Source organism: Aquila chrysaetos, chromosome 15 (assembly GCF_900496995.4).
Source record: "Aquila chrysaetos chrysaetos chromosome 15, bAquChr1.4, whole genome shotgun sequence".
Classification (NCBI taxonomy): Eukaryota; Metazoa; Chordata; class Aves; order Accipitriformes; family Accipitridae; genus Aquila; species Aquila chrysaetos.
This window is the reverse complement of record NC_044018.1, coordinates 25,281,772-25,353,860: the sequence shown is the minus strand read 5'-3', so window position 1 is coordinate 25,353,860 and position 72,089 is coordinate 25,281,772.

The following is a 72,089-nucleotide window of genomic DNA, read 5'->3' as shown; positions in this document are numbered from 1 at the left end:
CAGTTAGGTGAGAAGACAAATTTAGAAATAGCTAACATAGTAACCAATGCACAGTTCTATAACCAATCTACCCAGCAGCAATAAAGTGAGAAAATTAGCATCATGGAGCCATTCAGACTGATCCATCTGACTTACTGGTATTTCTGCATTCAGCAACATTGCAAATTCTGGAAGAGCATTTGCAAGTTAGAATGATGTTTTTTGTGTGATGCCATAAATCATTGGAAGAGATTAGAAAAGTTGTAACAGCTGCTGGATATAAAAATATATCTTTTCTTGAAGATATATTAACATATTTGTCTTTATTCCTATGCTTGCGGCAGAGCAAGTGAGTGTCCAGATCTGGGTGGGAGCATTTATCAGCAAACTGTTACACCATATTCACCCTACTGCTGTCTGAGTGCAAGTGGATGCCAAGTTACTGTGACAAATACTGCAGAGAATAGAGAGATTACTATTCTCTAGGAAAAATAATACACATTATTTGGACATCTTGCAAAATCCATCTATTCTTTTTCAATATTTACATTCAGGGGAGCTGATATAACACAGCCAACGCCAAAGTACCATCTCAAATTGAGAAAACGAAGAGAAAAGTTGTGCAACAGATGGCTTTTTGTATGAGCAGAGAGTGCACTGTGAGTTTCTAGAGCTTCATCTTAAAGTAGAGAGCACATATTCTAATGAGTTACAAGAAGAAAAGTGTCCTCTGGATCTTTATTCTTCTTCATATTATTAAAATAAAAGAATTATTGTTCTTTCAAAAGTAAGCATTTAGCAACCCTGGATTTTTTTACTGCTGGAATGAGAATTAACAGATTTTGGATAGATTTAAAATTCTTTCATGTTTGTCATAATGAAAATAGTGAAACTTAGTGGAATCCTGTTCTCCTTTAAAGCAGCTGCCAAATTCCTACTGATTTATTAGGGCCAAGGCTTCACTCACAGATTTTAAAATGCACACTTTGATTTTGCACATCATCTCTACAAAATTAAGCTGATTATCTAGTAATGATTTTATTTGAATAATGAGATCTCTTCTCTGAAGTTGTAGGATAATTTATTTGCATTTTGAATTAAATTGTGACTGAGATATTTGAGATAATTGTGCTTGCTGAAACACCCAAGGAATATAATGAGATCCATAAAATCTTGAATGAAATACAATTACAATTATCAGAAAGTTTATAATTTGAAGCTTTTCAGCAGCTTTCATGATAAACTCCTTCAATTCAATCCAAATATTAGGTCCTCAGCAACACGGACATTTTCTTTGGTCATTCATCAACCCTGATACTTGTAGGTAGCTTCTGCAACACCTGATACATAACATAATATATGGATTTCTCTGTGGGCCTCCATTTCTCATGGACCACAGATCGGAGAAAGCCAAAGTGAAACATATGCATTCCAGCTTTGTTTAAGAAATCTGTTGTATGCTGTTGGTTTGGGTTTGGGTTTGGGGGGGGGGGGGGGGGGAGTGGTAGCGGGGAGGGGCCGCAGGGCCGGCTCCTGTGAGAAGCTGCCAGAAGCTTCCCCGGCTCCACGTCGGACCCGCCGCTGGCCCAGGCCGAGCCCGTCAGCGACGGCGGTAGCGCCTCTGGGAGAACAGCCTTGAGAAGGGGAACCTGCAGTGAGTGGGGGGATCGGGATGGGAGAGGAACCCCTGTGCGGATACGAGGGGAGTGAGGAAGGAGGGGAGGAGGAGCGGGGGAGGAGGGGATGCCCCCGCAGCCCGTGGGGAGACCAGACGGCAGGCTGTCCCCCCCCAGCCCACGGAGGGGAGCGGGGGAGCAGATGCCCACCTGCAGCCCGGGGAGAGAGGAGCCCACGCCGGAGCAGGGGGATGGATGCCCCCCAGGATGGCCGGGACTCCAGGGGAAAGCCCGCGCTGGAGCAGGCTGTGCCTGGAGGACTGCAGCCCGTGGGAAGGACCCACGTTGGAGCAGTTTGTGAAGGACTGTCTGCTGTGGGAGGGACCCCACGGTGGAGCAGGGCCGAGTGAGGAGTCCTCCCCTGAGGAGGAAGGAGCGGCAGAGACAACGTGTGAGGAACTGACCCCAACCCCCATTCCCCGTCCCCCTGCGCCGCCGGGGGGAGGAGGGAGAGAGAACCGGGAGTGGGGTTGAGCTGGGAAGGAGGGAAGGGTGGGGGAAGGTGTTTTAAGATTTGGTTTTACTTCTCATTATCCTTGTTTTGTTTTGATTGGTAACAAATTAAATTGATTGTGTTTCTTCCCCAAGTTGAGCCTGTCTTTTGCCTGTGACCATAAGTGGTGAGTGATCCCTCCCTGTCCTCGTCTCGACCCACAAGTGTTTCTTTTTATTTTCTCCTCATCCCACTGGGGCCGGGGGGCAGGAATGAGTGAGCAGCTTCGTGGTGCTTTGTTACTGGCTGGGCTTAAACCACGACAGCTGTGTATAAACTTCCATTTTCTGTGTCCTTGTTCACTTATAAACTCTGGCAAAATAGAGTACAACTACAAACCGAGGCGTGTCATACAGGCCAAGGCCTTTTCTTTTCCAAGGCATAGGACATCCATCTGTTGAAGTCTTTGGCTAAAGGAGTGCATCTGCCCTGTTCAAAGCTACATAAACCATTGTCAGGAGGAGGGTGAGATTATTCTAGGGAGTTGCCAGAAATGGACAGAAAAGATGGATATTGCAAGGGGTGACCATGGAAGAAAACCATGGCACCAAACAAAGAACCCTGTGGTTTGATGGCATCTCTTAACTCACCATCTTTGGCTTTTTGTTTCCTTTCTGGTCTCATTCCTGTCCATCATAGTCTCCAGCTAACTTTTTTTCTGTAGCAGGCTGGACAGAACTGATAATCTATAGCAACGTCATACTTCTACACTGATATTTTTCACTATGTGCAAATGCTAAGTAATTTTGCTTGATGTATTTGACAGTGATAGGTAGTTTCAATACAACAACTTGAAGTTATGCCTTTTCTAAGTTATTCTTGTAATTTGTTAGCTTTTTATACACAAGTGGCTGCTATTCCCAATGAGAGAACTTAACCCCACCTCCTCCACGCACACATTCAGCTCTGCTTTGTTTACATGGTAGCTACGATATACAGAGCATAAAGCTGGCTTTGCAGATGTGATCCTGAATCTTGCTAAATCTCCACTGCAGTGCTGTGGAGCTGTGTAGATCTGTTTTTGTGGAAAAATGATAAGAACTGGGATCTGAAAGTGTTACTGCTATAAGAGAATTTGCCTGCCCTGGAACTCAGAAAATGCCAGGCACCTCAAAAGGAGTAAGGCAGTTTGGTGCTTTTGTACATGTACTGTTATATCCAGGGCAAGGATTAGTGGGATTTGTTGAAGTACTGATTCAGTGTAATATTCTGGAACTATAAAATTGTATACATTTTACAAGCTATATATTGAACTGTCAAGCTGTGCACACTGTTAGCCTACATAATGGCAGGATTGCTTGTAATCTTGTCCCTTCTCTCTTATTGCCTCCCAGTGTCTGTAATGCACTTGTGTCTTGTCCTTAATTATCCTCCAATTCTATATGAGCTGTGAAGCCCTGTGCCCCTGTTGAACGATACTGATTTCGGTTGAGCTCTCCAGAGTGCAAAAGTCTGCCTGCAGGGAGGAGGGTGAAGGACAATAACCCTTTAAAGGAAAAGACCTCATTTATCTCTGCATCCTGTGAATACAAAACTCCTCCAAGATACTCTCTGCCAGCCAGTTTATGGCAGAGTTTTAGAATAAGCAGGCTCTCCGCTACGGGATAACTGCAATTTTTCTGCGATGCTTGCTCGTGATCAAACTGCGTTTGGGACCTGAGGTGGGTGCCCATGATCCCTCTACAGCACAGTGAGGCAGGTGAGTGTGTTTGGTAATCTTAAGGAGATCCTGGCCATCAAATTTTTATGCACCTAACCTGAGCAGACCAGGTCTTCTTCACAGACCAGCTAGGACATACGGTATTCTTTTTAGCAGGACTAATCTGCCAAAGGGCTGTATGTGCCTGCATCCAACAGACTGGCTTTGCCTTTGCTGTGTCTGCAGGAGTAGGCTTGCTTTTTCGGCCCATGATCAGAGGAAATAAAGTTAATGCAAGTGCTACCCTTGCAGTATCTCCACAGGCAGAGGAGCTTTGGGAATGTGTGTTGCTTTACTGGGATAGAGAGAGACATAAGGCTATTTAAGCTTGACTTAACCCCACTGTTGGCCATAGAAGAAACCTCAAACCACTGCAGTCTACCATGAGGCTACTCTGTTTTTCCTTTTCCTCGCACCTGTAATCTCTCACAGCTCAGAGTAGCAGCCGCCATTCAGGATTTCACATGTTTTAAGACTGCTGACTTCAAAACCTCTTTATGCTTGATCCTGGTGTCTCTGAGCTGTCAGTGAAACCTGAAGTCTTTACCTACCTATTAACCCCAAGACCTATTCATCAGCAATACATTGGTAAACACTAGGAGCTACTAAGGGAGCAGCCTGGTTTGCTACCAACAATGCTGTTCAGTGTACATTTGTGTTGCATATAAATAAAATGTGGCAGCAGAAACTAGGCTGGACCACAGTCAACAGCCCCATTGCCTTATACAATATAGATAGGTTGGCATTACAGAACCTGTAAAAATTTTAGACTGAACTTTTTTATCAGGTTCCAGGTACAAAGCACTCCAAATGTCACCAGCAGCTTAATCATAGGAACTCTGCTTCTGTACATGAGGATGAGAAACAATCAGATTACTTATGGAACATAGTACATTACCGAAAAGTAGGGCTCACTTCATTTCAGCAAGTATTTTAATACATAGGAGGCACCACCATTTTCATTGCTGACAATTTCATTTCCAATGTCTCTTCCTGGGAGAAAGAGGGTTTGAAATTGCTGCATTTGTGTCAGAGGACATAATAAACTGAAATGGTGAATGGAGCAAAGGATTTGGGTAGATGAGAGAAGCATGTGGGATAGCCAATTGTTTACTTTTTTCATACGAGATATTTCTCTTTCCAGTAGAGGCTAAGCTTTAAAACTTCAAGATATAATTTCTACCTGAAAATAAGTTGGTGAAAGATAAACATTTCTGAAGAATGTCCCCCTTCTCCCATCCCTGTGATTTTTTCTGGCTCAAGCTGCCACTTCTGCTTTATATTCTGTGCTGTGAGATACAGTACAGAGCTGTAGCCATTTTGGGGCGCTTGTCTTTCAGTCAATCCAGCGTAAATGAAGCTGTCAGTGATGAGAACAGAGATGTTTGCTAGAAATTAAATAAGAAAGCCTATGCTAAAATGCATTGATCCCACTATTCATGGTTTGTAATGTTATTCGTACATTTTTCTTTCTACAACACAGTCTCAAACTCATACTAAAAAAATGTCAAAACCATGTAAGGCTGCTGATACTGTGCAGAGATTGTGAAAGGCTCTTCAAAAGTTAGTGTTGTCTGAGCTCTCAATATTTAATGTGCACTGAACTTAAACTATGCTCTCGTTTTCTGTGTCCTTAATAGCTTTATTATGCCTTGGCTGTAATGTTTCTGAGAGGAACCTTTGTGTCTACTGCTCCCTAGGTGAGTTCACACATCTGGCTGGTGTGAATTCTGCTCACTCTCGCTCCACCCTCATTTTGTGCCTTAAGTGTTCTCACCTTGAAAAGGTGCAATTCACATATCAGCCTGGTGCTTCAGGCAATGACAGATTCTGCAACCAGGGAACATTACAAATTCTTAGGCCTGCATGCCTCATCCATACTTTTGTCTTTTCTCTTGTTTTTCTTAATTTTGTTCTTTTATCCTGTTCTGAGGTGCTCTTTTTTTTTCGTTCCCTTTCCCCATATCCTTATTTTATTCTGGCTAATACCAACTCTGGGTATCAGATACTGAACCTGGTGCTGAAAAATATATTTTGTAGAACAGCAATATACTTTATATAGATGCTAAAAAAAAAAAAAAATCCACAAGGAAAATTATAATTTTTGTACAAAAGCATTAAATACTTCAAGGTCCTGCTTTATAAACTATGAAGAACTCTGCATTGCTTTACACAAGAAGCTGGGACTGCTTCTATATTTACTCAAAATCTTTCTTTTGCATTAATAATTCATTTGCAGGGAGGTAAAAATATACCATGTGAGATTAGAACCACACTGCCCCATGTCCATACCCATATGATGAAGGGGTCTTTCCCTTAAAGGCATTGTACTCTGAATCAGGAGAGTCACATAATGTTTATAATAGATGAGAAGGACTTCTATTTAGCAAAATTTTAGGGATGTCAGAGAAGGTAGCTGTGAGTTCTGGTGGTTGTTGGTGGGAGTGTCTGACCTTGCTGAGAGGATATATGTTAGTCACACCTTTTGTTCAGGAGAAACAAGTGAACAATTACAAAATCTCTTTTTGTAATGACAGAGATCAAAGCCCAGATCACAGAGAGGCTTGTCAAAGACATGACATGCTGTCTGAAAACTCACAAGTCGGAGGCATTGATTTGGGTGCAGGTTTCTAAGAACATCTGTAAGGAACCAGATCTCTGCATGCCAAGAGAGAAAGAAGTACAAGGCGCAGCACTGGAAAGAACACTTATTTTGGAGTAAATGGAAGATTTGGTTGCTTTACAAAGCAGTTTCACTCTTTTTCTTCCTGTTGTTTTCAGAGGAATGGGACTTTGTGTACATTTATTGCAAAAGAAACAGGGATGAAGCAAAGAAATATTTGACTAAATTAAAAAAAGAACTGAGTAAAGCTGGATGAGTCTCTTGTCTTTTTTGAGGAAACAAGGACAGGCTGGTTCAGATAGGCCAGCGCCTCTGTCATTGCTATGTTTGAAATCTAAACTTGTATCCTTTAAAACAAAGTCAGAGAGAAAAAGCTCAAAGGGAAGGCAGAAAAGCAAAGCTAAAACCTGGCACTTTGATTCACTCTGCTGACTCTCCCTAGCACTGTGGCAAAGGACACATTTTCTCCAAAACCTGGGAACAATCAGGCAGAGTAAAGCATTAGTTATCAGCTGTTGAAAGATATTCATGGCCACACTTTATCCTTTTGTTTTTGTTAATATCATTATGTTGCCTCTAACATTTGTTGAATTTCAGCATATTTTCAGAATAAAGCAGGTCTGAGTTATGCTTCCTGAGACAATTGCAAATATCAAAATCTGGGCAGCACTGTTACAGAAGAACAAACTTTGACAGGACAAAGAGGTAAATACTTAGAAATCAAAAATAGGGAACAATTTTATTTGGAAGGAAACTCGGAAGCTATGTATATACTACAAAGCTGTTTCTAGTCAAACTTTGTTATTAGGAAATTAAAAAATGTGTACTTTGTCCTACAATAACTATGACATGAAAGGCCTACCTCAGCCCAAAATTATTCAGCACCAATATGTAGGTGAAGTTTACAAAAGCAAAAGGACCTTTCTCCGGGTAAAACATCTGTCACTCCAGTGGATGGCTTAACTATACCAGGAAAAAAAAATATTTCTTTTGTTGGTGGCAACCATGTTTCCATTAGAAGAATTTCCCAGTGTACTTCCATCTGCATAGTTCTGCTTACTAGAACAACTCTTGTACTGGAAACCAACCCACTGGAAGATTTTCCAAAAAAGGGGTAAAAAAGAAATAAAAAAAAAAGAAAAGAGATTATTAGAAAGAGTGGGAAGTAGAAAAGAAAGGATGAAAACCGAGGATGATAAATTAGATAAGGGAGACAGCTAAAGTCAGAAAAATTTCAGTGCCTTCACTCACTCCTATCCATTCAAAAATTGTCACTCAAAGAGCTGCACATAACGTGACAGCTATTCTCTCCCCTCAGACCATCTATTTGGCTTCCATAATGATGACTCTAGTCTTAGGACATAATGACCAGATTTTTTCCCTACTCCCTGTGACAGCCTGATAATTTGCAGTCAGTTATATTTCCTTCTCAAAGGCACCCCTAAAGTTTAAAGACTTGCCATAAGGCTTAGGGAGCATTATTCCAATATAAAAAGCAACAGCTATAAATAAATTTCACATTTTTGAGAAAATCCAAATGGCCAAGCTGTATTTCTTTAGCATCAACTGTCAGCATATAGTCAAGCTTAGTATCTGTTTATCATTTTATAGGATATGTTAATGCATTTTTATTTTTGATACATTACTGCATGCTACAGAATTGTAACAGATGCTTCTAGCAAGTAATATGTTTATGCCTGAAAAATCATTTCTACAGTAGCTCTTGATCTGTAAACAGAACATGTTCTTTAAGATACTTATTTCAAAGTCATTGAAAATACCCATGTGAGTATAGGATGTAGGGAATGAACCATCGATTAATAATGAGAATGCATGTCTCTGCTATATGCAGTGAAAAAAAAAAAAAAAAAAGCAGTATGTTTAACAATAGATCTTTCTCAAGGTTGAGATTCCCAGAAATAACTAAGAGACTTAGGATAAATCCCATTGACTGTCAGTGGAACTCAGGCTCCTAAATTCTACCCCAAATCAATCAATTTTATTTATACTGTGAGCCACCTCTTTTAGGCAAAGGAAAAGCAGAAGGACTCTGAGTTTTTCTTATGTCAATCAAAACCCCCTGTGTTTTCTGTAGTTTCCATAAGAACATTTTCAGCACTTTAATTACTGTTTTCCTGTTCCTAATAAAAAGTTGGTGAAAGCTATTCCACTGCAGTTACTGGAGACTGATTGCTTCATTGGTTTCCATTTGCCACAAGGTGAGAGTTAATTTTAAAGCAGCAGTACATGGACTTTCTTGAAAGAAAATGTGCACACTGGAAACTGAGGGAGCTCATTTTTCTTTTAACCAGAAAACCTTTGAAGGATGGATGAACTGAAAGTAAGAGCAGGAGAAAAGTATGTTTAGTTTTTTTGTTTGTTTTTTTGTTTTTTTTTCCTTAAAACCGCAGGAGAAATGTTCTTAATTTTCCAGGAGACAGAATTTTCTTAATGCTCATGATCTGAATTAGTTTTATTGTCTGTTTGATAAAAGTATGCAACATTAACTTTACTGTACTAAAATTGAATAGCCAGCAAATGCCCAGTGCCCTGTATTGTCAACTTGAATACACCATGGGAAGGAGAAAGTGTTATGGTGGTTTCTAACCAATGCGCGCAGATTTATCAAAAAAGATGATGAGAAATTTTAGGCATTATGAAACACTGTTTAAGAGATGGTGATTATGTATGTACCTAGGGATCAGTATCAGCTCACAAAATTGAATCTGAAAATAAGAATCTAAGGGTATTTCAGGCAGACATCACTGCCCAACATTATACATGACTGGGACCCTGAGACACAGTCTTGTCCAATGGGCAAAATATTTCCCAAGAACTGCAGCTTTCTGTTTGAGTTCTGCCACATTCCTTCTGTATTTCCCACACAAATAATTCTAACTTTATATATCCTTGTTATCCTTCCCATCCATTTATATGATAAGGTCTTTGAGACAAAGACTACCACTCCACCTTCCACTCCCACCCCTGCACGGAAGCTAGTACAATGTGGTGGCTCTGGTCTCATTAAGGACTTCAAGCAATGTCAGTAATGGAGTTTTGCCATACTACTCATTTGAAGAGGCACCACTACCCCATAAAAGAGCAGGTATTGTTTAGTATACTCCTGCCACCTCGTGTTGCAACGGTGTGTGATCACCTATATATCCAGCAGTCTCCCAGCTCTTCTAGCTAGAATACAGCAAGACATTTTAGAATGAAAGGACTTTTGGGGGAAAACCATTCCAGTTTCCTAGCCATCTAGAAGATATGCATAGAATCACAGAATGGTTTGGGTTTGAAAGGATCTTTAAAGATCATCTAGCCTTGCCTGTGGACAGGGACATCTTCCACTAGACCAGGTTGCTCAAGGCCCCATCCAACCGACCTTGAATGCTTCCACAGATGGAGCATCCACAACTTCTCTGGGCAACCTGTTCCAGTGTCTCACCACCTTGGGCACAAAAAATTTCCTCCTTATGCCCAATATAAATCTACCTTCTTTCAGTTTAAACCATTATTCCTTGTTCTGTCACTACAGGCCTTGGTAAAAAGTCTCCCTCTTCCTTTGTTGTAAGCCCCCTTTATCTATTGAAAGGCCACAATAACATCTCCCCAGAGCCCTCTCTTCTCCAGGCTGAACAACCCCAACTCTCTTAGGAGAGGTGTTCCAGCCCTCCGACTGTTCTTGTGGCTCTCCTCCAGACCTGATCCAACAGGTCCATGTCTTTCTTGTACTGAGGACTCCAGAGCTGGATGCAGGACTGAAGGTGGGGTCTCATGAAAGTGAAGTAGAGGGGGAGGATCACCTCCCTCGACCTGCTGGTCAAGCTTCTTTTGATGCAGCCCAGGTTACAATTGGCTTTCTGGGCTACAAGCACACATTGCTGGCTCATGTCTGATCTTTCACATACCAGTACCCCCAAGTCCTTCTCTGCAGGGCTGCTCTCAATCAGTTCATCCCTCTATCTGTACTGATATTCGGGATTGTCCTGACCCATGTGCAGGACCTTGCACTTGACCTTGTTGAACTTCATGAAATTCACATGGTCCCACTTCTCAAACTTGTCAAGGTCCCTCTGGATGGCATCCCTTCCCTCTAGTGAATCAGCTGCACCACTCAGCTTGGTGTCTGCAAACTTGCTGAGGGCGCACTCAATCCCACTGTCTATGTCATTCATGTAGATATTAAATAGTATTGATCCCAGTACGGACCTTTGAGGGATGCCACTCGGTGATTTCCACTTGGACTGTGAGTCATTGACTACAACTTTTTGGAAGTGGACATCCAGCCAATTCCTTATCCATCTAACAGTTTATTCATCAAACCCATATCTGTCCAATTTAGAGGTAAGAATATTGTGGGGGACCATACCAAAGGCCTTACAGAAGTCTAGGCAGTCACTGCATTGTAGAAGGCCACCAGATTAGTCAGGCACATTTGTCCCATGGTGAAACCAAAGGATTTGGTTATTTAAAGTGGAACTAAGACCAGAGCTATTTGTGTGTATGTGTTCCTGATACGTACCTGTATCCTGAAGATCACAAAAATGCCAGAAGCCAGCGGTAGACAATGCTAGGGTTTGTGTTTATCAGTCATATTCAATGCACCTGTTTCAAAAATTAAGTTATTTCTACAGATCATCTCTTTTTCACTCTCTTCTCCCTGTATCTTCATTAATGCAAATGTGACATACAGAATCTCTCAAAATTAATTATAATGGATTAAGGCAAATCCCATTCCTGGCCCTGCCAAATAATATAAATGAGTCCTATGTATGAAATCAGCTGACTAATGATAAAGTTAGACCATTAGAGGAAAAGAGCCTTTAAAAAAGATCAGCAGCTTAGTCTAAAACCATACATTGCTTATAAAAAGGAACTTAGTAAAGCACAGTGAAATAAGATAAAACAATTCTATACTTCATGAGTATGACTAAGATGTGCAGTCACATCAGCTAAGTGTAAACAGTAATGCACAGGGGCAAAGCATTGCCTGTGAACTCTGTCCCGTGGCTTCAAATGTATTCTTGGTCTAGGTTCACGGTACATCTGATTTAATTATTCAGACTGGGACCCTGACAGGATAATTCCCCTCTCCTTCAGCTATTTGGAAATGGTACAAAGTGTACAATTTTCTAGTGAGAATTCCAGGTGTAACAGAAGGAAGTTGAAGCTTGTGGATTTCCTTCTTTACTAGCAGAGATGTCATCAGATAAGTGCCTACTGCATGTTAGATAGATCTCTCTCTTTGCTTTTTTTTAATACTCCTAGCTTTTGTCAATGCACACCAAGTAAGCAGATGGATCCTACTCATGTTTTATTTAATTTAAAAAAAAAAACTTCTCCATCTTTTTATTTCAAATAAACACTTTTTACTTTAATATCTGTGGTAAGCAGTTACCTCTAAAACCAAATTTATTCTTGGTCAACACCCTATGCTTAGTTCGTTCAAAACACATTCAACATTTCTGAAAGCATAACCATATGTTATAAAATTAATTCAATTTTGAAATGCCTTATCATCTGACATTTTTATCTTTGAGAGGATTTCCTATTTATTTCCCCATGCTACAGATGTGTTTTCTGAGTCACAACATCTGGCACTTAGTAATTGGGTCTTTCCTTCAGGCAGTAACCATCTTTGGTCTAAAATTACAGTAAGTCTAAATTTGGATTTCTCATACTCTTGCTATTTTATATCTCTCTCCACTCTGTTATGACAGATATTTGGATAGATTAATGGATGAGACCATGGCTGTCAGTTGCTCATTCTGTCTGCCAATTACCATTTCCTTCTGGATACACCCAAGATTCACAAGAGTCAGTAGATCCTGTACAGTCCTGGTCTCTTGGTCAAAGTAAGCAAATTCGTGATCTCTCTGCCTCCCTACCGTCATTTCTTTTCCTTTTTCTTTTCATTTTTTTTTTTTTTTTTGTTTTTTTTTTTTTTTTTTTTTTTTTTTTTTTTTTTTTTTTTCTTTTCTTCTTTTTCTTCTCTTTCCTTCCTTCTTTCTCTCTCTTTTGCTTTCCTTTGCCCTTTCTTTTTCTTTCTCTCCTTCCTTTTCCCCTACTCCTCTTCTCTTCTCTTCTCTTCTCTTCTCTTCTCTTCTCTTCTTCTCTTTTCTCTTCTCTTCATGAACAGATTGCTGCAGTTATTGTTAAAATGATTTCTTAGGAATCATACACCATAGTTTTGAAAGACTAAAATAGAAATATTCACCTCCATCCCAAAGGAAGCAAGCAGAGCACATGCCATCTGGAACTCTCCAGTAGCTGATTAAGTGTTACTGTTGCACAACAAAAAATGCAAAGCACCTCCAGAAAGGGCGGCTCAGCCTAATCATACAAGAAGTTAAAAAGTACAGTAGCAGATCTGCTGTGGGAAGAAATATTATTTTTTAAATGTGAGAATAGAATAAGTACAAGTTTACTTCATGAGGTTGGTCTTGGGAAAGGAATGAGTAATTTGAAGTATTGGGTGTGGGAGGTCTCTGCAGATGCTGAGCATTTAAAATTGGAGTGCTTTCACAAAGACTTCAGTAAATAAATCATTATATTGTCCCTTACTGATTCCACTTTAGTTATTGGTGTCTAGACAATTTATTACTGGGGTAGTACAGAAGCGCAGCTAAATGACCCTTGAACTCCAAGCTAAAAACTGTAGTTTCCCACTAACTGCTAATTCTAGTGGTTTGCTTTTAAAGAGCCAAAACAACTCTCCACCCGAATTCCAACCCCAGAAAAAAAAAAAATGTATTCTAGTTCCTTATATTGTTCCCATGTTCTCTGTGGCCAATAAATGTCATTTTATTACTATCAGTCTTTGAATTTTTCAAGAAAATTTGCAATTCTGAATCACGCCTTTTCTATGTGCTCGCTAGGAGGTTTGACAAGCCACTCTTCCCACAGCCTTCCCTCTCCCTAAAAAGACGGTTGAAACCTTGCCACTATTGCTGACAGTATTGCAGAATAGAAACCTTCTCATCAGCTATCTGCAAGCCACAACTTCCGTGGTCTGCTTACCACACTCAGCACGTGAGCTCAGACTGTAAGATCATTTTTGTGCTGTCCAAACTCAATTGGTCTTGTGAGACCTGGTAAGTGCCATGCTTTTACTGTGTTGCACTGTGAAACTGGTGAAAACGAAAGAAGGTGGAACAGCTAGAGGTGAGGCTAGGGAAATGTTCAGAGCAGGTTGGCTGGGAATGCTTCTGCGTGGTGGGAAAACACCCGTTGCAAGTGAGCTGGAAAGCACCTTCTTTCCTGTGTGCTTGAAGAGTAGCATTTCTGTACTTAGCATAGTGATTCTTGGCTACAGCATGTCAAAACCTGAAGAATGAATGTAATGAAATGTGGGCATTTCAGTGTTGTTTTTATTCCACAGAACTTGACGTTGTACGTAGTTTTCATTTAACCCCCCAAATTTCATAAAATTCCATGTTTGTGCTTTATCTTTTTATATATCCAACACCCCCACACACCCTGTCTTACTACTGAAAGCAGTTAAGTGCATCATAACTCTTTTTCTTACTTAATTTTCCCCTAAAAAAATACAAGATAGGTATCCACTGTGGGATTTCTGCACATTTACTGCTTGTCTCCTCTCCCAAACTACATTTTAAGAAAACAGGGAAAGCTAAGCATCGTATCTGAGATGTATGTAGGACACTAAGGTGATATTTGTATGTGTAAACTAAACAGTGCCAATGCGTATACTCTGGCAAACTTTATCCACACCCCAGCTATCAAACTCTTCCATCCTCCAGGGTGGTGTGATCCGACCGGCTCCTCGGTAATGACTGCCGGGGGAATGCTGGTTGGTACATGCTGTGAGCACCTCAGGGAGTATTCGATAATGGCATAAGGAATTCACCTTTAGTGCCCATGTCTGTGCCCTGACACTAATTTCCAGGTATAAAGCCTCCTTGTTTAGAGAGGAATAAGTCTTTAAAGGCATGTCATAACTGTGTATGACTTATGCAAATAGGATTAGCATGTAATTTATTTCTTTTTTCTTTATGATTGAAATGTCTAGAATTGACACTGTAATCACAAATCACTGGGCCGTGGCTGAAGCCCCTGTGCTTCTTTAAGGTGTTCCAAAGTGAAAACACGTACAGATTTCACTGTATGTTTTACCTGGTTTCCTATAGTGTAGAAAAATATTCTAGTCCCTCTTCTTATGGATTCCTAGCTCTCACCTCATATGATTTCAATTACTGTTTGTGGATACAGGTAAAAGAATACGTATATTGATGAGCACCTCCTTTGATGAAAAGGTTATTTCAGAATAACTGGGCCTCTGCAAAATGTGTTGCCTTCTTTCATCACAAAGGCTTCTTTTAGATAGAATTTTAAGATACAAAATACATTTGAAGCCATAGAAATTCATCTTTACACACCCTGCTCATCATAGAATTGGATACATTTTTGCACGTCTGTTCGTCCAAAACAAGAATATGATCCATGCATCTCCTTCTAGTATTGATGAAAAGGCTAAGGGAATTGCAGTAACCTAGCAAATCGTGACATTATCCTTTCAGAACTTCGAATTCATCCTTGCTGAGGAAGGCCATTGTCAGAGCACGTAGCTTGGGCTGTGGGCAGGTAGCAGCTGAGATAAAGACAGTCTGTCCTTTAAGACTATTTTTACTGGATACCTGCATAGCTAGGTAAAATTAAGCTGAGATGTACAGTTTCATTAAGAAGTCCTAATCAATCTGTTGTTTGGACGTCCCGGTTGTCTTAGGAACCTGGAGATGGTTCAACTTCTCTTTGTTCCAAGTGTTCACAGATTATCTGTTCTTATCACCTACAAAATTTTACCAGCTTTCTGTTTGATTCTGACAAAAACATCCACTTAGTCCAGTGGTTACTTTTCCTTCCGAATTGCTCTCTTCCCTCCTTACCTTTTTCAGTCTGATTTACGTATCTTTTTTACACAATCTACCAAAGACTATGGATAAATATAGAAGGAGGATAAATGTGCCTGACACTTGCAGGCTGCTGCTGTCACCAGGAAAAGTAGCTGCAGAAAGGATTTAGCAGGAGAGAGTAAATAATGACTAGAAAGATCCAAAAGAGGGGAAGAGAGAGGGCTCTGCTACAAGACTATTTGGATTGTACAAAAGCATTCAAGCAGTTCCGTTGCCCCCTGCTTTCTATTGAGGTGAAGAATACATTCAGAAAGTGAAAAATATTTTTTATTAGAGACTGAAAATTTATTTTATATTTCTGTTTTTCCTTATAAATGAATGGAGAAGCTGTGGCTTCCTTATTCCAAGCAAGGAACTGAAAGGCATAATTTCTCCAGCAGTGCAGTTCCCAGTGATCATATGAGAAAAGTTTGGGAACAAAAGATCAAGATTAGTATGCCATGAGAGGAGTGAATAGACCAAAAGGGTCAACTTAAATTCAAGCTGAAAGTAGCAATGATATTTAGCAGCAGCCTCAATACAATGTGTCAGATGGGAAGCCAGGTGGTTTAATTAGAACACTTTACCTGTTCCCAATCTGAGCTGCTTTTGCTTCGTTTTCTATCTCCTCTACCTCTGCAGGCCTATTTTGCAATACTGACATTGGTTTTTACCTGCCAGTTGAACATCTGAAGTGATCTTTATTTCACATTCATGACTGAGGCTCAATTTCCAAATTCCATCTTCGAAATATGGATGTGCTTGTCTGTGTGATGGAAACGTTACTCTCTAAATGTCTAGCTTTATAGCTAGAACTAGTTCAGCCTCTTAAAAAGAGGAAAAACAACTTTTTCTTTCAGGTTTTGAAAATGAGAGCTGATCTGTCATTAGGTGATGTGGATTCAGCATGCAGTTCAAGGCATTTTGTCACCTTCACTTACGAGAGCCCTGACTTCTTGTTATCTAGCATCCAACGTAGCCCTTCTCTGTTTCAGTGGCTTTAAGTCAAGTTTCGTTATTCTCAGAAGTGTATTCAGTCAGATCACCCATATCTCTTTTTATCCATCCCCTGAAGCTTCTGCAAGATGTAGACTTTAAAAAGAAATATATTTTATTATTAAATACATACAAATAGGGGCAGTACCTCCTGCAGAATTTGTGTTCTAGTGAATTTTATACCATATGCATCACTGCAGCTTGAAAAATCTCCTTGAGTCAGGTCTCATCAGTGCAGTTAGTTTATTCAGCTGGATCACTCATATATGCCACTCAATTTTAGTGGCTTTAAAAGCTGCATGGATTAAAAGAATACTGTATTATTATATAGAGCTACATTGAGAGAGTTTGCTTTCAGCAGCTGTTTTAGTAGACTAAATTTAATCTAATCATGATAGGATACACTTTATTTTCATTCTATGTTTTATAGTTAGAAGCTGCAAATATTTTACAGTCCTACAAAATAATGAGATACTGCTTATATTTAGACAAAAATGATGTCCAAGGATGTCTCATTCAGATGTGAGATTCAATGTAAATACTAATATATTTAAATTTTAAAATTTAAATTTAAATCAACTAATTCTTCCCAATCCCCTTTCCCAGCACACTTGGATGTGTTGCTTGTTATCAGTTCTCTAGGTCAGAAACATTTCATTAACAGGCTACCAACAAACAGTGAATAACCAGTACTATAGACCAAAAAAAATTACTGAATTTTGCAATTTTGCACACAGTAATCAAACATATTCCTGACAACTCTCAATGCCCATCGATTAAAGGATGTAGGAAATAAAAATAAAGGGATATCTTGCTATTATGTCCTTCAGAAGCAACAGAAGGGCAAAGAACTGGACCTAAAGAAACCTGTTTTTGAAAAAGATAATTTGCCACCATATTACTTAGTCTGTTACATTAGAAAACTAGTTTAATTTTCATTCATTTTTCATAGTACAGCTTTAAAGATGATGTAATTTGGGACAAAAAATATTTCAGTACAACGTAACATCTTTAAAAATATTCCTTTATAATGCTCAAATATCAGGGTGAAGATCTTGTTAGGTGAATAAAACATGGATACATGTATGTATGGTATATATATATCTCTGTATACATAGGTATACATAGATCACTTCTTAGGATTTTCTAATCCAGTAAAATGCATTAGCTACAGTAGAAAGAAATATTACTAGGGGCTTCTGCCTTACTAAAGAATGCATTTGTATAGATAGGTTTCTGCAAGACTACTAAAAAAAAGAAAAACTACTGGGAGTTGTGTTATTAACATTTAAACTTCCCAGAGACAGATCAGATAAAAAATGCTACTAATAGTGATAGAGACCATACGTGCTAACTAGTTCCTAGATGCAATAACCAAAATATTTTTATCTGAAATCATCAGTGTTGGTATCATTTTAGATGTAATTTTGTCAGCTTTAATTTACAGAAGACATGGAATTGTAGGCAACACCCTTAGATCAAAAGTTTATGGACATTAGAGGGACATTTAAATAAAATTGGTCCATAAGTAAGTGGTTTTTTTTGTAACAAACTTTGGGCTATTAAAGAAACCTAACTGGAGACATCAACAAAATTTGCATGGCTAAGGAGAGTAAAAACTGTAATGGAAGCTTTTCTGTGTCATCAAGACAAGGGGTAAAACTCCCATATGGAGTGATTCCGGAACTAGCTAAATGAATAATTAATTGGGGGGGAAAAAAAGATATTAGGAGTAAAAAACTAGAAGAAAATGGCAAAGACAGATCGGCAAAGAACACTACATTTAACAGGTCAAGAGTTATAAACATAGAAAAGACCTGTTCAAAGATCAAACTGATTTCAGGCTGGTAAGAAATCTGAAACAGTTCATAAGAACTCTTTAAAGATATCGGAAAATGAAAAAACCCAGGGGAATATGATCTAGAAATGGCTGAAGTACTCGCCACGTGTCTTGTCTCATTGTTCATGGCTAAGTTTGTTCTCAGACCTCTGTGCATAACAGCATGGTTTTGGAAGGAGATGGACAGCAGACTAGGACCATCAACAAGAACTGGATGTATTCAGACGTTTGGGGCCAAGTGGGTTTCACCCAGGAATGGTCACTGTCATTCTCTGTGTAAAGTCATGGTGGTCAGGGGAATTTCCTGATGGTTGGTAAAAGAAGGGTTAACCTTATAATCACTATTTTTAAAAGGCAGGAAGACAGAATTGTGAAATAATAGGCTGGTCAGCTTCATCTTAGGCTCTAAACCAATAGCATATCCTATTAGAAAGCATTTCCAAACTCATAAAGGACAAGAACGCAATCAGGAACAGGAAACATGGATTTATGAGGGCCATATCGTGTTGGATCAGCAGGATTGTTTTTTGAGATTAAATGACTGGCTATGTGAATGAGGAAGAGGGGAGGATGTAATGTAACTTGACTTTAGTAAGGCTTTTAACACCATCTCCTACAGCTGTTTTAGTTGGAAGTGGAGGAACTAAAGGCTAATCCTGTTAGATGAATTAAAAATTGACTGGATTGTCCAGCTCAAAAACCAATGGTTTGAAATTCAGCGGGTGGCCAGTAACACATGGAATATCCTGGTGGTTGAACCTGAAGCCAGAATTGTTCAATAATTTTGCCAATAACCTCGATGATGAGACAGAATGCAACCTTAGCAAATTTACAGGAAAATACTAAGTTGTGTGGTATTGACATGAGGTTTAGTGAAACTAGTTCAGTTCAAGATGAAAGCAAGACTTACAAATGTCAAAATCAGATTCCTCAGAACTCAAATGCAGAAAGAACTTGCATATGAAATCACAGATCCTGTCTCATGCCTTTAAATAAACCTACCAAGTCTATAGGATAGGAAAATAATAAGCGTGTTGAAAAGGGAAAAAGTACTCTAAGCAAGTGCAGGAGCATTATTCAGACCAGAGTAAATGTAATAATAAAAATAATAATAATAAAAAAACAAACAAGAAAGGGGAAAAAAAGGACCAGAAAAAGAAGAAAACCAATATAACTAGCAGTTCATACAAATTTCACCAAAGATAGATTTTATCCAACTGTATCTTTCTTTCTCAAGATAACTTATTTTAAAGGCAAAGAAACATAGTAAGTTTGTTCAGTCTGGAATTCAAAAACTACTTTGTGTGGCTACAAGGGAAATTATTAAACTGAAGATGTTGAAGAAGATGAGGTTGAAGTTGGGCTAGGAGCTGGCCAAAGGACAGATGACAGTGGGTTGTGCAAAAGTTGGAGTTTTCAGGCAAGGTTCAAGTATTCCTACATAACTGATCTTGGAAATGATCTTGCTTAATATTTTGAGTAATGGTGTGAGTACAAAAAAGGAGACATGCCACTGAACAACAGATATGATTAAAAGGTAAAAAATATTGCCAATACACAGGAGGACTGATAATACCACACTGTAAAGTGGATAGTTTTGGGGAATGGAATAATAGCAATGTGTTAAATTTTCAAAGCATGAAGTACAAGATAGTATAGGATAGAAGCTAAAATTTCTGGTTGCTTGCCAGTTCGGCAGATAAAAGAGGAGAAAGACATGGTTATATTAGTTGACTAATACAAGGTTACAGAAACACTACAAATGGCTAACAACATACATTTCTTAAGAGGACAAAGGCATTTGTAAATTGTATTGACATATTTCTAGTGAACATACCACACAAAGTAAAATTATAGATGTTAAGGTACAAGATCATGGTGAGAAATGATTTTTAATGTTGTGTACAGGTCTGAACACACATGTTTAAGAAAAATAGATTCAAGTAGGGATTTATGGAGCAGTAGTGAAATCAGGCTGATGGAAGTAAAACTCATAAAACTACTGTGGCAAAATGAAGTCTCTGCTTCTGTCTTATGAATAGATCAGTGGTGACAGTGGTGTAAAATGCTGAAAGAGAAAAGGATCTGATCAAAGTAAGGGGCAAGACGAGAACTTATTACTATAATCTGGCAATGTCTAACTGTATTCGAGGTATTCTGATTAAAGTTTACAGTCACAGGAAGAATGAGAATCAACAGAGGAAATTTCAGTTAAAATCTGTGAATTTCAATGAGAATAGTTTTCATATTTTTAATTTGTTTTCCACTAAAGCTCAAAGTGAAATTTAAGGTGTTCGTCTGCCCACAGAGACCCAAACTGAAGGGATTAACTGCTAAAGCAAATTTCTGCCATCTGCTCTAACAGTATACAAGCACAAGTGTGTAGGAAAAGGGATAGGACATCCTTTCTGCTTGGAGTTGAAGAAAATAGCCTATTTTTGGTGTGAGATTATATTTACAGCAAACTTGGGCAATCTGGAGGTTGAGGTGGGATATAAGATTTGTGCACAGAGCTGTCTTGGGATTCAGTTTATCTGTAAGAGTAGGGAGGAATTCAAGAACATTCTGTAGCAGCCAAAAGAAATCAGTACTGCTAGGGAATTTTTCAATTGCATATATTCTGTTGATGGAGGATGCTGTTTTTTCAAATTATTTTTTATAGGAATTGGATATTCTTAACTCAGTTTAAAAAAATGTCAAATGGACAGGAAAGGGATGAAATCTTGCTTATTGGGGAAATACCAGTAGAGACATAACTGGATTACTTGGGGACCAATTAAACTATGTATATTCCTTGTTCTATTTGATTCATCCCAGAAGTTAAATTTACCACTGCTTAGGTGAGTTCTCTGACCTATTGAATAGGATATTGACCGTTGTAAGATTATGAACCTCTGAATATCTTCCAGAGATATGTTTCAGTTTGTGTAAACAATTGCCAAATAGGCAGAGATTTGGACTGGAATTTCCCAGATCCCAAATGTGGGCTAAATTCACTCTTTGAGGTCTTGCTCTCACACTTTTTCACATTTGTAAGGTATCAGGTTTATCCTGAAAGAGCACAGGAAACCATTTCAATTCTCAAAACTTTTAAACAGTGAAAAATGTTTTCTATTAATTCCTTATGGAAGCTCCAATAAAGAGCTGAACTGATGAACCATAAAACACAAATAAAAATCTCATTCCTTAATTCCTCATAGGCCTTTTATGTTTCAAACATTTGCTGTCAGCCTTGTAAGACACCTGGTACGCTGGTGTATCACTGATGAACATTTGATATTTCATTTATATTGAGGAGATTATGAACAGTTTTCCTTTTGAGTGAGAAGTCATCAGGTTGAAAAGACTGAACTGTGGGTAGGTATTCACGTACCCCAAGGTTAGATACATAACCTAGCTGACCAGTTTTCCTAGGCTTCCTATATAATCAATGCAGAAATATATAGTTTTATCTTTGCAGGTTTATTCAGAGCAGGACCTTGGTGTTTCAGGGGGGAACCCTGCCACAGCGATACTGATTATCCTGCAGCAGATGAGTGTCTGGATGCTGAAATTGGTATGTACATTCCCACTGCAGTATTTTGGTTTTGACAAATCAATGTTTTCCATCAAAATTAGTTTGCTGAAAAATTCCCAGTCAGTGCCAGTTGGCATGTGTTTATAGCTAGAGTGAGTCAGCCACATACATTGTCCGCTGGCCCACATAGCTGTTACTCAGACTGACACTATGATATGATGAGTATTTGGCAGGTTGGTCTTCGTGCGGTGGCAAAGAGATGCCTCTGTCATCTTCCGTTCCTCCAGCCCCCATGGTGGCTCTGTAGAATTTACAAGTTCTCTGCATACAGCAGCAACTCTGTGGCTGCACATGACTGATGGAAGGGCCTGGAAGAAAATGTTTTTTTGATTTAGATTTTTTTTATTTGACTGGAGAGATTGAGCAATGGCAACCTGGTTAACACAGTGTAAGTAATTACTTTTTTATAGGAAAACAAGGAAAACAAACTTTTAAAAAATATTTAATCTACCATGAACACTTTCTTTACTTGAAGTTTTTTATTAAATTAATTCTGATAGTCTGTAAAAATTTTTGTCACAAGAAAAAATTGATTTTTTTGTCAAAAAGAAAAATTGATTTTTCAAAGTTTTCCATTTTTCTTCAGCTTCAGCTACTTGCCATATTTGACCTAAATTCATTAATAGTTACTCACTATACACCACTCCCCTCCCCCGTCAAATGACACTTCTGGCTACCTGTAATCAAACTGAGAAGAAGCCTCACTCAGAAAAGAGGTAGGAAAAAAATATTAAATTCTGCGGTACTCCAGTTCTGCAGAATCATGTATATGGACCCACTGACTTCTGCAACACATGCTCGCAATGCATGGTTAGGTGTTGAGCTAATTCAGGACCCTCTACTTTGCAGGATGTAACTCTGACACTTTTCTCTTTGATGCAAGAACATTTCACACAACAATACAAATCTTCCCAATTCTTCCACTTACCCGAAGGTTAATTGTTCTGCTTAAATAACAACTACTTTCTTTTTTCACACACCTGTACCTTCCACCTTAGTTTTAGCTCAACATGAGGTGGCCTGAGTCATCTTTTTCTTGTCAGAACACTCTTTCTGAAATGAACCCCATTGCTACAGTCTCCATCCCAGTCACTACTAGTGTCTGTGCTGCTCTTCCTCAATTTATTGAATGTGTCTTTCATAATTCTCCAAATTGTCCCCTTATTTTTACTGTGATATTTTCATAATGATGTCTTGCATAATTCCACTTCTAACCCATCAAGCTTACTATTTCCATTGTATTCCTAGCTTGCTTTCCCAATTTGTCAGGCATTCCTCCTATAGCACTTTCAGCAAGTGCTTTTCCTCTCACTCTTCCCTTTCCTATCCTATTACACTTTCTAAAACCATAATACATCTGACCCTATGTTTGACTAGCCGTGTTGCTTCTTCATGGACAAAGATGCCTAAATTTTTAAGCACATCCCTTTCCATGAAGAAGGAATTGTCTGACACCTTCTCTGGCATGCAGTTCATACACATATAGTTATTAATGATAAAATCATAGAATCATAGAATAAATTAAGGTGGAAGGGATACCTGGAGGACATCTGGTTCAAACTCTAAATACTGTTATTGTTTATTGAAAACAGTAGAATCTATGATATTCCTATTCACTCTATGTTCTGTGACTCTGGTAATGAATAAATGGGCAATTAAAAAAATTTTCCAAATGTCATGCAATACACTTTGTATTCTTTGATGATAAATGCAATCAACCTGAAGAAATTAAGCATTTTGGATGTTCTAAGCTGTTTGATCTTGTTAAAAGGAGTGATTATAGGAAGATTTATCACAGTTAGGAACCAAGTACCCTCACACAGTACTAAAGACAGCCTATTATAACAGAGTTCTTCAAAAGAGGGCAAGTGTGAGCTGCATCATTTCAGAGCTACCCTTAGTTTAGTTCATTTTTGATAATCTGGAATGGACTTTCTTTGAGAGGATCAACTGCTATTTCAGTTTGTAAATTGCTTGTGAGGACTGTATGATGTCTGATCTGGTTAATTGAAGGTCATGCCAATCATAAGACTAATCTGAAAATACAAAAAAAAGAGAAAAGCTTAGAAGTCCCAGTTAAAATGTGAAGTATCTGCAGTATGGCTAATTGTTACTGTTTGAAAATCGATCCACATTCTTTTTTGAAGCAACATTTTTGTTCTAAATTAAGGATAATAATACTAGTTAATATTCTTTTCTCATTGACTAAATCAGAAATATGCAGAGACTTGTTTGATGTTTGGCATATTGCTATGAGATGGAGCTGGATTTGGGATATATGAGAGCCAGAGCAGACGAAAGAGAACTGCAGGCTAATCGCATCCTTGTTAAGGCTGAGGGAATTTTACATTTGACTTCACTTAGAACAAATACATTACAGTTCAGACTGAATTACAGTCTGAATATAGTCTGAAGTCTTGTGTAGTAAATTGCTGGTACATCTCAGCTGGGTAACACTTCTAGAATACAGCAACATGAATTAAAAACTAAAATGACATGTTGTTTTTGTAGCATAAATACGATCTATTAGAACAAAAATTTCCTTTTCTGTTTCAATGGAAGGCTTGCACTGGCTTGTATCCCAAAGGGTAGGACAACTTCTCAGACTGGGTAATATGGGTCACTGAGCTGCTGTGGAGAGCTTGCTCAGTCTTCTGTAACTCTTTTCATGTTCCTTGGAATTGGAGATGATTTCTGATTTTGTGTATGCATAGCTTTGTACATGTTTATCTCATAGGGCTTCTATATGCACCATATACACAATAAAATTATTAGTAATATTTCAGTAACAAAGTTCTTATGACGCATGTGGAATCTATTAGGTCATCTTGTCCATCTCATGGTTAATGAAGAATCGTTTCCCCACTGCATTTTCAATTGCTTTGACCAAGCTACATTTAAGTAATTCAGACCAAATGTGTTTCTATTGTTCACTCTGGGAGGCTTTCATTATTCCACTTTACATTAATGGTATGTGATGTGTATTACAACAAAAGCCTGCTATTTCACTATTGCCATGAGTATGACTTTGTTTTAATTGCTCAGCTATTCTTTTTTATATAGTATTCAAATTCATAAGAAGATAAGAAACTCAAGGACAGTCTTTTTTTGTCGTAAGTACTAACAGCAAGATATCTAACTCTCATCTTTTCAGAAGGAAAACTTGCCCTGATGCTACCAAGCTACTGGGACCAGGTTCAGAGTTTGGTGGCAATGCAACAGATGTTTCTAAATTCATTAAACAAGTCTGTGAATACCAAGTAACCCTTGCTTTTAATCTTACAGAGGCAGAGCATTTAATGAAATTTGCTTATATTGATCCAACAGCACAACATTAGAAAAAAGATGTTATTCAAAATGAATGCAAGCCATTGGTCAAGAGCATGTGAACTTCCATAGATTTTTAAGCAGAGAACAGGGGAAAACTCACAGGTTTCTGTGGCTGGCTAGAGTTGCACGTGCTGTATCAGACAGACAACAGTATATCACAATCATGACCTATATTGCCGAAGTGTGTTCACCTACACCTGCTCTTGTAAAGCGGCAGAAGGTGTGGAACCTATGCATATTGTGAAGTGTATAGCAGTGCTGCAGAGCTGTGCTCACAGGAGGAGAATCACAGGGACAACAGGCTCAGCTCCTCCTATAGTTTGCGGTGTGCCTCAGGCAGTCCTTTGTGACCAGAAACTTAAGGACCAAACCACATCTTCGGTGGAGCTGGCAGGGGAAAGGGAGGGAGAGACAAAAAAAAAAAAGTCTGGAAGAATATGCAGGAAGGTCTACGTGTTGAATCTTGCAGAGATTTTCCACATCAAGGGGTAATACTACTCAAAGGATGAAGAGTTCTGGCCTATAGTCTTTGATCGGACTCTAAATTAAAATTAAGTGAAACTCTAGGTAGATGTTGAAATGTATTCCTCAGTGCTAATAAATTTCTAATAAGCTGGATATCAAACTATATAAATCATACATGTAGTCTTGCTCTGTAATAGCACAAAACAAAGATTGAATATAATTTTAAGCACAGTCTTACGGAAGACATTGTTCTTTGTAAGCTCAGTTAGGCAGTTTGTTATGCATGAATTCATTATTCCAGCAGACTGGTTCTCACGACTGAGCATATCCAATGGATTCAAGTGTCAGAGTAAAATAGTCTCACACCTAATGCTTACAGAGATTTCCAAAGCAACTGACATTTGCTATTTTAAAATCATTTCACAGCAGCTGAAGACTCAGGGACAACATGGGCTTAAAAAATAATGGAAAGGTAAAGTACATTTCCATCCTGCTCAAAGGTACCACTGTAAACCGGGAAAGGGAGCCCGCGCTACATCTCCTGAGTGACCCCATTTTGTGTCCAGGTATGTACCACTCAGCCCAGGAATCCCACAGCAGGGTGTGCTGTCTCTACCTTGTTTGCTGTTTCAGAGAGGGATGGAGGCATCTCGCTCTTTGCTCCTGGCCTTCAGGGAGGTCCCGTTTCTGCACTCCTGCACATGGCTGTACTGAGCAATGTATAACCCAGAAAGTGAGACAGTTATGAAGAGATGCCCTTTGCAAGGGCTAGCAGAGAAAGAAAGAACATCTACAGCATTAGCAGGGATAATGTTCAATCCCACGAGGCTAAGGTGATATTGTAGGTAAGGGATTAACCCAGAAAAGGATATTATTCCTTTAAAAATGGAGAAAGCAAAAGCTAATTAAAGTTGGAAAGGACTGTCTTAGCTCTTAAAAGCCTTAGCAATCAGAAAGTTCATTGCTGAAAGGTAAGTTCCTTAACTAAAAATAAGCTGTTCAATTAACAAAAAATGTTTTAAAATTACAGAATTTACCTTATGAAAATGCTTGGACTTTCTGATTCTCCCTCTTTCCTGATGGTGAAGTTAATCCTTTCATTCCTCTTTTCATCATCAAAGCAGACCTCTGCTGCATAACATCATTAAAATGGCAGCTCCCACTGAGAGAAACAACTCTATTTGGTGAATGGAAATCCTGACAGAGTGACAGCATGTCTAAAAACTTCACTGAATATTTTTGTCCTCTATGTGCATGATCAGTTGAGTTCAGGCACACATGTTTAGAAGTATGCATGTGTTGATGTTTATCTAGAAAATATTGTCTGTGTCTAGCTCTGTAAACCCATTAAAAACATCACACAGATCCTTTGTTTTCTGCACTATTCCCCTTGTCATTAGACTGTCTATAGCATGGTTGCATCCAACAACCGAAACTAATTTCAAGGACTCAGATGTGCTGCTTTGACACAGAGCAGCGTTAGAGGCTGTTCAGCAGCAGCAGCAGCAGCAGCACCTTCCCTCCTCTCTCTGTAAAACCGGTGGCCCTCTGACTTCTTCCCACAAAGAAACAGGTGGGCAGCAGCACATCATGCACAAGGTCTGCCAGAAAATAGGAGCTGCAAAAGCTGGGATGCAAAAGTGTTTCTTCTTTTTAACGGCAAGATTAGCATCTTGCGTTCCCCAGAAGGTTTATCGAGACACGCATAGGCTTTCCCAGTTGATAGACCAGAATAAGCCTGTCTTACTCCTGGCACTCACATCCCAGGCTCTGCACTAGGGTGCTGCACGTTGCTTTCTCTGTCCCAGCTGCGAGGGATCTTTCCTCTAGCAGAGGAACAGACAGAAAACTGAGAAAGATCATGTGATAGTCTGCTTCAGTTACATCCAGTCAGTTTATCATTGCTCATATTACCCTGCGCCACCCCTAGAAGCTGCATCCAGCTCAGTCTTTTCCAGAGTTATTTCTGGAATTCTGCATCAGACACAGGTACTCACTGGTTTATAATTTACTGAATTTTAATATATTGGGTACTTCTTGTGCCTTCTTAATTGTCCCCTTTTTATGCACATGAAAATCTGAGCATCACCTGTAGAACATGGCCAGGAAGAGCAGTTTTCAGGAGATCACGCCAGATGTGTTAAGCCGTGCTATTTGGAATGTTCAGTACAAAAGGGCCCTTAAACTTGGGTAAAAAGGACAATTGTGGCACAAGCTGCTATATTAGGGAAGAACATCCAGTAGTTTAATAGTTAAATATGTCAGACCTGAGGATGATACTACTAGATATTATCCTTTTTTTAAATAGAAATGCCTAGGCAGGAGGTCAGAAAAAAGTATAGAATACCATTCATGTTCCTTTTTATTGATATACTTTTAAGAGCTACTTGAACCTGTCACATAGGGCTTCATGTGGTGCTCTTTGAAGTTAATGGAAATCATTGAATTGACTTAAGGCCATAGTTCAGGCCTATAATTGATCCAAATGAGGTGCTAATAAGCTATGTATATTAATATCTCTACTTTGCCTCCTCAAGTTCCTGGCACTACCATTTTACTGTACCTTGTCTTAGGCTAAATTCATAAACCTCTGGGACAAATCACTATTTACTTTGACAACAGAGCTACCTGGAAAACACACAAGTGAAACATGAAATTTGGCAAAAGGGGCAAAGACAATTTCAAATAACTAAAATTTGGTGGAATGTTTTATAAACTTGTCAACAAAAAGAAGAAAAAGTAAAAATATTGGTTATGCAAACCATGAACTTATAAACAAGGTATCCTGGAGACTTCAAAATATTTTTCTTCCTTGACCTGTCAAGCAGCAAAGACAAATAACATGAAGGTTAATACCCTCACACTACCAAATCCATTTTTACTGAAGATGATCTTCAAATATTTCTGAATGTTCCTAAGTTTCTCAAGTAAAAAAAATGTGACACAGCACTGTTAATTTAATATACCTGCATGTATTTTTTTTTGTCAAGACTTCATAACAATGCCAAAGAAACCAAGATTTGAATGTAACTAATGGGCTAACATGTCATTGTTCAAAATAAAATTTTCTTGCTTCAACTAACACTTTCGGAAAGGGAATGAAAAAAAATGTAAAATTTTAGATCTCTGGACAGATTGTCTCCACTAAATCCTGAACCAGTGTCATACGTATTCTCACTAATTAACAAAAAAATCAGCAGTCATATCATCAGCAGTAGCAAGTGTCTTGTGGGAAGCATATGACTAGGCCAGCCAGTTTTAGCAAAAGCAGGTCTTGTTTCAGCAAAAGAGGGGCTTGGCACATCCCTAGCCTGGTGATATGACTGGATCCGTTGCACAGGTAGAGGAAACCTGTCACTTCCCAGAAGAGCAGTCCCTTGGTGCACGCACAGCACACGGAGCACTTGCACAGGAGCACCGGACCTGTGTCACCTGCGGAGTTGCGCTGCCGCTGACTTGCTGCTTGGCTGGAAGAAGGGCAACCCAGAAAAACGGCGGCTGGTGCGGGATGTCAGGCTGCGTGCTCTTTCAAGTGCAAAGTCTTTTACGATCTAGGTATGGAGAGGAGGAAAAGGTACATGGCAGAAGAGCTGCAAGAGAAGAAAGATTTGTTCATAAATGCTTTAACTACTTTCTGCCTTTTCCATGGTATAGGTTTTGGTTGCAAGATAATCCTGATATAATGCAGCCATACTTTTTTCTGCAATTTAACCATCTCTTAATTTAAAGAACCTAAAAAAGAAAGCAAATAACTTTGTCAAGTTTACCGTCACCACCTTATCAACCAAAGCTTTTTAGATTACAGAATGTCTAAAAAGAAAATAAATAGACACTAATGTAATACGTATTTTTAAAAATAAAGTGGAAAACAATACAGTTAATTAGTTAATGAATGATCCAAGCCTCGCATGGTTGTATTAGGAGCATCTGTTGTACTTAACATTAAATGTTGTCTATTATAGTCTACTTTTTAGTTACCATCTGTCTGTCTATTGATAAGACTTGAGAAATCTTGAAGGCCTTCACCTGTCCCAGCCCACATTTCACCACTGACTGGACGTGCAACTTGTATCACAGCAACAGAGAACTGAGAAAATGAGTGTATACTTAGGGTTTGGATTTGGCAGGCTTTTCTACATGGGTAGATACCCTCAATGTTATAGAGCCCCATGGAGTTTAATGGGTTCCTATGCACCAACAGGACTTGCATAAATTTTGGCATCACTGTTTAAAATATCCAGACATCAATGTAAAGCTGGATTTTCTCACATTTGTGAGAAAATGGTAAGAGACACTATAAGGACATTTTTCTGGCCCTCAAACACTGGCAATAGAAATTCATTCATTAATTTCATAGAATCATTTAGGTTGGAAAAGACCTTTAAGATCATCAAGTCCAACCATAAACCTAACACTGCCAAGTCCACAGCTAAACCATGTCCCTAAGCACCACATCTACACGTCTTTTAAATACCTCCGGGGATGGTGACTCAACCACTTCCCTGGGCAGCCTGTTGCAATGCTTGACAACCCTTTCAGTGAAGAATTTTTTCTTAATATCCTATCTAAACCTCCCCTGGCACAACTTGAGGCCATTTCCTATTGTCCTATCATTTGTTACTTGGGAGAAGAGACCAACATCCACCTCACTACAACCCCCTTTCAGGTAGTTGTAGAGAGTGATAAGGTCTCCCCTCAGCCTCCTTTTCTCCAGGCTAAACAACCCCAGTTCCCTCAGCCGCTCCTCATAAGACTTGTGCTCTAGACCCTTCACCAGCTTCGTTGCCCTCCTCTGAACACACTCCAGCCCCTCCATGTCTTTCCTGTAGTGAGGGGCCCAAAACTGAACACAGGACTCGAGGTGCGGCCTCACCAGTGCCAAGTACAGGGGAACAATCACCTCCCTGCTCCTGCTGGCCACACTATTGCTGATACAAGCCAGGATGCTGTTGGCCTTCTTGGCCACCTGGGCACACTGCTGGCTCGTATTCCGCCAGCTGGCAACCAGCACCCCCAGGTCTGTTTCTGCTGGGCAGCTTTCCAGCCGCTCTCCCCCAAGCCTGTAGCGCTGCATGGGGTTGTTGTGACCCAAGTGCAGGACCCGGCACTTGGCCTTGTTGAACCTCATACAATTGGCCTTGGCCCATTGACCCAGCCTGTCCAGATCCCTCTGTAGAGCCTTCCTACTCTCAAGCAGATCAACCCTCCCTCCCGACTGGCTGTCGTCTGCAAACTTACTGAGGGTGCACTCGATCCCCTGGTCCAGATCATTGATAAAGATATTAAAGAGAACTGGCCCCAATACTGAGCCCTGGAGAACACCACTTGTGAGCAGCTGCCAATTGAATTTAACTCCACCACCACAACTCTTTGGGCCCTGCCATCCAGCCAGTTTTTTACCCAGCAAAGAGTATGCCTGTCCAAGCCATGAGCAGCCAGTTTCTCCAGGAGAATGCTGTAGGAAATGGTGTCAAAGGCTCTACTAAACTCCAGGTAAACAACATCTGCAACCTTTCCCTCAATTTCTGTAAAAAGGATGTACTTTCTGTCTCATGAAATACAGATCTGTTGGGAAAATAGCCAAACTTGGTGGAAAAACATAAAGCAATGGAGAGAGCATCTACAATGTTGAATCATATACTTTTCAGGAGCAGATACAGTATTATTACAGTCACATTTATCTAACAATATTTCATTTGGGAATAGCAAACAACTATTATTGGGTAGATGGTGCCAAAATTCAGTTCCCTTCAGTTTAATTTGCTCAGATACATGTGGATTCAGAGAATGTGCAGAGGAAGAGTGAATCTAATATTATGGCCAAATTAATATTTAACCATGTATCCTACATTGAATAGACAATAGACTGATAGCTTAGTCATTCTCCTGCCATATGGGATTCAAATCTTTGACTGCAGATAGTCAGAAAAGGGACTCGAAGCTTGGATTTACACAAACAAGATGAATAATCTGCTGGTCAGCAGCTTCTGGATGTCTTCTGTTGCTAGATTTTTTTGTTATTGTTGTTTTTATGTTGGTTTTTTTTTTTGCTTTTAAAAGAGGAGGTGTTGCATAGCTTCCAGAATTATGAAAATATGTAATAGGGGAAGAAGTGGTGCTGAGAAAAAGGATTTCTTTCAGACGGTAAAGCAAGCACAGTCATTAGAGAGACACAAAATACGTTCATCAAAGGCTACTGTTACAGTGAATAATTTGTCTTATTCATCCATTGGGAATGTCTGGTAAAGGCATATCAGTGTATACATATCAGTGTCTGGGGTCTTGTAATTATACTGTGTTTAGTTTCCCCTTTTAATGATTAATTTTGTTTGTAAATTGGGATAATGTTAGGGTGTTCTTTCTCTAAATTGTTACATTTGCATTCCTTAGTCTTGGGAATCCTAAAAAAAAGATGAATCTGGGATTTTCCCTGTTTGCTTTTCTCCTGACAAATTCTGCAACTGATGACTTGCCTGTTGTTTGCTACTACAATGACAATCATGCCCTTAGTTTTAATACTCTAGAGAGATTAGATAAAATTTGCACTGCCTAATGCTAAGACTTCTGATGTAGTGGGCCACAAAAATAAAGATGTCAGTATGTGTGGAGCTGTGGAGTGTAGAAAAGAAGTAGCAAGCTTTTTAACATCTAAAGTAACCATCAGATTTGTCATGTACATTGATTCCAGAGGAGAGGAGAGACCGTAAAAGTAAGTTAAAAGATTCTAGGCATATGAAAGCTTGATGTTTTAATAATATTTGTTGGTGAGGCTAAAAACTGTTTATCTTGCACATGGAGAAAAAATAGCTCAGGGTCTTGCAATATGTATTTTTTCAGTGCAGAAAAACAATCTTTCTAAATTGCAACTTTCTTTTTTCCAGAAGAAAAAGTTTTACTTCCTAAGTCAATATAAATCCTGCATTGTATACAAGCAAAGTCCAGTCTTATGTTGTTCTTCCTTCAGATCCCTTTTTTTTTCAAGGAAACACTCAGCTACAGAAATTCCGCTTAAGAGATTCCCATTTCCTAAGAAGGCTTCCTCTTGGGGATTATGCTGCATGGCCTTAAAGAATATGTTCTGTTTTCTGGAGTGGCCTTGAAGAAAAGGTTAAAAGTGCAAACAGTGGCAGTGAAAGTTTTCCTGGTAATAAGCCTGAAACCTGAACTGCACAAGCCATCAGGATAGTTCATTGCCCACATCTGATTCAGTGCTTGGCCTGTGCTTTAGGAGTGTGGCCAAACATGTATGCCAGTGCCAGCTGTGCAGCATTTTTTCTTTCTGCATGGTGTAGACACCTGTCACTTGGTAACTGAGACCGCCAAATTCATTTCATAGGCTGATGAGCCCCTATTAGAAGTCATTCCAAGATATTTTGGTTTACAGTGGAGAAACTTAAGTTACCTGAAAGTGCATCACATGTGCAGAAAAAAGTTAGAGAAATATTTTTATTAAATTTACTACCCTGGGGTACTTTCTTCCTTTATTAGTTTCAGAAAGTTCATATATGTGCACATATTACATATCACGTCTCCCAAAAAGGAAAAGGGGAAAAAGCACCTGAGATCAGTCACAATACCTGCTACAGAGGTCCCAATTATTTCAACAGCTCTTATTTATAGCTGATAGGATAACTGACACATTTTACTGTAGAGATGAGTAAAAAACCAAACAAACAAAAGAAAATGGATAGGACAGCATAACCTTTAATATAAAGGACCTTTCACAGTTAAAAACAAGCCTGCCTGTTTATTATTTGGAAACTTGATGGGTATGTTTCCCTATTTAAGTCATTTTATGTCCTAAACCTTGGTTAAGTTACAGACTATGATCTGTATTGTATGTTTGAATCTTTCTCCTTTTTTAATTTTAGGAATAGATTTTTCCACCTGCTTAAATATAGTTTATTATTGTTATTTCCCCTTCATACACACAGAATAAGATCAAAACATTCACTGTTTACTCAGAACAGCCATTTTGGCCCCACAGTAATAATTTTTACACCTGCCTAGGAAGCCCACCTGCAGCTTTTTAATATATAACTGTTCCTGTGACTCCTGTGTGCTTGCTTGCTTGACTTCTTCCTCTGACGTTTAAGATCTAAACACCCACACTTACTAAGCAATCCACAAAAGCGAGTATCTCTTTGCAAGCAGCGATTCACTTTTGCTGTTACTGCTTCATTTGTGCTCTGTAGGAAATGACAACTGAATGCCCACAGAGGTGCCGGTCAGCTCTTCCACCCAGTTTCAGCAAAGGCCATGGCATTCTCGGGGGGGAGACTGAGCAGTCTGCAATTCTAGTAATCAAAGCCAGCATTTCGTCGAGTGTTAAATTTAGTGAATCTTTGCCCTACCACACACCATCTCAGAAGCAAGAATAAGGACCTTAATGATTCAGCCAAATACCCACTTGCCTAATCCATCCGAATTTGCATTTCAAAGATAGATCTTGGTCCTGAAACACAGATCCATTCCTCAGAACTCCTATTCTTTGAGGAAAAGCATTACCCAAAGAAATAATTTGCCCAGCTCTTGAGCATTTCTTTTGCAGCTGGCATAGTCAAGAAACCATTTTCAGCACTGTACTAGCAATGTGCTAGCTGGCAAAATCCAGCTTAAAGGCCTGGGAGCTTCAATCCATTTTGGATCATAAGAAATCAGTGTGTTCATTTGTCATCTCAAACAACCATGCCTTTGTCCGTGAACAACATGCAAATCAATGTGCAGAACAATTTCAAAACATAAAAATCTGGTGGGAGTGGATGGTTCAAAATACTTGAAGTTAATGCTCAGGTGCCACGTTGATAAGCATAGGACAGATCTTTGGCAGAAGGCAAAAAATAAATAACAGGAAACATCAAACAGCCTTTCGTCCCTCACAGATCATTAACAACTGAAAGCTGTTACCACCTGATTAATGTTCGATAGGGTATGGAAATATCAGTCCAATCTCCTAGCAAGAAAGACCAGATCCACAAAAAAAGATTTATGTCCCGCCTGTACACCAAAGTCCTACTTAGATTCCCACTTTTGGAGACTAATTTACAATTTCCAAATCTCTGCTCAGCTGTTGTCTACGCTGGAACTAGCTAAGCTGCAGAGGTACCCCAGTTTTTACGTTCATTTTAATTGAGTGTTTTCAGTTCTGTTCTGGGAAAGACTAGAAGTTTCTCGTTTGCAGCACTAAGTTCCTCATGTGTAGGAGTTGTCAGAAACTCCAGATATCTCATCTTTCCCTCTGCCTTCCTAAGGATTTAAGTTTACAAGTGGGTCCAAACAAATCCCTGTCGAGCAAATATGGCAGTTCCTGCTGCTTTCTGTCAGAGGGTGGCAGAGCAGGACCCTCCCCGGTTCAGTCCTTCAATGACTAAGACTCCCAGCCAAAGTATGGGTGACTGGAGTTTTCTTTCTTGAAAGGAATCAAGTTTAAGTTCCTGTACTCTCCCGAGCATACCTCTTCCAGTGCAGACACACTTGCAACCCCTCCTGTTTTCTTCGGTCCAGGCATTGCATTGTATATATAAAGAGCTATCAAGCCGAAAAGCTAAGGTGAACATGACTCTGTAAGCTAGTATAAGAGTCCATTTTTTTAAAAAGGGGGAAAAAATTGAGAAGAAATGCTGCACTGCATTCTGAAGATGTCTTGTTTCTTTGTCTAAGTGCCTACAACCCTCATTCACTCTTTTACTAAGCATAGAAGATCCTGTGGGTCCTCTCATGGATCTAGGTCCATACATTCACATTACAAAAAAGGCTGAAACTGCATTGGGAGTCAGAGAGCAATTTGAAAAAAATAGTGCGTAGGAAGGGTTGCATTTCCTTATTTTACTGACTTTTTCTGTCAGGCCAGCACCAGAACAGGGTAAGGGCACTTGGATGTGTTATGGCCAGTGTACTGATTTAGCAAATGAAAACAGCATGCAATCTGCTGGAACTCAGCCCACAGAGCTGTACTCCACCTAGCTTCTGAAAAGGACAAATCCAATCAGATAATATAAACATTCAAATGATATTAAAAAATGAAAAATAGTATCATCTGTAAGTATTTATGTTTTGTTTGTTATGGGACTGAACAGAAGCTGAGATGATCACAAAGAACCATTCCTTGCCAGTGAGTTCTTACAACTCCTGACAGAGAAAGCTTGTTGGTCACCTTTTAAATATGGGGATTAAGTGTGTGCATAAACATGGCTGTGGCTTCACACAGCCAAGGGATGAAAGATTTCTTTTCAAAACTGATAGAAATATCTACTGGACAAATATTAAACATGTTTTCCTGAGCATCTTAGTACTGATTTCCCACTTCAGCTTTATTTGAATGCTAGTTTTTCTTTCTTAAATTTGGTGGTTTCAGAAACCACCTTTCTGGAGACACAACATATTTCACTTCAAAAGCCTCTACTTCCCTGGAGTTTTGAAACATGCGTTAATAGACAGGAGCACAATTCTTGTATATATTTTCAATCTAATGTATTGTCATTTGAGTTCCTAGGAAGTATATGGATTGATGCATGTTCATTTATTTTATAACATATTTATTTTTGTTTACCTAGAAAAATATCAAGGCTGTATTGCTATTACAGGAAATTGCCTTCCTGAACTCACAGGTTTCTTTCTACCATGGTCTTCCATCAGCTCAGTGTCCCAAACCAGGCAAGTCTAGGAAGAAACTAAAGGTTCCCAAATGTGGACTCCAGTGCACCAAAGAAAAAGTATGTATTAGGAACCTGATGATTTCTCATCAGAAACATGACTCTTGAAGTGAAAGAATAAGCCTTTTCTCTTTTAGCTTGAGTGTCTCAGCTTACTTCCACTGCTATAGTCTTATAGATGAAGACTATTGATTTTTAATGGGATTAGTGTGGAATCATCATCTCTAGCCTCCCAAAGGAATAAACTAGCCTCTGGAGATTGCATGAATTTATTCTGGGGCTAGAAAACTAATAACATTAAAAAAACCCCAACTTCATGCTACAGATACATGGTAAAACCTATGTATAGCAGGCATTAACACAGGGATAAATACTGCTGTATATTTGTCATTTTCAGTGCTCATTCCCTTACCTGATATTGCTCATTATTGTTGGATAGTGGGCTAAAGCTGGATTCTAACCACTTCTATGTGAGCATACGAAGATCCTCTAGTTGTTGCCTTGTAATGGCAATTGGAAACGATGACTTCATTGGTAAGTGTTGGCATAATTTTTAAGACACAAATGCGGCTTTTGTGTCCTTCAGGCAGTGCCTGACAAAGCTAGCTATTACCAAGTCCTCTTTCTGCTAGACACTGTTAGCTGCTCAAAGGCACTGGGAAGAATGACTGATGGCACAGATCTGAACATCACTGACATACAGACGTCACAGCTGCCTGTACTTACTCACGAACGTTGCTGGTGGTGCCATGTGTACCTTAAGTTCTACATGAGAAAGCTTTATTATTAGAAGACCAGTCAGCCAGCACTATGGACCTTGATGAGGTTTTTCAGAAACAAAGGAATTACATCATTCAAGTGTGACGTTACTCCCATGGAGTTTTCCATGGAATTGTCACGCAGCTTATCTTTGTCTGTTAGCAAGTTCAGGCACAGTGTACCAAACAGGCTGCTAAGCCATTTTAAATCAAACAGCAAGGGAAACTTCAAACAGTGCTGGAATCAGTTTACCACAATTAATTCCCTCTGCCCCAAAAAGAAGCTATTGCTACATGATGAAAACCCAGTTTGAAAGACTGTCAAATTTAAGAGTTTCTTTAGCAAAGCTCGCCTACCACTTCTCCAAGTAGTATCTACTTCGTATGCCTTAGCAGGCAAATCAAATATATATCTGACTGACAGAACATACCCCTAGAGCTCCCAGACTTCACCAGGTGGCATTGGCTGAAACTTAAGTAGAGAAGACTGGATTTAACCCCTAGGCACAATTCTGCTGCCATGGAAGTAGCTGGTTCCATCCAAATCTGAATATTCGTATCCAAAAAATAAATGGAAATTTCTTCTCAGCATATGTCAATTCAGTCTTTTCTGACTATCTGGCATAATCTTCATGATATCCAGGAAAAGGTATTTTATAGCCCTAGCATTCTGGATAACAGAATTCCACAGTAAGTGGAAAATTTACCATAAATTTACATTAGCGTAGTCTTCATTCACATAGAATTGCAGACGAGTGCAAACGGTTGCTGCTTTTTTCCAATATATCCAGCCACATTTTCAAAACACTAAACAAATATTGAGTAATGAATTAGTATTGTAATTAAGTCAGGAAAGATACAGAAGCAAAAGAAATGCTTTTGTATAACAATTCTCAAACATCACACCAAAAGTCTTTGTCATTATCCTGATCTAAGAGGAAGATAATTAGGAACACTTAAACTGAATTTACTGGTAAGGAAACCAGATTTCATGTTTCCTTGAGGTTGATATATTTGGTATCCAAAAAATGTAAGGCTTGATTGAAACTTCTGCAGCTTTCATAACATTCCTCTCCTGAGTGGAATCCTCAGGGTGAAATTTAATGCACCTAATTTATGTGCCCAGTTTAACCCTTACTTCATTGAAAATATAAGATTATGAAGCAGGGAGGGAAGGGAATTCAGCCAGTGAGTGTTCCTTATACTGCTAACAGAAAGAAGCAAGTCCACCAGGAGACCTTCAGAGGGACACTTAGTCCACCTAACGTATGTGCCTCTGTCTTCCTTTAACAGTAAGGGCTTGCACAGGACAAGCCAATGCATTTAAGTGTTTCCTTATGGAGTCTATAAGATTAAGCACCTCCATTTGGTTCATACCCATTCTAAATAGATATCTTCTGAGGCAATTGCAGAGGTGGATGAAGTTAGTTGTAAAGGACTACAGTCCAGCCTAGGCCACTGTAGTTTGGTGGATGTGACCTCTCCCTCACCCTCCCTTGCTGCCAGATAAAGAGCTGAGTTTAGTTGCAGCTTTTCCTTCACTAGAAGCATTAATGGTGTTTCCTTCCTTTACCCAGAGGCCAATTTTTATATTAAAATCTTTGAGTTTCATCCTCCAGACAAATTCAGCTTCAAGCAGCCAGTAAGTTCAGTAGTTATTAGAGCAACAGCAGAGACACCCAGAGAACAAAAATGGACCTTGGTAAGGGAAACAGAATCTAATTCATTGAAAGGGTAATGCCTCAGCCTCCTGGCAAAAAGGCCTTAGTAAATATATTTAGTTAAGCAACAGTTACCAAACTCACTAGAGGGCAACAAGAACATTATGTGGCCTGTGGAAAGAAGTTAGACTGCAACACCTGCAGTCACATCCAGCCTTAAAATCTATGACTGGGGAGTCATAGGTCAATTCCCTTGACACTCTCAGCTGCTGCACACTCTCCTCTCCTCTCCTCTCCTCTCCTCTCCTCTCCTCTCCTCTCCTCTCCTCTCCTCTCCTCTCCTCTCCTCTCCTCTCCTCTCCTCTCCTCTCCTCTCCTCTCCTCTCCTCTCCTCTCCTCTCCTCTCCTCTCCTCTCCTCTCCTCTCCTCTCCTCTCCTCTCCTCTCCTCTCCTTTCTGCTGTTCCTGTTTTCTAGAATACTGAGTCAAGTTCAAATTCCTGCTTAAAATTGTTTTATTCTTCTGGGCCAAAAAGATCTAAATAAATGATTAAACTGTGGGCTGGAAATGGTGGCCAACAACTTCATTCCACTAGCGTAGTGAATTTTCTACCGTTAGAAAAACCTCATCTTTGCTAGAGAGATGCTTTTTTTGTGGGACTACAGAATGAACTTTCTCCAGACATTAATGACAGTATCACACCTGATTATTTTCTGCTGCAATTGCCAGGTATTTTCCTTTGACAGTCATTTTCAATATAAATTCCTAACAGTATTTTAATTTAAAAAAGAAAACAGATAAAAAAACATAGAGACCAATGTTCACTGAAACAAAAACTACACACTGCACATAGAGGGCAGATGACAGCTAAGGCACAACTGAGATGTTAGCCACTTTGCTTAAAACATGGTGGAAATCATTCAGAGGGTTTGGTGAGGAACTTGGTGTAAGAATATGTGTATAGAATGTAATGTAAGATCACGTCCTGTTGCATTTTAAAGTATCAGAGAGGAATTTCCTTTCATCAACTCACTGAGATACAGAATTACATGACCAAGATTCTCATCAAAGCACCTGGACAACGCCGGTGTACCTGTGGCCATTTAAACAAGCAGAGGAACTACCTTATATAAACTGTGAGAAAAACCAACAGAAGGGAGGCTTAGAAATCCACTGAGGAGGCAGTTAAGCTACCCCACAAGGGAAGAGTTAGGTATGGTCACAGATCAATAAAACCAGTGGAACCTGGAGAGTGAGTCAGATGGACAGCCACTAGTAGCTCAATTCAGCTGCCCACACATGGGCATCATGAATGTTTTTTGGATACCCTAGGGTGTTAGTCAAGGCCAGACTTGTTGGCCATTGATTAAATGGAGATCGAATCTCCCTTGCTTACAATGGGGGCTTAGCTACATAGTTCTTCTATAGATAACTATACAAAGGCACCTACATTTAGCTGTCTCAAGAGGAAATGGTAATTATCCGTTTCCCTGGATTTTCCTCTACAAAATAAGAGAAGAGGAAAAAATGGCACATACTAGCATACCAGTATCCAAATAACTGACAAACTTCCCTGTGCCTTATTCTTGGTACCATAACATTATGCAAATCATGTACTAAGGCTTCTGGAAAGCTAATGATACTGTGTGAAGCTTTTACCTTCCAACAGAAGCTTACGCTATATCTGTTCTTGTGTTCTAAAGCTATTGCACTCAAAATAATAAAATAACATTTCATTTATATTCAGAACATTTATCCAAATTCTCAAGCACCAGAAAATATAGTAGCTCCCCTTTTAGGTAAAAAAAAAAAAAAAAAAAAAAAAAAAAAAAGGCTTTCTATTGATACAGTCAGAAAGAATGGAAAATGCAATTACTATCACTGGAACTACAGAGGAGAGCTCTGTTAGTTTCAGTAGACCTTTGCCAGATTACATTTAAAAAAGTTCTTATGGAAAAATATGATCTTCATGCTTTACTTAGAGACCCCAAAACCTTTGAAAGCCCCTGATGACTCAAATGAAGGGTTCAGCATCACAATATATTATATTAAATCACAAGAAAATACCCAAACCCAAACACCGCTTCTCAGAAGGGTCTAATTTGCAGCTCTCTGATGACATCCTAGTCAGTGATGTTAAATCACCTGGTATGCTAAAAATGCATTGTTCTTAATGTTTGGCTTGGACTTCTGAAATCCAAATAAAAGACACCTTTGGACTCTGGACTCTGAAGGTGCTAGTCAATCTGCCCATTTCTAGGATCAGAGACAGATACCAAAATTACTTGGAAGGGTATTGCAGTAAAACTCTTAGGTAAGCATAGCCAAAATAATTTTATTTCTTCTTGGTTTGCATAGGCTCACTCTTTACTTTAAACAGAAGTAAGATTATATAAGCCAAAAATATCACAGAGTATCTCGTTTTATATGTATTCTTGGAATATCCTAAAAATATAGGTTTTGCCATGTTCTTACACTTTACAGATAATACATACAATGTCATGCAGATAGTATAGTATCATTACAGTATCCTATAGTATCATTATGGTATCATATAATGATACAGTATCATTACAGGTAATACATCATACATATCTCCTCATGCAGATGAGGATCTGCATTCTGCTATATATTTTTTGGAAAATCACTGTAAGCTGTTGTAAGGTTACAATTCAAACCAGAACAGTTTCTGGGAACACCAGTACTTCCAGCATGCCACACAGAAGTCAACAATGCAATGGAAAGATGCCTGCAGCTTCCACCAACACCAAATACTGGGAGTTACAGATACAATCAATTCACATTGTGGAAAAAAATATATTTATGCTTGAAGATCTTCAAGTATGACTGATCCCTGTTTATGCAGAGAATGAAAGATCAGCAGCCAAAGACTCTATTTTCTGCTTCAGTTTACCATATTATAATACTTACCAGAAATGAATCTCCTTGTTGCTGTGGAGCCCTTATTTCTCAGAGAAAGAAACTCCCTTAGAAACTAGAGCTCTGGAGGCCAAAGGCTATAGCACTTACCACAGAAAGAAGGAGTTCTGCTGTATTTTTTTATACTGAATAGTTTGCTGTAAAACAAAGGAACAGTACTGGGAATAGGGACAAAATTCAGTTCTCTTTCTCTGAGGTGACCAAGACTCTAGAGAGTGAGATGCTAAATAAAGGTTGAACAAGAAGATAATTGCTGCCTCAGAACATCACATTGGAATAAGACCCTACGGGGACATGGAAAACAGAGATTCATGAACAAGAGTGTCTGTGACCAAGACTTGCTCTGTTTAGTGAAAGTGAAATACTTTTGGTAAAATAACAGAAAGTACGTATGCATTTCACGTGGACAAGTAAATTGGTTAAGAGATTTTGAAACATCCTTTGAAACTGTTGCTGTAGCTGCCTTCTGTCTGTGCCAGCCTACGTTCCCCTTTTTCACAGCAACGGGCTGAGGTACAGTATTTAAAAAGGGCTGTGTTTCTTATGAACAACTTCATCAACAGAGGCTTTTTTAGTCACTCTCTCAAGCAGGCAAGAGACGGCACTTTTGACAGCGATAGGACTCCATGTGATGGAGATCAGGTAACATCAGCCTCACACATCTGCTATTTTCCTCCGTGTTTGTGGACAGCTTTCTGTTATTCATAGAACTCCTCAAGCATTCAGCATATGCAGTAGAGTTCCAGTGATTTAGAACCATCTGCTTAGGGTTTTATTTTGACAAGCTGTTCTGCTGCTGAAGTTCTCACAGGGTTGTTCAGGCTTTTACCAAAGGACTACTAAAAGTCGCTAACCACACTTGCAAGCTACCTTTGGTAAATGTTTGTGTTTATTTCTTAAGAAAGTTCATGCTAATTAATATGACCATGTGATGGGAAAAAAAAACCCAACGGGGTCAAAGTAATATGCTTTACCTGCTTCTCTGCTGTAACTTGGTTTAATGAGTGTTTTTACCTTAACTCATTTTTCAAATAGTTTATATAATAGCCTTTTATCTTGTACCACACCATCTCCTTTAGTATTTTATTTAACTTGATTTACTAGTTTCATTCCATTTCGAATAAAATTGCTTTTAGCTCTGTAAAAGTTTTTAATTGCCTGTTTTTCAACCTGTTTCCATGCATTTATCTACTTGTATGGCTAGTATATGTATACTGATTTATTTCAAAGGCTCTCTGTGCTGATTTACATTGAAATGGCACTGACATTGCTAGCCAAATAATACCCAGGAAGAGCTCATTGAGCCACTCAGGTCAGATTGCATCATTTAAAGGAGTCTCCTTCAGGGAGTTCTAAGGTCATTTTCAAGCAGAAGTACTCACCTGTGAAGTCATCTCTTCACCAACCCTCTTCAGTCACCCAAATGTCATTTTTTTTCAACATATCATCTGTCCTAGGGTGCTCTTGGTACTGACAACATTCCTCCATTCTCCACTGAAGTAAGCCATTTATTTTCCTTGTCATACCAAACCCAGGTACTCTTCAGCCTGCTGGAGGAGACCTGCCGTGTCATTTCAGACACTCTTACCCAGTACACAGGAGAAATATATTGCCATTTCAATATGCCATGACAGGATTAAATTCTGGCGCGCTACTCCTTGTTTTTCTTTGCCGGTGCTTCTCATTTGACAAATAGATTCATAGTCTTTATGTGCAGACTATTATGATCACTTGGTCTGTAATGTATATAATTTTCTCAGATGCTGAGTCAAAGCATGTTTTCCAGAAAGATATCTAATCTCATTTTACAGACTCAGAGCCAGAGTGCATCTATTGCTTTTCCTGATAAATTGTTAATTACATTTACTGTCTCTGTTTCAAGGTTGAATGTGCATATCTTGTTATGCTTTTGTCTGTAAGACTGAATTTTTTCCTTTTTTCCCATGATCAGATTTCATTTCAAAGTAGAAGTAAGTATCTCTAGATGGCAATCAAATCACCTTTTAACCTCCAGTTTGATTAGCTGAATAAATTGAGTCCCTAAAGGCTCTGTTTATAAGGGTTGTTTTTCAGCTACCACATGTTGCTTTTTCTAACATCCTCTTTAAATACAGTCCACAGGGATGGTCCCAGTAGTATAGTAGCAGTCTGACTAGCTGTGTCTGCAGTAGCATATTCTTACTCTACAGTCCCCTTTTTGTGCATCCAAAAATTGGATTAGCATATTAAGACACTCATATACTATGACTCCAGTGTACCTTCTGAATGACTGTTTTGCAAAATAACATTCCCATCCCTTACCTAAAACATACATTCCTTGGCCCCAGATGAATTACCTTATCTTCAGCTGTTTGAAAACATGCTTGGCTGGAGAGTAAGCATTTAACTGAACAATTCAGGTCACTCTGTAATGGTAACCTCTCCTGTTATTTACTGTCCTATTCATCATTGTGTCAGCTGTAAATTCAGACAGACAAGATTTTATATTGTTGTCTACATTCTTGATAAAATTATTGAATAGCACTTGGCAAAGTACCAATCCCTTGAGATACATCCCCACAAATTGATGAATTTCCATTAACAACTACATTTGGGAAAGCCTATTTAAGTCTTTCTTATTTTCATATAATGCAGATTTTTAATCAAGCATCAAATGGAACTAGTTCAAATATTCTGAGGAAATTCAGAGCTACAGTCCTGTCTTGCTATCGTGTTCCTTGTCAGTGGCTTGAACAAGAAGGTGGTAAACATGTACATGTAATACACTTTCTTCTTTTTTTTAATGACGTTTTCAGTTTAGTGTCCCATCACATGCTGACTAAAAAAGTAGCATAATGCAGCATCAACCATTCTCAGGTCATTTGGATTACAGCTGACTGGCAGATCTCAAGAGATAACAAGGAAAGCAGAATCCTTGCTGAATAAGCATGTTTCTAGTGGGGTTCTGGGCCAACCAGAAATAATGTTGATATAATTCAATATTCATCTAAATGAGCTAGAATTAGATGGGGGGGGGGGGGGGGGGGGAAGCTGTTAAGATCTGTGAGTGATTCAAAGGCCTGAAGAATGAATGATGATGAATAAGCAAGGCCAGGTACAGAGTGTAATCTAGATAGTATGGTGAAGTGGTCCATTCAAACAAGTTAATGTGAATGCTATCAAATGAAAATATAGTGATGTGTAACATCAGGGAACTTGCTGATCAGAAGAATAGGGAAGCCTGTGGATGCATTAAAAGGGGGACAGTAAACAGGATAAGTAACAAAGTAGAAGCTACGTCAATTGGGAGACTGATATTGGAACAAACTTTTGTAGCCAGTGTCTACTTTTTAAAAGATTACATAAAGCTTTAAAAACTTCGTGAAGTATATGAAATAAAAATGAGATGCGGTAAGATAGTGTGGCTTGTTTCATATAGTGTATTAATCCATTATATATGACTTCAGTAAAACTGAACAAAGTAGGTTGAGAAATTGTTATTTTGTAGCGCTTATATTTCAAAGACCCTACAGCCTTTTACAGTCTTGACTTTTCTCCTTTGTTCTGTCTGTCTTCACATCATCATAGCTCAGAATCAAGCATGGGCTACTAGAAGATAAGGAAGAACCAAAGAAGGTTCTAACATTGACACTTGGCTCTTATATGGTCCTTGCGTGCCAACTCTAATGGTACTAAATAACTTCATCAGATTTAAATGTTTAAAACAGTTGTCTTTATGTTGCTGCAACTGGGATCACTGATTTATTGCTATTTCACTGAGAGATCATGCTCAGTTATACAGGAAGTCACTTGCAACACTCCTATAATCAGTTAATCTCCTGAATTAAGATTGATTGCTACTGGAAATGAAATCTCCTAGGACAAATTTTCTGTATGCAGGTGATCTCATAGACCAACACATTAAGTGGAACTAAATTCTTTTGCATCTCATGGTAAATGTGAGAAGTATACAGATAATTTTACATTTCCTTTTTTGGTCTACTCATTGCACTCTCACAGATTAAATAAACGCATGTGTAGGCTCTAAATCTCTAATTTCTTTTCCATTCCATAAGCTTGTGCTTATTAAAGTAATAATTCTGTTTTCAAAGTGCTTTTGACAATCTCCTTTTTATAATTTTCAACCAGGTCTTTTTAACAAAGACAGACTATAGCCATATAAAAGGCTGATCCCCCGTTAATTTAGTTTACCACAAGGTTACCTCCAATTGACCAGGCACTACCTCCTTAAACCTAATTAACTGGTTGGGCCTTTTTCTATGACTGTGCCTTTGTATTTTCCTGCAGAAATTGTCCTGCTGGTCTCCAAATAGTTTCCTCAAAAAATTTTTTTCTTTAAAAGCCAGCCAGAAAAAGATTAACTTGATAATGCTTGTTAAGTGTCTCAAGATTTTCTCTTGAAAAATGCAACTCCAGTAACTCTAGTAACTCCAGTAACTCATGAGTTTAGGCTTTCTATCATTATCAATACTCAAAATTCATCAGGATTTCATTTTATAACCAGTACAAAAACAAGCATGGAATTTAAGAAAAAATAAAAATTATCTGTTTCATGCTGCATGGTAGCCTTATACTTAAAGCAAAAATAGGTAAAAAAAAAAATCTTCCCTTAAGGTACTGAGGTCAGTTTTGCCAGTACAGCAATTGTTATGTTAATTCCTTTTACTTAAATTGCCACCTAATGGCTTATTGGTAGCTGCAGCTAGTGTTATACAATTCATTTCATTCTGAGATGTGTTGTTAGCAGTTCAGAAGCATAATGGCTGACTGTTACAGAAGAGAAAATACTCAGGGCTGAATTCATCCCACCTAATTTGTTACAACGGCATTTGTCTAAGGATTTTTAATCTGTATAGTCATGTGCTTGGGTTAAAAAAAAAACCACAACCCCCCCCCCCCACAACACTTCCAAGGCATGATTCATCTTATCCTAGCAGTAATATGACAAGTTGCTGATGATCCAAATTTATTTAGGGTTTATAAAAATGAAAGCTCACCATGAACACCAGAAGAAGAACTTCATACTCCTAAGGACAAAATTCTTCTCATCAGACATAAATATCCGCAATGCAAACGTGTCTGAGTCAGTCCACTTTGCAGTCAGTGGACAGAAATAAGCATCTCAAGGACATAAGCCTTTTTCTTCTGAGGTAGGTAGGTAAAATTAGTCAGGTGAATTTCTGCAGATGGCTAAAATAAAGGTGAGACAAATCTACCCCACCCACTCTATAGGCCATAGAGACCTGTCTTTGAAAAGCTGCAGCTGTGCCTATAGCATCTGGAGAATTTTCTGCTATAACTTTGCAGCTTTATCATAAAGAAAAAAAAACAAAACAGGCATTCAGGCTTCACTTCCATGATGGAATTCAGTCCGTCTCAGTGCAATTTTTTGTGTAAGCAGAGACCATGTAATTGCCACCTTTTAAATAAAAAGTGTATAAGGACTCGTGCAGTCTTCATGCTTTTTATCATTCACAAAAAGGAAAAAAAAAAGAATACGTTCCAGGTTAGAGTATTTCTTCAGTAGCTGCTTTGCAAGGAGGATTTTCCTTGTTACTTGACATTATTTCTTCAGGTGATGGAACAGTTTAGTCTACTATTTGCTATTCCCAAAACACCAGATTGAAATCAAGCATTCATTCTTTAACTATTTTTACATTGCTTTGTGCTTTTTTTAACCTCATCTCTGCAAAAACCTATTTCAGTTCACACTCACCATCTAATTCCTACTCATACATACCTCCTCTAGTGTCTGATTCAGTCTGATGCTTCCCTGTTTAGTTGTGATATGGCTTTTCAGCAGAACCAGGGACAGGACTTAGTCCAATGCTTATTACATTTCTCATCTACCAAATAAAACCAAATAGCTAATACATGGGGGAAAGTTTAGATTTTTTTCCCCCACATATTTGATGAATCTGCTGCAAGCACTGTGGACTTTTCCCCGCTGATTGGCTTGCCCAGCATCTCAATGGCATGACTTTAGTCACTGGAATGGTGAAGAAAAAGAAAAAGAAAAAAAGAAAAAAAAAAAGAGTGAAATTCCTATCCTTTTGAATGACTGGTTATAGCTTCAAACCCTTATGTTATCTTGAAACAGCATGACAACTCTGAAGGAATATATTAAGCTCCATAGTCTAGACTCTGATACATGAATGCAGCTTCCTCTAATATCAAAGTGAGATATGGAACTGAGTCAGAACAAGGTCTTTTTTTAAATCTGGTCTTTTTTTTTTTTATTATTCTGGTAGATCAGAGAATTCTAACATCCTCCAGCTCCAATGTCTACTGTACATATTTTATAATGAAATAACAAATCCAGTTTGTTCACAGATAAATCAATACTAGATATTTATACTGGCAAAAGACTGTGTAACCCTTCTAGGACTAAAGTGTTCCTGCTAGTGAGGAAAAAAAAGGAAAAAAAAAAAAAGATTAAGAGGCAGCTAAAACTAGCAAGAGCTAAGAAAAGAACTAATCAGCTTCCAGCTCAGCATTTCAACACTCAGTGCCAATATGCAAAATCTACAATTCTGAAACAAACTCAAAAAAATGCATCTTGCTTAAATTGCAGTTCGGTTTGCCTAGGGTAAGAGAGTGAAGGTTTCCAGCTAAATATATCTTTTTATGGAAAACAGCAGCAATAACGATTCACGTGTTAAAACGTACTACACGAAATAGTTTGGTTTTCAACAGTGGTTTCTATCTCAAAACACACAGAAGATTTAACAAATATTCTTTGTGACCAGTTTCTGGGCAAGCTTTACTCTGCCTCAAGATCCACATTACCACGCGAGGACTGAACAACTTTCCCCGTCCCCAGGGAGGTGTCCGGGGCTGGAGCCGCCCCGCTGCCCCCCGCTGCCCCGCTCCTTCCCGAGACCTAAATCTCCTTCTTCTGCCGAAACGTGCCGAAAGGCATCCTTAGGCTGTTCAGGCACTTGCACCCTCAAGCTTCCCCTTCCCTCTGACCTTGTCTGGCCCCTTTGCTCTTACTCCGTTGCTGCCTTATGATCCATCTAACTTTGCAATCCCCAACCGCTGACGGTTCCACTTCCAAAACGGAGTTAAACGCCTGGCACTTAAACTTTAAGTGCTAATTGCCTAGTAATGAAACCTTTAATCATCAGGTGATTAAAATTTTAATCACTAAAAGGCCTGTGGAAATCCACTACATAATGCTGAAGATTAATTTCTAAGTTTTTTTAAGGTGTGCTTCCAGTGCAAATTGCCTTATGTTGTAGCGATGAACAGTGCAGTATGTGAAATATGAAGTTCTTCAATAACTCCTGTGCTGAGAAAAAGGTTGCAAAGAATTGAAAGATACAGCTGTAAATGTAAAATATATTTAATGTTAGATTAATTATTTTAAGAAGGGGATTTTTTTTAATCTTCTTGTTTCCAAGTCACTAGGAAAAAAAAATATTCCTGCTTTAACCTCCTAGCAGCTAAACACAGATTCATGAAATCTGCTTTTCCAATCAAATGGTAGAGCAAAGCTGAAAATCCAGCTTTAAAAGATATCTAGAGGGAACTTTAACTATTTTGCCATATTGAGTAAGAAATAGTAGATATTGTGCACACAAATCAAATCTTCTCATCGTAAAATTTTGCAGTGAAGTTTAGCACATGGATTCCAAATTAACATGCTAGACAGTAATGACACTACTAGTTCAATGAGCCACGAATGAAGAAGGATTTACCAGACAGAACGAGCCATCTGCTACAATCTACTGTATCCACTTTCAAAAAAATGTCTATATTGAAAAGTTCCCTAAACTCAGAGAGGTCTGCATGCACCAGTTCTTGGCATTTCATAACCACCCATGAACTGGTGCAAAGGAGTGGGAAATCCACTGACTGATGGAATGGATTTACAAAGCTGTGTTTAGGAACAAGGCAGGTATCTCTGAGAACTTTCAACATTCTTCCACAATGGTATGTTTGATGATGTATTAATCATTTGGGTTTATATTATACTAGCAGAAAGAAAATATAAAACATGCATCAGAATGGCAGCGTGTGACATTGGGCAACCACAGCTGGTACAAGGCAGAGAAGAAGCTAGTCTGCGTTGCTAAACCTCTCCAAATTAGCCTTCCTGCAACTGAATCCCTTGCATTCCCTTATTCCATGGTTTCATGGCTTTTCAGGCTCGTAGACTGCTGTTTCTCACATTTGCCCTTTGCATTTCTAGCAAAACAAGTGCTTCATGTACTCTTTGTTGCCATGTTATAGCTCCCTGGGATCACAAGCATACCAAGCAATTCAGCTGCAGGGAGTTCTATTAAGCATAATACAATTTCAGGGTGAATATAAAGACATGTAAGGGAGATATTGGCTTTGCAGGCTCACGAAGATTTTTAATGTATCAGCATACTGCTCCATCACTTCTGTATTGTTTAAAGTATTTTCAGTCTTTCAGATGAAGAGCGTGATGATAATCCTTTACTTCCGTGGTACTACAGAAGTATCAGGAAATAGAAAGGAATTAATGGAGCTGAAAAGAATGGTTTGCTATGGTCAACGGGCAGCTTCATAGAGATGGATATTCAAGACCTACAAAGCACAGCCTCACACATCTCAAAAATAACTGTATAGATTCACCTTAAACTAAATCTGGAAAGCAATTAAAAATACATACTTTTCATCTGTAAGAAACAGAATAGTTTTAAAACCAAAAGAATGAACTCTTGACATAAGTTACATGTGAATTTATGCTACAGTTCAGTGTATTCCTAGCCCACAAAATGAATTCTGCAACATTATGCTTTAAATGGGAAAGGGAAAAACTCTCAAATACAAGCAAACTATGTTTTTTCATTTGTAATAGTCTTGTATTCAAGGTAATATGTGTACTGCTGCCTAATTTACAACTGGTTTTATATTTGCCTACAGATTATCTTCATATTATTATTGGTTTATCAGTGATTGGAGACATCTCCTGAATGAAAGACATTATATAAACTAAATTCCATTCTATTTCGGTCCGTTCGTAAAGGTCAACTCAGCAATGAATCAATGCAGTACTAGAAGGGGGCAGTTCTCTTGAGACTGGAGATATCAAAAGGGCTGACAAACTGTGGTGTTTTGCAAAATCAATTCACTACAAGAGACATGTTATGCCAAATCCAGGCCTCCTACGCTAAGCTGGTCGTATTGCATTGATATCAAGGGAGTTGAACCTGCTTACATCAGGTTTGAATTAGACTCAAGACAGTAGTTGTCTGGGATACAAATTCCTCCAAATAAATAGAGTTACATCAAGGATCAGTCTGGCCACGTTGCTTAGAATTTCAGGTTACTTGCATGGTTATTTGTGTCACGACTGCTGAGAGTCATAGGCTGCAATATAATAGGACCTCATTCTTTGCGGGTCTGGTCATAGAATTTTCATCTCCAGGACCTTCTTTGTTTTCTTTTATAGAAATCTCTGGAGTTAAGTTCTTTGAAGAATAGGCCAGCATTTTAAATCGTCATCTCACTTATGATCTGTTTACTTTTACTAGATCAGGTACAAAGCAATAGGCTGATAAATCGAGACAAATATCTCCTTTGCTGAGAAACACCATTTAAAAAGATACCATTACATGATCATTTTATAGAACAACATGTGTTGGGGATTAAGGGCTTGTTGACATACGGCATTTGGCATTTAGTTCCTTGAAGCACTAGTCATGAAAATCTGGGACTTGAGGCTGAAGTCTCTATAGGTAGCTTTATTTCTGCTTTTTCTTTATTAAATTTCTTCACCTTGCTTGTGAAGCCCAATTCTATACTGTTTTAACTATGCAGCTAACACTTTAGATCCTCTTTTTCATTTTGTTATAAAAATTCCTATATAGATTTTCGCATTTTGATGTCTCGGTATGTGTGCAGTGAAGGTGCAAATGACCTGCTATCTCTGAAACACTTAAAAATACTACACACAGACATCTCTATTATTAGAATAACTACCTTTGTCCTCTAGAACCACCCTTCTAAAGAGTTTTTTACTACATTCATATTATACTCTATTTTTATAATGGTCTAGCTGTATCCTTGGTTGATTTCCGACTTTGCTTGCATTATGGATTGGAGTTGTATTTGGTATGTCTGGCTCTTTTAGTTTCAGATTTTCACTTTGCATCCCAAATATTCTTTCTGGTTTTTGTCTGCTTTAGCATGCCCTTGATTCTCCCTACCACTCTTGTATGGTGCTCTGACCTAAATTCTGCTTAAGCCCTTTTCTGTTTGAGAAAATGGAGTTTTTTCTCATCACATGGCTGTCATAGATTTATCTAGAAGCATGTGTATGTCGGCGTTCGTGAAGTAATTTAATTTGTTCATGAAATTTGAATTTAAATGTAACAACCTGTCTTTTTTGCTGAAATCATAGCATTCTTTTCTCCTTCATCTTTTTTGTTTCCCTTGCTCTTCATACTGCTTTAGATTGTCCCTCCTGAGGCTCTTGTTTATTAGTGCCAGCTATGTTATCTTGATTTTAATCACACTGCACTTACCTAGTAGTTCCTGATTTCTGACTGAACCAGCAGCTCCCATCAGTGATTTCTTTCCTCTCTCCGGATGCATACTTCCTTCTGCTTATGGGCATTGACAAAATGCTGGGCAATCAGACCTTTTACCAGCCAGACTTCAAACTGCAAATACCTAATCTAACTTTAATAGTTGAAGTGTATGTGTCGGGGGTGACAGAAATGACTTTGTTTTTCCAATCCATCACTACCTTAGTTACTCAGCAAGGCTCTTAAAGCACTACCATTGTGTCACCTGAGGGAAAGCTGGGTGAATACTCAGGTTTACAAAATGTGCAACCTGAGAATATTAAGTATATTTAGTATTTTGTGATTTTCCAGAGAAAAATAAGTTAGGAAAAGAAATGGCTTATTATCCTGCAGATACAAATGAACACCAGTAACAATTCGGGGTTCAGACAGAACCGACATTGTCAAAAAATCTAATTCTTATTTCTTGCTCATTCCTCAGAAATATAAGCAAACCCCCCCCCTCCAAAGTCAGAAAAACGTCTTTGATTACCAACATAAATTTAGTAGCAGCTACTGAAAAAGAATAAAGAACAAATGGATGTGCAAATCACCTTCCATTTCAGTCCCAGCCAAATACTCAGACTGAACATGTGCTTAAATAATTGAAAGGGTCTGTTGCTTTTGTGCATGATACTACCATTCTAGTGTCATCTGAAGTGACATAGACCAGAACCAACTGGATAGATATAAAAGAATGGCTAAAATCCTGTCCTTATTCCAGAAAAAAAGGCAAGGATCCTCTTATTTGATATGTTTCCTTATTTCTTTGAACGAGCTATTCTACTTCACAGTAGTCAGTTTCTGCAATGATGATCATAAAATGTAAGTGCAAATAGATATCACAGTTATATGCTATCATAAGTGTAGGAAATAGTAGAGGAAATTTGAGGTATCACAACTGCTACTGTATAGCTTCTTACATGAAATATTATACTGTAGCAAAGGTTATTTTCTTTTTCAACTTTACCATGCATTTCTGGCTATTACACATCTGTCAATCAACACAACGATTCTGGATTAGGAAACCAAATGCACTAGGAAGAAAAAAACCAAAACTCCCTGTCCTTAAAAGGAAAGAAGCTTTCACATATAGGGAAGAGTTTCCTGTTTCTGAGGGAAAGGGAAGAGGTAGCACATTCACCTCTAAGCTTAACTATAATTTGAAAGGCAGAAAAGGAAACTGTCATTTCTGTAGTGAAATGTATGCTATACAGAAGCCGTTCAGAAGCAGGGGCAGAGCAATCTGATGGTGATCTGCAGATGTGGTAGGAGCTTTTGGCCCTCTGAGCGTACTGCCAGCTGCTTATGCAAATTAACAGGCATTTTTCTCATACCTATGGGTATCCTCCCTTATGATCTGTCTGTATCAACTAAAACCGTATTCTCCAGGTACCCTGACACACAGCTCTCTGTGAAACACACACATATGCTTCTATCATCAGAGTTAACAGGGAAATTTTAATGCATATGTATCAACTGTCCACTGCTAATTCAGATGCAAGTGAGAATGAAAACAAAATTAATTAGACTTGGAGGAAGACTTTGTTTTGATATCAGTCCAATATGAATTAGAAATAATTCAGCTGAAGCCAGCAGAGTCAGCCTTGTACTGACTCAGTGTGAGATCAGGTCCAGGTCCGTGATGTCCGCTATAAAAGTCTTTCCTTTTGCCTAGCTGAGTTTACCGAAGTACTCAATGTTCTTGGTTTCCCTGCCCAGAGAACAGGGATTTCATTACTCGACAGTGGCAACCGTAAAGATTTTAGTAGCTATCACTGGATCTTTGGAGAAACGCACATTTGTTTCCTTGACCTTATCTTAGCTACTGATTAATGCATATCATGTTATATAATTCAGTCACCAAAGGGAGCTCCAAATGGAGTTTTCCTGTGCTGGTAGCTCTGCCGAAGTCAGTGCAATTACACTTGCTCTAAAATGCAGCCTTTTTTTCTTTGTTACTGTAATCATATCTTTTTTTTCCTGTACTGGGACAAATAGCCTACTCATTCAATACTAAGTAGAGAATCACCTCTGTAACTATCTTGTTTAGGAGACTTTAATTTTGGCTTTCTATCCACAGATACGTATGTGAACTGAAGCGCACAAAAGTGCATGACACAAGTCACTAGATTGTACAAGATTTGGTGGCTCGTATTTCCTCCCTTGAGTATAGCTACAGGACATTGTAGGTGTAACATATAGTACAATCCCATCAGTGCCCATTTACCAGTTTGCAACCCTTGTAAGGTTTGAATTTGTATTTAGTCAGAGGCAGAATTTGGTCATCTGATTTTAGCATGTGTCGAGGTTTTGCTACTCGGTTACCACCAGGTGGTAGCATTTTAAAACGTTGCTCTTATTTTAGAACAGCTACCCTGTATTATTTGGCAATTTTTCTGTGGTTTCTTGCAAAGGTTAGTGTTAAGGAGGTTGGCATGGTAACCTACTTAGAGTGGATCAAATTGTCATGTGGAGAGTTCAAGCATGAATTAAGATAGAGGCATGGAAAGGCTTCCATCCGAGGAGAGACTGAAAAGACTGGGATTGTAGGGTGTCCCAGTTTACATTCTCATAATACAAGAAAAAGAGATTTCAGTACCAGGAAAATGCAACAGAAGAAACTCAGGTAAAAAGAAAAGTTTGTCTCGCTTTTAACATGATATTAATTGACAGAAGGGATTTTATTAAACTCATTAAAAGTAAAATCAACTTTTAACATTACTGAGAATATCTATCCAGCATATAAAATACATTGTAATAGGTATATACTTTGAGTTTTCAAGGCCTAAGTCTAACACTGAATGCCTTCATAACTGACTTTACAAAATTCCTTGCATCTGCCACTGAAACGTTTTTGTACATTGATTGAGAGAAGATAGTGGATTTAATGGATCTCTTACAGAATTTATGTCCACTGGAAGGGTTTTTGCATTGGTGGCTGATTGGAAGAGAGAGAGAGTTATTTTCAACTGCTGCACTGCTGACTGTTCTGCTTATGGTTTAGGTTTTGTTTGCTGTTTTTTCCTCCCGCCTACACTATGATCCCAGAGAATAATAAAGCTTTAGTAATGAAAGAATAATGAACCAGAACTGTAACTAGAAATGTTGGTACTTGGAACACCTTTCCCATTTTCCAGTCAGGTCTTTCTTGCTTTACTCTGAATGCTTTTTAGCAGTTCTGGCACTCCAAACCGTTTTTTTGCTGCTGGTTAGGTACACTTTCCTTCTGGTTTGTGCTCTTCTTCTTAACATATTCCCTTTTCAAAGTACGGTTCTGAGTCCAATGAAAGGCATCCACTGGATGCTTCTCCAGATGCCACTTCTTCAATAGTTTATCTTGTTAAGCCAGTGTTGAACCTCTGCTTTGTGACATTAGAAATAATTTCTAATGAATAAACACAGGACATCTGAGCTTAAAATGTGACTGCTAAAGTTTACAGAGGAGACCAGATAATAACTGATGGATGATGTGTGTTCAATAACAGTTACAGTCCCCAGCCTACAGCAATAGGACACCCGTTCAATAGGCAGGATCAGAGCTCAGTTTCTGGGACTCTCAGGGACTCCGACCAGAGAAGAAATACCAGCTGTATTATGCTGATATATGTTGTTATCTTTTCATTTTGTATTTCTTTTCTTGCTTCCAGTTTGGGAACAATAAAGTCTAGATCAGTCTACCTTACTTAGCACTTAGCTTGTGTATAAGGTTTTGGTGCCTGCTGAAGCAATCTGTCTTATGTAAGTGCATCAGTTCGATAATATTTCCAACACTGGCACCTTTCAAAGTCTTCCAAAGGAGTTGTGGTGCAGCCATGCTGAGACAGAAGCCATTTAGATAAAAAAGGATGAAATACAGGCCTCAAGTAAGGAAGTAAAATTCTGAGAGTAATAGAAGATCAAAATACATAATTTACATAGTATGTGCATAGAGTATGCAGTAAGCAGTAGCTGAGTAGCTGTGCAGGGGTAACTATAGACTCTGCAGCCTTGGGGAGTAGAAGACCCTGTTGTGACTTGCTGAACATTTCAGATGAGTGCCTTGCAACTTGGGCAATGATTATTTTTAGGGGTAGACACAGTGGTATTGTTATCCAAGAGGATTTATTCAAACACAAATAAATAAATCTAACTACATTTAGCAAAATCTAGCTTAAGTCTATTCAATGTTGCTTCTTCAGGCAATGAAAATGTATAGGAGGGAAACTGCCCATGTTCTTTGACTATTGTTTTGCATTCTTTTCTTTCTGTTAGGATAATTTCTTCCAGTTTTGAAGACCACTGTCTACTTATTTCTGTGAATTAGCTGGGGAAGAAAAAGTGCTGTTGAAAGTGAAGTAACTATTTCCCAAGAACCCAGTTCCATCAGAGCTGCAGAACACTGCCTCTAAAGAAGCTTCCCCACAAATTTGAACTCTTACATAAGCCAGCAAGTATTTTGCTCCCATACCAGCATTTTTCCTTCTTAAAAATAAAACAAGGATTTTACATGTATGCATGTACTGCAAAGCGTTCCATTTTCCTTTCTCCCTCTGTCAAGGAAATTCATTTCAGTGTTAGCAAATTTAAAATTCATTTTATGCATTAATTAGAAATGAGTGGAGCTCTTACTCTGCATTAGGATAAAATGGGGTTTGCCCTCTTTCACTGTTTTTTTTCAGTTAGGAAGGTGAATCTTTTAGCTAGTGCAACTGAGCATCCTGCCTCCCACATTGCTGCTCCTGCCTCAATGGGAATGCAAAAATACTTGCTTTGAATTGTATTCTCTTTGCAAACTTGTGAAATCCTTAGCCTTTCCTATGAAGAATCAAAAACTGGAGATTGAAGTGCATTCAACATGTGCATATACACTAAGCCTAATTAAAACTAACTAGCAGCAACAAAAACACTGTAAACTCCACCTTGTTTTTAATTTGTATATGTTTTCTTGAAATTTCTACTTTAAGCAAGAGAAAAAGGTCCCTTAAACCTTTACTGTAGTGGCTTGGAGTCTAACATCATCTTTATCTGTTACTGGACTTTCACGTGAATTGTTTATTGAATATTGAATGATCCTGACGGATGTGGGAAAACGCTAATTTCTAACCGATATTTATCATACATATTGAGTGGGCTTAAGAGATTTCAGATGTGAGTTTAAGAGAGAATATGGGTTCCATTACGTAGCAGATGGTATTTAAAAAATAATTTAGAACTGAAATTAAGATTCAGCCCAAAAAGTGCTGATCATTCCTGTTTGTATTCTGGTAAAGATGTGTTGTTTTTTTTCTCTTGGGATAAATACAGATCTTTTATTATGTAAAATAGCCATCAAAGTAATACTGAAATTTTATTTTCTTTTTTTAACACATGTATTAGAGGTAGGTGGCCCTGGCAATTTGTAATACTGATGCTATAAAAGGGATTTCTGCTTACTGATATTCTCTTTGAGAAATTATTCAGAGAGGTTTTGTTGATGTTTTCATGGTTTTTAACTTGCTTCTTGAGAACTAATTAATCAAGTATAATCATCTGGTTGTGTGAAATATTTATAAACTGTAATTTCCATTGCTGGAAATGTTCTTCAGCTTCTCAGTATTGTCTCTTAATGACAAGAATAAGGAGAGAGAGGGAGAGAGACATATGTATAGGGATCATTTATCCCTCTCCTCAAATAAATGAATTTTTGCTATGAATATTATATTTCTACAGAGAATACTTTTGAGATGTTGATATTTGAAGTTTATGCCGCATTTGGCCTAATTCTGTTGCTTATGCCTTTTTTTTTTTTTCTTTTCCCCTGAAAGATTGGCAAGTATAATCCACAAGACTGCAAACTCCACAGGAAACTTTGACTCCAGGAAAATTTTAATTGAACTTGACAATAAAAGAAAGCTGTAATTCTTGCTGGCTAATATTGGTTCTCAATATTCTGTTGGTGGTGTTCAAAATCATTATAAAGCTACAGTTTGGAGGTTCCCACTTAGTTTCTTACGGTGTCTGCCTGGCTATTGAGAATAATTGGAATAACTCTGGGATTAGGATAGGCCACATTTACCCTGGAAAGCTATTTAAGAAAACAGTTTAACTTTTGTGGAAGTGCCAAAAAAATTTTTGGAGGTAAAAGGCCTTGTTTTGACACTGCTCTGTTAGTGTGAATGAATTTTAGATAAGTGGAGAGACAACACTGCTGTGAACAGTAAACAATCCTGCTTTCCTTGGTGCAGACTGATAGAGGTTGGTCTGTAATGAGCAAATCAGGAAAACAAACATGCAAATGGCAAAACAGAACGAAGCACTGTTCAGATCTGCATTGTTTTCAAATGTATGACATCACAGGCAAGATGGTGATACCTGAGTTACAATATCCATCCATGAGTGATCAACAGGGCTGGGGGGAAGGTTTTTCAGTGATGGTTGCTCATTTACATTTACTAGATGGTCTGATTTATCAGCTGACAAATGTCAGAATGTGTGTAAGAAGTGTACTGGAGCAAATTATGTTGCCTAAGAAACCTAAGTGAAGGAAAATTTGTGGAGTTAAGAGAACAACTCTGTTAAGGTCAAATAAAAGCAAAATTGAAATGTCTTCATTATTCTGAGGAGAAAACAAGGAGTAGTTGATAGAGATGTAAGTAATTGTAATTTTAGGATTATTTTTTACTCACCTATAAAAAAGCAGAGGTTTTGTTATTACCAAAAGAAAAAGCCTATGTATTAATGAGCAGTGAAAGAAACTAATCAAGCAATATATTAATTTCCTTTGGTTTCCCAGGCTCAGCTCCACACTTCAGTTACACTGACTTATTAAGTGACTTTTTGGCCCTTACTGGATAATTTAATAAATCAGACAAAGCAAAAATTCAAGATTTCAGTGACAATTAAATATTTTTTTTTAAGTATCGGTGGATTTGCTCTTTCTAGTGCAGCATAGTTCATTTAGTGTCAATATCTGACACTTTTATATTCACTTTCAATCAACATTGTACACTTGCTCCACTGATCATGCGATCAAATGCAAACAGCTACGCAAGACAACCATGAGTTCCTTAACTATGGATTGCTTGTGGTAACAGCTGAATTTTCAAACACAAGTAAGCCTAAGCAATGCATTTTGTATAGAAAATTAGGCAGGCAATTATTGAAGTCATTGTTACCATGTGTTCCTCAGAGTCAAGGACATTAGTGTCACACTAATGGGTGCGGGTGAGTCAGTGGTAAGCATACAAATGACTGTACCGGCATAATTAGAACCTTTCCTCAAAAATCTGCAGTGCCAGTCAACAGATGAGCGTTAGTGTCAGAATCAGCCCACTGTATAAAACTTCTCCTTGATAAAAAAATAAATAAAAAGTATTCTGGTACCAGCATTTATTCTCTATGAATGCCTTGATGTTTTGTTACAAGACTGGAAATAAAGCTCCCTGAAATCACTGGAAAGATTCCTATTGGCTTTAGTGGGCATTTGATCAGGCTTTTTATGAAATAATTGGTTTCATGCTTTTTTGGCAATCCTTCTTGACAAATATAGCTGGATAAACCTCTCATATTAGTTAATTACCTTTATCTATGAGATGGATGTCTCCATTAATTTCAATCAGTAGACGACACAAAGGTTCCCAAGTAATGTTGCTATAGTTTCACACGCCTTTTCTCTGGAAACTCTTTGCCTGTCCAAATCAAACTCTCTTAATGTCATGTTTGTTTTAATGTCATATTTTCAATTCTATCTGAGAGTCTAATTTTTCTTGTTATCTAGTCGTTTTGTTAGTATTGCTTTGCAGAAGTGTAGTAATTTGTCCTACTATTGAAAGTAAAACTCAGATAATTTCTTTCATTCTACTGTGCATTAAGACCTCAATTCAGGACAATATATTAACATATATTCTTGGTTTATAAAAATTCTACATATGCCATTTCAAAACAATTACATGAAGTAGTCTTGATTTTCATCAGGTAGAAGTGAATGAAGTTGCTTCATGAAGTAAGTGAAACTACACTGATACATACACAGTATATCAAGATTGTCCTGGTTTCAGCTGGGATAGAGTTAATTGTCTTCCTGGTAGCTGGTACAGTGCTGTGTTTTGAGTTCAGTATGAGAAGAATGTTGATAACACTGATGGTTTCAGTTGTTGCTCAGTAGTGTTTAGACTAAAGTCAAGGATTTTTCAGCTTCTCATGCCCAGCCAGCGAGAAAGCTGGAGGGGCACAAGAAGTCGGCACAGGACACAGCCAGGGCACCTGACCCAAAGTGGCCAACGGGGTATTCCATACCATGTGATGTCACATCTAGTATAGGAACTGGGGGGAGTGGGGGTGGGGGATCACCACTCGGGGACTAACTGGGTGTCGATCGGCGAGTGGTGAGCAATTGCACTGCGCATCATTTGTACATTCCAATCCTTTTATTACTACTGTTGTCATTTTATTAGTGTTTTTATCATCATTATTAGTTTCTTCTTTTCTGTTCTATTAAACCATTTTTGTCTCAACCCACGAGTTTTACTTCTTTTCCCAATTCTCTCCCCCATCCCACTGGGTGGGGGGGGGAGTGAGTGAGCGGCTGCGTGGTGCGTAGTTGCTGGCTGGGGTTAAACCACGACAAAGATATACACAGTATATCAAGATATGTTTGCCGTTAGAGCTTTGCATTCTGGAAGAAAAAAAAACCACAAAGCAAAACATGAGGGAAAATGGTTTCTTCTATTTGTGTATGTCTGTAATAGATAAAACTTTTTTTTTCTTAGAGTTTTTAAAATTAATCACTTTCTGAATCTTACAGGTCAAAGCCCTTTCAGCTGAAAAATATCAAACAGCCATTATTACCTCACATCAAATATGCTTTAAACATGACTTTCTAAACACATTCTTTTTTTCCATGACAGCATGGATAATTCAAGGTGGATTTTAAAATTTTAAAAATATCCTTTAATCTTACCACAAAATGCATACAAAATATTTCACTAGATGTGTATGAATTAAATTATAAGAGGTAGGAAAATGTTTCATGTGGATTTGATATGAAAAGCAGTATCAATAAACCTGAATGGCTGCAGAGCAAAACACTCAAAAGTAAATGAATGCCTATGTTAAAATTGCCTTTTCAATCATTAGTCTTGTGCATACTGATTTAATATTCCTTTCCTGCTCTCAATATCTTTATTTCTACCTATGGTACTATTCCATTGGATCTTAGTGTGGGTAATGAAAGAGGCAGTGATGAACTGTGTACTAATCATTCACTAAATAGATCTCTGCTGCATTAACACGTCACTGGCATTATCCTCAATATGTACATACTCTGAACGACTTATAAATGTGATAGAAATGTATCTCACATGGTCCTATTTGTAATTTACTGCTTCAGATATTTTTGGCTTGCTGTTTAACTTCTACATGAAATGAGGTGAGCCAGAGTAGGAAAAAACCCCAGAGTATGCTTATGCAATTAACTTCTCCCCCAGTACACTGGTGCAGTAGGGCAGTTGTGTTTTGAGAAAGCTCCTTACCTTTGGAATACCTGAAGCACAAGCTTGAAAGCTTTCAGAATTTGTAGGAAATTTACAGGAAAAACATCAAAAGAAGAAATTCTATTGTGTAGAATATTCTAGTCCAGCAGGTCTGCTGGAGATGTACCCTGAGAATGACAACTACAGAAAATAGGTGGCTGGTGTGACATAATTTGTAGCTGTATTTAGGTTATGTTAACAGCGTGATATACAGTAGGACAATTTAACTGGGTTGGGGTCTTTTTTTCCACTAAATTACTGCAAAAATACTGCATGGATTCTGTGGAAGAAATATGTTTGTGGAGGTAGGCAGGAGGGGAGTGTGTGTTTATCTTGATGTGGCAGCTGCATCCCCAGTCACATGGAAAATCTAAGAGAGGAAGGGCTGGGATGGATTGTCTCACCCCAGGAGCAGCTCAGCGTACTCAGCAGGGAGAAGGTCCGGCGGAGCAGCAGGAGGAGAGGCAGCAAACAGGAAGGTGCTGGGCAGCAGCCAGACAGGACGGCTCTGGAGGGAAGCAGATATGTTATGGCTGAGGGGAGCAAAGTCAAAGCCAGTACTCAGAGCAGAGGAAAAGAAAGCAACAGTCCTGGGAGCGTGAGGAGTCAGACTGGTGCCTGTGCTGTGCAGGAGGCTGCAAGAGCTGCTGCGGTGGAAAGCTGTGCTGCAGAGAAGGAACAACCTTGTGAGGACCGTGGTCAGAAGGAAGATACGCTTTCAAGCCTACTATTTCATCTGTCAGTCATATCAGATGCAAGTTTTCCCTATGTAGAGAGGTGTCTCATAGCCTGTTCTTTGTACAGTCTAAGAAGACACAACCTTAGACATTAACATCATAGAATCATAGAATCATTGAGGTTGGAAAAGACCTTCAAGATCATCGAGTCCAACCATCATTCATGCCCACTAAACCATGTTACTAAACCATGTTATGGAGTAAATCATGTGGTGCCTTCTCTTTGAAAACAGCTGTTTGTTTGAACAGATGTGTTGAGATAGCTATGGGAGTCAGGAAGCCTCACAAGAAAAAAATGTGTATCCTTGTCCACCTGTGAAAACTGAGGAAAGATGAGCTTTTCATACTAGGACCCGAAAAGAATGGTAGGATCAGGTGGAAGTCAGAGAAGAGACAGGTGACTATTTGTCTCTTTTGTGGACAGGATAGAAAAGGAAAGCAGTAGAAGAGCCTTCCCTTTTCTGCAAAGAGAAAAGGTGGAAGACAAAACAGCAGCCAAAACTTTACTTTTCACTTGGGAAAAAAGGTGGAAGACAAAATTGGGATTCTTGACTGCCTACAGTCATGTTCTTTGTATCAGTATTTTCTTGTAACTCGCACCATTTCGCTTGGGTTGTAGCCCATTATAGCGTCAGATAAGAACGCATTTAAGTGCAGGTTTGTTGTTGTTTTGAAGTATTTTTCATTAACTCTTAATCCTGCTGATAATAGACATATCTGATTTTAAATTGCTGTATTTTATGTATTACATAAAAAGTGTAAAGACAATGCTCTGCAGCAAGTCAGGTATACACAGAGATGAAAAAGATGCCAGATGTGTGATCAGTGCAAATGACCTTGACTATGTGATGGCATGGCCATGCTCTCAGGACCATTTGCCAGATACCTTTAGAGTGTGAGATGTCATTTCGTGCAATCTTACAGATGATAATTGCTTTGACATATATACACAAACCAATTGAATTGGACATGAGCATAGAAACAAAAACATGGACATTCAGAAATAAAAAATAATTACAACAACTGAATACAAGAATTCATAAGAAAGTTATATATTTTCAGTGTTAGCAACCTGCCAAATGCAGACTGACCTTCAACAAGTCGCTCAGACATGTACCCGCAACCAGAAATTATAACCCAGATTCTCAAAGGTGAATCTGTTTAACTAGTTCTCAGGTGAAAATCAGAAACCAAGGCCTGAGAAAGAAACTGAATCCTGGCAGAAACAGTTAATCAGTGGGCCAAAGAATCATACTCTGTTGTTTGTTCTCCTCTGCCTTCATGATTTCACTGCATATAGCAGCGCAGTTGCTGAACAACATCAGAAGCAGTGGGAGGCACTATTATAGGTCTATCTACAGCCTGGTGGCTTAGGTGAGGATTTAGCACAGACTAAAGGCAATTGCCAGCAAGCTATTTGCATGTGGTCCTTTTGGAGAATAAGAGTTTAATAATATGGAACTGGCTTTTCCATGCCAGATGGTCTCTATGAAGGAATGGTCACAGCTATGTGTATTTTACTATACATAAAGTTGAGTGTGTATTTTACTATACATAAAGTTGAGAGAATTGATCTGCTATTGAGAAGAGGAAGTTCCAGTCCTATTTTGCGTGCCAGAGCTCAGGTAAGGGAGAGGGCAAGCTGAGCAGCGGGAGGCAGGAGCAGGCGGGAGAGAGGAAGCCAGTAGGTGAATGAGAACCTTGCATCTGGTGGCAGCAACCCAGCACATCAGCTGAGGTACCAGTGACACACAGCCTAGATGTGAAACAGTGATTCAGAAGTTCATTTCCCCCTTGTCACGACCCAGACTGGACAGACCAGGGAGTCGTGTTTAATTTGAAATTCCCTCGGGCTAAATTAAGGTGAAATGACACCAAACGATCAGTTAAAGATTTTATTTCTGACAGAAGCAAACTGAACTGGGGAGGTGTGGTAGTAGGTGGCAGGGTTTCTCACAACGGGAATTGGCATAAGACTACTTCTGTAAACCGTGTAACCATATACATCAATTCAGGGAATAAGGAGATCCCTCCCGTTGAGTCAGGAGGTTCAGAGCAGACCCCCTTGCTTTCCAGACTCCTCCTCAGAGAAGGGCCCAGGGGCGGCTGGATCCACTCTTAGTCTCAGACTTGGTCAACGGTTTATGTCTTGAAATGGATGAGGTGTAGGGATTGTGGAAAAGGAAAAGGAAAGAGAGAAGAAGACAGAGAGAGAAAAAGGAAGAGAGAAGGATTTCACCAGTCCTGGGTCCAGCATTGGTACAGTCAGCCGAGGGGTCCAGTCCCGGTGGGCTTGCGCACCCAGGGCTTCAGTTTGTGTCCTTTATCATCCTTGCCCCTCCTTCGGGCGGGCACCCGAACTCATCAGGTTAATGAGCAGTTTGTGAGCCTTTGGGCTTGGGGGTTGTTTGTGGAGTAACTTCTCCTTCCCTGCAGACCTGGCCATTGTTTGATCTTTGTATCAGAACAGCTTATCAGAACAGGGAGCTGCGCACCCTCCAGCACACCCTCCCCCTCCTGTTGCTGATGTCTGAGCTGATGGGCTTTTCACCTTGGTCCCTTGCTGGGCAGGGTTTGTCTTTAAGCAGCACTTGCCCCACCACAATGTTTGAGACGTTAACTCTTTCAGTCTCTCGCACCCCTTCAGCTGTAAAAAGGGAATTCTATCCAATTACCTTTATTCATAAAAAAACCTGAATGGACACAGATGGCTAACATGCATTTCCAATTCAGTTACCTAAGCTCCAGGGAGTGACACATCTCAAACTCAGCCAGTTAAGCTAAGGTCTTTCTTGCTGTATGTGTGTGGAATTTTTATCTTTCAGAGGCTCCTCAGTCTCCCCATTGACAGTACAGCTGGTCTAATTTTCCTGTTTCTTGTATGTGAATCACCCTATTGATGCTGAGTCCTTAATTTTCAAGGTGTTGCCATATGGAAGTTAGATGAGTCTGACTCTCAAATCTCACACCTTCTCCCTCTAAGTCTTGAGGCCCTAGCTGATCAAAAAGAGAGAGCATTCTGGTTGGTTCTTATAGGAAGTGATCTTTTTTTCTCTCTAAATACATTCACTGAGACTTTAAAGATGCAAACATTCAGGCAGCTTTAAAACCAGCCATCGCTATGCATTCCACATATAATTAAACTATCAGAATTACAAAAGAGATCTCCAGGACTGGTCAAGGTGCTTCAGCTGGGTAGAGTCCCAGAGGGCTAAAATCTTGCCAAGAAATCATTGGAGCAGAGCAGTGTGCTGCCTATGCCCCCTTTATCACAGCCAAACTTTCTATTCTGAAAATGGGAAGATGATGGAGAAGCAGGTTGTGTTGGCTCTACATCTGCTAGAGGAATTCCTATGCCTGAAGAGCTGCCAGACACCCAGTGGCTTGCTAGCCCCTTTGCTCTGATGTGCCAGCATGAAACCCTGTGGCCATCTTCCCAGCCAGAGCAAGCAGATAAGACAACACAAATTCAGGTTCTGTACATTCCCTTCTCAATTTTGATGTGACTTCAGAAGTGTGGAACATGAGCTCTGAAGTCTGGAATGTAGAGAGACCATTCTAAACTTTCACTAGTCGAATTTGGCTCAAGATCAAAACTCTTAGAGTTAGGGGTCAATCTGTGTGATTATGTACTGCCATGGTGGGTAGCTCAACACCTCATTACAGCCAATGGAAGTCAACTTAATAAATCCAGAAGAGGCTTGAAAGCAGTTCAGCTGACCATTTCCAGCTTTATGACTGATTTGTGCACCAGAAGCTCGCAATCCCTCCAGAAGCTCCCTGTTGTATCTGTTGCCGCCCCCGCAGACATCTCTGATAATATCGGGCATCCTGGTGGATGCCTGTACTAGGGCAACAAAATTGCCCAGTGGTTATGATTAGTTAGCTGAATTACTGTTTAAGCTCCACCAATTACATTAACTAGTGTCTTAATTTAACTGCACAGGCATCTATGGTAATTTGAGATACTGTAAAGTACATCTGTAGGTGTGACACAGGACATACATGAGATTCATCCCCTTCAAGAAAAGTAGAAAGAGCCTGTACAGGAGACCCTAGGGCATGTAAAATCTCACTGAACAAACACAGTGATCCTCAGATCTCACTAGTGGGAAACACCTATGCAGATACCAACGTGTAGACAGCTGAATTTGAACTGAGTCTTTCTTCTTGTCTGACCCTCTTTATAACATGAGCCACCAAATTTGAACATGATTTGAACATCAGCCTCGTAACTTTTCTCCACACTGTGGTGTTTATTCTAGAAAGATATGAACCTGTTTAAAATGTTGAGGTGATGAAAAATCCTTCTTTCATGGGTAGCATGACATTAGACAAAAGGGTTTGCAAGTTCTTTTTGAAGCAATGTTTTCAAGATATTTGGGGATAAAATAATCCACCACCTAATGTACACAGAATACAATTAGTTTTCTAAGACTAAGTAAGGTATCCTGGCCTCCTTCCATAGTCAGTGTAAAGAAGTAGATGCAGAAGGAGAATCATTTCACTGGAAAAGATGTTTATGGAACAGGTCGAATTATTCTCTGGAGGCAGCTTTTTTCTCACTTGACTGAAAAAGGTTACAAATTTTACTAGGCTATGCTTAGCCTTCTCAAATTCTAGATGCCAAGGTCAGGTAAAATGAATCCTACCTTTGCTTTTTGTTCATGAAGAGCAAGATACAATAAGAAGGCAATCCATGAAAATTGTTTCTTATAGAAGGGGAACTTTGTGTCTAGCTCTATTTTAACACTCTTTCAAAGGTACATTCAAGCACAAATAGGCTCAAAGACCACTTTCAGACATTGTAAAAAACAAAATTCATTGGTTTTAGCAGAAACAGAAATAAAATATAGTGTTTAAGTTCATTTGGTCACATCACTATATTGGTTCTAAAGTGGATTGGAAACCTGAGGTGGTCTCTCCCCAGCTCCCACGGGTTAGATGTTATAGACAGACATTCATATCACAGAAAGCACTGTCACTGCCATTTGCCATCCAGCTGAGACACTGAAATTGAGCTGGCAAAGAATGAGCTATGGTACCAAGGACAGGCTTGATAAACATTGCATTACTGGTACAGCGTGAATAAGCATCTATGGTGGCTTTTCTGCTGCTGTCCCTACTCTGTGAAACAGAGGGCATCAATCTTTAGTGTTGTCAGCTGAACTATTGCATCATGTCTTGTAAATCATAGATTGGATAAATTGCATTTCTACTTGTCCTTCAGCACTTCAAAAACATAATCAGACCATTAATAAGAGGTTGTGCTTATTTTTATTGTTGTATTTTTATTAGTGCCTTATGGCTGGTATTGAAATATGCATTTAAACAAAAGAGCAGAGAAAAACTTGCAAACAAGCTGGAGAGAATGGAAAATGCATTTCTATGTGATCATTATTTATTTTTAAAATACATTCTGAAATCATCTCTTCCAAAGCCTGATTTCAACAGGCCACATAATAACCTGCCAGAGGGGATGTCTTTGATTTCTTCAGAAGGATCTGTTTTGAACATTTTGTATGAGGTAGAAAAGGAAAACTCATACAATCAGTAACCATCAATATAATGCAGCAATCTCATGCAAGAAGACTATATTTTATGATCCCTTTAAATATTCCCCCAAATATATCAATAATTAATTGCTAACACCTGGCAGGATCCATCTGGCAATATCCCTTCATTATTGGTTGACTGAATACTGATTTTGTTCAGCATTCAGATGCAAGATCATGTGCTGATAGTTTCTATTGAATATGTAAAGCCATGAATGTCTATATATCAACATCAAAAGCCAGGTGTTGCTCAGACATATATAAAAAAAGAACCAACCCTGCAACCAGTCTCCCAGTTGAAGATTTGCTTTCAATTAAATTAGAAAAATATATATATATTTACCATTATATTCTAAGAGTTAATTCTATTCTTTATATCTTTTGTTTATGAGAATATTTTTAATAAAGGACATCTCCTAATTTATATTGAAATATCCATTTTCTAATATACTGCTACACTACTACACTATACTATATATTCTACTATAAATCACAAACTACTGTTTTTGTAGACCAGATGAAAGACAAACCTTATTTTTCAGTAAATGGCAGTACTTCCAGGTAGTGAGAACTTACTTACCTTGGATGATGAATTTATGTTAATGATACATTTACCAATTAAAGGCTGATTAATTGCACATATGTCATCTAATATTCTAGGGAACTAGCTTCCAAAGTCACTACCTGCCATAACTCTGGCAGTGTTTTGATAGTAATGTTTTATTTTGTTCCATTCTTAAAAGATATTCTGATTATATAAATTACACAATTATTAATTTGAATTGGAGGTGAATGGTAGTTTGATACATTTTAAGTGTAATACAAGTTTGTATTTTGTTGAATTATAAAACATTCACCTTAAAAAAGAGATGTATTAACTCTTCCTGAGTATGGGTCTCTGCTGAGAAATTAAATAATTGAAGCTGAACAGGCTAATGACTTGGAATATTCAAGGTATTTACACAGCCTTTAGTTTCCTGAAGTTTTTAGCCTGACTACCTTTGCTCTTCATCCAGCAGCCTTTCTTTTTGTAAGGAGTAAACCATTTTGCTTTCCATTTTACAGAAGACCCAGCTACCCTGCAGTTTTTACAATTAGCCAAAACCCCTTCTTCCTACTCTTCGTGAAGTGCAGAATTCATAACTAGGAACAATCCTGTACTAATGGAAGAAGGCCTGGATAGCATAATTTTCTTTTCTGTATATAATTTCTCTGCAGTTTCATACTTTCAGATAATCAGGCAACAGTCAAATAACAGCAGAGTTGTACTATGAAGCAATAATATGCCACAGCTATCAGCTGCAAAAAATATTCCTGGAAATCACTGGAAATTAGCACAAATATATCACATCCTTCAGTTTCTGTTTTTCAATCTAATTAGCTGTCACAATGAAAAGCTAAAAATCTTCATTCTTTGGTAAAACATTCTTAGATGAACCAGACTCATTCCATGAGTCCTTGTCAGTTCTTCCCATGATGCCAGGGATGCCACCAAAAAGTAGGAAACCACAGGACCAGGACTTCTGCTGTTCCTGAATGACTGCAGAATATTAACTTTTGATACTATTTGGGACCCTAAAACATCCAAACTGGCACTTGTTCTCTGCATGTAAAGATAAAACTCTGAGTATTGACACTGCAAAGATAATTTTTCTTATTTTCACCCGGTTCTGGTTTGATTTCACTGATGATAACAACCAAAAGGCTATTTAAGAAATAACTACCATGGGGAAATATTCAAATGTCTCTAAGATTTTCCTGTCAATTAAAACTTCTCTGAAGTACTAGTATCTTGCAGGCACTCAAATTTAGACCTTTGAGCTTTTGTGTTTTTATATTGAAGTCCTTAATGAAAGTGGCACAATTATAATTATTAATGAATATATATATATATAAACAGCTAATGTAAAAAGAAATTTAGCCATTTTATTTATTTCACTGCAGATTACTTTGACTAACATTTTTGACTACTCAATTCTTCAGTAACATAATTTCGAGTTGTAGAACTGAACATGGACTACAGATATCAAATTATAAACTAAGCAAAATGACATTCTGCCTTGTATCACTGTCCAGTTTATGAAGTACTGTGTCACAACCCAGTTGATAAAGCATTCAATGATACCAAAATTCCTGCTAGTATGGGTAGCTGTGTAATATATGTCATACAATCATGCCATCTGACAGATAAGCTGAAGTACATACCTTTTACTTGAGTGAATTTGGTTAAAATATTTATACTCACAATCATATTACCATAGACAAATATTTTTCAAAAGTAGCAGTCTGAATAGCTATAGACTTCTTTTAATACCTTGTGCGCTTTTTAATATTGGAAAAATAATATTTCAGTTTTCAATTATAGTTACAAAAAGTAGGCACCCACAGATTACAGTAACATGGAAAGCAATATGTGTTGGTAATATTTACAAAATCATTTTCACAGTCAGGTCACAGATGAATAGGTAAATTTCAGAAGACTGCACAAGTGCAAATATGACTATTTAAAAACAACCCTTGTAATTATTATTATAGGTTACTTAGTCTGGCATCAGACCAAAGGAAAATATTGAAAATGTTGATTTAGGATTTAGTCAATAAAGAATTAAATTATAAGAATAACATTAATGTCAATCAACATGGTTTTAGTAAAAGCAGGTCTTAGAAAAAACCTGGATACTGTATTTTGCAGTCATAGTAATGGTTATGATGGCAGTTACATAGATGTACAGGGGTTTTGTAAGGTACTTGACTTGATACCCCATGACATTACAGTATTAAAGTAACACTTGACAATTATATCAGAATATACATTAAATAGATTAAAGCAGCTTCTCTGACAATTCCCACCAAATGGTATGCTTCTACTTGAGGTTTCTCAGGAGTCAGTGCTAGGGAAAATGCTACTGAATGTTTTCGTGAATGAGCTGGAAGTAAATATAAAATTGCTGCCATTGAAAATAAAATGTATTTTAAAATAGTGTTGATGAAATAAGACTTAATAAAGTGACAAATAGCGATGAATCTATGTGGCCATATTGAACCATCCCAGATTTTTTCAATAACTGTGAGCCTTCAAACAAAATGTGTTTTCAAACAGTCAAAGCTATACATCTAAAGCCAGTGACTGCACACTGTTGTGGGTTATGGGATATGTACCGCAAAAAACAATGACTCAAATAGGATATGACAATCATAGTGGCCACGAAACACAACAAATACATCTAAGTTGACATAACAGAAAAAAGAAGGATGCAGACAGGAAGGATGCAGGCAGTTCAGTGATTTAGCAACATCTACGACATTGGTTATCCAAGTAATAGAGCATTAGTGTTCAGAATTTTTTTTAAAGTTATTGCGAAATCAAAGAAAGTGTAAAAAGTAATCGGAGACATGATCTCAGAGCTAGAGAGAATGTCTTAAAAGAAGGGAGTTGCAGAACTTCCACACTTGCAGCAAAGGAAATTCCACAATAGGTATATAAAAAAAATTTGTCACTGTAAGAGTGAGCAAACATTGAAATAGGCTGCCAGGGGAGGCTGTAGAATCTTTGTCCTTCAAGATATTCAAAACTTGGCTGGACAAGCTCTGACCAATCTGATCAGCATTGTTGAAGATACCCCTGTTTTAAGCAGGTGCTTGGACTAAATGAGCTGCAGTGGTTCCTTTCAAACTAAATTCTTATATAATTCAGGGATTATATAAACTCATTCTTTATATGTTGTGAATAAAAGACTGAGAAGTGATCTGATTATTATTTAAATATCTTCATAGGCAGAAAATTGTGTATCTTTAATCTGACATACAAAGATAAAAGGAGACTCATGGTATAGAATTAAAATGAAAAATGTCAGACTTTTTGAATTGTGGAGGCGATCAGTAGTTACAAAGAACATCATGGAAAATGTTGGATCCTAAGTATCTTCATATTTTCACAGCAGAAATGGATTTTCTTGAATTCACAGCATACCCATGCCTTTATCAAACACCAGTTAATAGGTTTCACAGAGAAATACCTGAATGCAATTCTAATAAATTGTATTACCCTAAATCTGCAAGACAGGTTAGATGACCTGAGGATCTCTTCTGTCTTCAGAGTTTACAGAACTAAAAATTTTTTGTTAAACAGAGTGTGAATCAGTACATAAGGAGTACAGTA